We start from the raw sequence: 70,840 nt of genomic DNA, 5'->3' as shown, positions 1-70,840 counted from the left end.
ATCTTGAAAGACAACCATGAACCGAAGAGCAGTCTTCCGTTACAAGCATGAATTTGACAACAGGGATTCCTTGGAATAAATAAGTGACAAGGAGATGTACAAATAAGCCAAATTTGTTTGTTGAAGTTGAGGATAGTCAGAAAAGTTCTAAGTGCCTTCAGCCTACTTAACAAGTAATGATCTGATGAAACTAAACAGAGCCAACACTTGTTATCCTCAGGAGAGTCTTTGTTACTAAGGATATTGACCAGTTGTCCTATAAGCAGCCCCTGTTTGTCAGGAGGGAAGGACTTGTGTATGCAGGACAGAACCAGAGAGCATTCTTATCTTCAGGAATTTTCTAACACAGTGGAGGTGTACTGAATAGTATACTTGGCACACCTGAGTATGTAAACTAGAGTCCTGTCCTCTTCAGAGTCTCATGTCATTGTGACATCCATAAATACCTTGCTTCATTTTCATCAAGGGGATGCCACTTTTGAAATTACCTGGCCGAAATCACAGCTTGCAGTGAACTTACCAGTGGGAAGTGGGAAGCTGCTATTCAAAGTCTATGTGTTACTACTTTCCTTTTTGATTCCAGTTTCCACTCAGTTAACACTATGGAGAGACCACATGGCAGCTCTTCTTGGCAGGTCTGTTAAGTCACACCTGAGAGACGGGGAAACTGGCTGTTAGCGTATGTGTTTTTAAGGTGGTGTAGTACCTGCATAATTGCATTACTACTAAAAATAGGCTTTCAAGAGCTTATCCTCCCTCCCATCTTCACTCCTCCTCCAGATCTGGAAATTAATCTCTGAAAAAATGGCAAACTAGTCCATGTCATTAATTACACGTTTAGAAAGTCGGGAAATGTTTGCAAGTAACCAAAGCAAGGCTTAATAATAAGAGGCTGACGAACGTGAAATTTGACTTCTGGGTGTTTGTAATGGCGGGACTTTGCTGCTGCTTTGATCTAAGACCGGCAGATTTCTTCTGTGATCTCTGGTGGATCTTCATATCACTTTCTTGTGCAGGAATTTAAGTACATTTTCTTTTTCTGAGGACCCAGTTGCAGTAGAGTTCCTTTTAGCCGGACTTCCCGGCAGTGAAAGAGGTGGCTTAAAAAGTGCTTTTGAATCTGTGAAAGTTGGAGAGAGTTATTCAACCGCATTTTCTTCTTCTTCTAGGAATTTTCCCCCCTTGTTTTGGTTAGTGGTTTTATTTAGCTACATTTGACTGTTTGAAATTGAAAGTCGAGGGCTAACTGCTATTTTAAAACAGGAAAAAGAAATGCAGAGACACTTCACCTGTTTTCTCCTACAGTTCAAATATCTCAAAATGAAATTAGTTCCTAGTTGGAGAAGCCGGAGAAATGAAACATTTGAACAGACTATTTGTTGAAACCAGATCACAGAGCATTGTAACTTTGGGGTATTTGTCTGAGACCAGAATTGCTAGAAAAAACCCCTCTCTCCTGATACTCATTGTAATGGCATTATACTTGTATGGCAAATTTAAACATTTTTTTTTCCTGTCTGTCTTAAGAGTGGATAAAGATGTATCATTTTCCTTAAGGAACTGTATGACAGTCTTTCATGCTTTTGTTAGGAACTGTTTAGAGTTGATACCCCTTATGGCTGTGTTTTGCTTGTTCCAGAATACTGTCTTCACCTGTGTTCATTACTGTTTTTCACAGGTACTGTTCATAGGATTGTGTTCCATCCAGAAATACCAGTGTATTTCAGCGCTCCTAAGCCAGTATGTGGATTGTCTGCTGTTCTACTTTGAAGTCATTTAGTTTTATCAAAAGTTTAGAAGATTCCCGTTCTTCAGGACTTTTGACCCCATAGCCTAATTTTACTAGGTCTAATGAATATGGTTATGATCCCCCCCTCCCTTTACTCCCCCTTTCTCCTGCCATTTTGTGCATTTTCCATCTTGCTCTTAACCAACAAAGCTCATTGTAATTCTTGGCTTAATGATGGATTGCTCTTTATGTTTTAAAATATTTATTGGCATTGAATCTCTGGAATATTTTTCTTTGCAACCTTCATCTTTTTAAGTATTTTTAACCTTAATCTGTAGTGTCTGCTCTTCTTTTGATTCTGTGGTTTCTCTGAGTGTCAGGAGTTTTTAGGTTATCTTGGTTTTATTCTTCTTGAGAATCATGATCTATTTTGGCAGTTTGGCCTTTGTTAAAAGTATACAGTTGACTTGGGTACCCAGATGAAATCAAGTAGGCTAAAAAACAAAATGGAGTAATGCAAAGTTACATTACAGATCCACTGTCACATACACTTTTTGGCCCTTTTTGATGTTTTAATTTAGCCAGGCATCTCAGTGGAGGCAAGAGTTCTTACCAGGCATTGAATCCTATTTAAAATGGAGTAGATGACAGATACCTTTACATAGTACTAATATTGCCACCAGTTACTTTATACAGCACATCTCTGTGGTATTTTACATCTCCATGGTATATGTTGGTATATGTTGAAACATTTTAGATACAAAAACGATTGCACTGCAAAAATCATATAGTTGGCTTACAATTTCTCTGAAGCCCCAGTATAGCTCTACTTTGGGAGCTCAAGTCTTAACTTTTCCTGCTTATTCACAAAGATCATCTGTTGAAGAAGAAAGCTAGTGGCATACGTCAGGAAGTATGCACAGTTTATTTTGTTACCTTGGAAATACTTATTTCCTAAAAAATGGTTCCAACATTTTTATGGGAAGATTAATTTTTGTAGAATTGTCTTTTTTCTTAACTTATCCAACTGTTAAACAGTTCCAAAGTGAAGTTAATCAATACCCTGTGCTTTTAGTTCCTTAAGTCTTTTGATCTTTATGCCATGCTGTTTTACTGTTAGAGTTAAGACAGAGTAATGAACCAAAGAACAAGTGGGAAAAAAAGCGACTTGCTTGCTTCATTGAGAATAGACCATTTATCTTCTGTCAGTTACTTTTTTAAGGTACCAGGAGTCTTTGATTTTTTTTTTCCCCAGTCACTTTTTGGAGCCTATATTTTATATTTATTTTATTGAATAATTTAATTATTCCCTCAATATTTAATGGAGTCATTTATTTTGTCTACTTCATCGAATTTCATGCCAGTGCAACAATTATAAGCCTTACTGGTCTGAAGCTACAGAGGGCATTTAATTTGGTCCTGATCTGTCTCCTTTCTCTTTCATACACTTATAAAGGTACTTGGTTTGTACCACTTGGCAGCTACCCTCTCTCTGCCCTTTTTTAAAATGTATTTTCAAATACAAATTAGGATAATTCTTTTATAAAATTCTCTGTGGGAATCTGGGATCTAAATGGTATTGAACACCGGATAGTGTATTTTGTTTTTATTCACACAGTTGGATAATTACAGGTTTCTTTACTAGATGAGGCCAGGATGAAGAAAATGTCCATTGTTGTGCAATTGGCTAATTAGGTTTCCTTTAAATATAAAGCAAGTTACACAGCAGTTAAAGGTATTTTAAATTTTTTTGCCTTTTTCCTTTTAACATTAAGGAATAACACATAGGTTGCAAAATTAAATAGCCCAGTCAAATGGAATATTATAAGAGTATTTTTCTCACTTGGCCTCTGGCAATGCTAATGGAAATCCTTCCCATAGGGAAGGATTTTCCCATAGGAAAAAGTTTCGAATTTAGAACCTTGCTTTAAACTGTCTTTTTATTACTTCCAAAATCAGATCATGCTCTAAGTCTTTAGAATTAGAGATTGTATAGCTTGACCTCATGAAATTGATTTTTGTTTTTTGTAATTTGCAAATATTTGCATATAGAGGCTTTTTTAAAATTCAGAAGTTAAAGTTTTCCATTATGTTTGAAAAGTTTAGAAAAGTAGGGGGGAGAGAGAGAGACATTACTAACCTTCCAAACCCAGCCACTGCTGGTATTTGGGTATATTTATGTTGTTTTTCATGCTGTGTATACCATTTTGTGTTGTGCTTGAGGTTTTTTACAAGTTATTACATAGCTTTTATGAACATAATTTTGTAAGGACTACATAATAAATCTATTGAGTGGATTGTATCACGGCTTACCTGTTTTCCAGTTACTGGATATTACTCTCTTCCCCCTAAAATAGCTAATGCTTTGATGAAAATCTCTGTGCAAAAACCTTTTACCATTCTAGTTCAGAATCTTTCCTTAGAATAAGTTTATAAAAGTGAAGTTATTAGAAAAAGATAGTATTTTTAAGGCTTCTGGAGGGTTCTTTACTAGATGAATGCTCTGTGTGTGTGTGTCAGTGTGAAATGTTTGTATTTGGAGAAGAGGGAAGGAAATCTCTGTTTGCTGACTCATGTTTTTATTTTGCACTTTAAACTGATAAGGCCACTTAGCTTTTGACATAAACTAAAGCAGGAAGTACAAAAAGGGGAGCAGAAAATGAGTTGTCTTGCCAAGGCCATAGTATCATGGACTCATTTGAGTTCCTGATGGGGAGGTAGGTGGCTTGTTTGACTTGTATATAAAAAATTTGCTTAACTCAAGTAGGCAGAAATTAGTCATCGGTCCTCATTTTGTTTCATCTACGCACATTTATACGTAAAGGTTTGTGATCTTGCCACTGATTTTTGTGAGTGGCATCAGGACATGCATCCTCCAGCTGGCTTGTACAGTGTTTTAGAGTTTTTGTTCTCTTTTTGGAGAAGGTTTCCTGTATTGAGGCCGTCACCGTAACTGTTTCTGAATCATAGAGCTAACCGCAGCAGTGCTCTGATGCTAAACCTTCCGCTTGTCTGCAGGATAAGATGCATCACAGGCCCTTCATGGTCTTGCCCCTGCCCTTCTTAGCAGCCTTTGTGTCATCACAGCCACCTTGAACCCCTGCATTTTTGTCTTGTGTCTGGGAGAACTAATAGTTGAAACAAGTGGTTGAAAAATTGAGGCTCTAGAGCCAGACAATGTGGGTTCCAACCCTGACTCTGACACATGGCTGTGTATGTCAGCTTTGGACAGATGATTGAACTTTTCCATATTTCACTTTCCTGACCTGTAGAGTGGGGGAAATGATAGTGTTTATTCAGAGAGTTTGTTGCAAAGGTTAAACTAGTTAGGAGACAGAAGGCACTTGGAGCAGTGTCTGTCATGTGGTGATACTTCAAAATGTTAGGTCCATTGTTTCATACAATTCTGCTCATCCTGTAAGACCTGTCCAATATTACCTTTTTGGGAAAACTTCCTGAAATCTGTGGAATTCGTTGTTCTCTTTTCCTCTCCTTGTATATATTATTATTTATACTTACTTTAGAGCTTTTATCATACAGTGTTGTAGTTAGTTCATGGTGGGCAAATGCACAGTCCATGGGCCTCCTCTTCTACTCCTGTGCTCGTGGTCGACCTTGGTACAGTCACACATTCCTTCTGGACAAGGCCCTGGAGATGGCCTAATACTTCTCAGCCCGCCCCAGCCTTTAGCAGTAGCTTGCAGGAACACCAGCTTGCCCCAGTGAGAGTTAGTTGTTTGCTCACTCGCTCTTCCCTTAGCTTGTCCTTCAGGATATAGACATTTTTGCCCTTGTCCCCTGTGTACAGCAACTAAGCACTTAGCAAGCACTCACTACAGCTTTGTTGAGTGAATGTCAATTTGAACAGTGACAACGAGGGTCTGAAATGGTGGTTCTTAATCTCCCCCCACTGCTGCCGCCCTCCCCCCAGCATATTTGCCTTGTACAACTAACCCATCTCTGACAGAGATTGAAATAGCCCTGGGTGATTTTGATAGACACTCATTCCCTTCTATTTTAAAATCATTGGCTAAAATATAAAAAAGTAGTTATTAGAGTAGAAGAAAAGGCCATATAGAATACAAAGAAATTCCCTTTGTAATTTGTTACTAGAGAACTAGAAAGAAGTCATCGTCTTGTTCTTTTGCAAAGCTAACCTAAAAGTAAATGATTACTTCAGAAGGTACACTCTGACCAAGTGTGACTTTTATAGTGGCATAGATTTGTTTTCTCTTTCCTTTTCTGTTAAATGAAAGTAATGCCAGCTTTGAAAGGACTGGTAAATTTGGGTAAAACTCTTTACATTAAGAAAGGAAACAATGGACTCCTTACAGCCCATTGAATGTGTCTTTTTATTTTTTTTTATTCATATTTTATTGAGTAAAGTTGAAGTTCCACCCTTGGCCTTCTGATTTCTTCAGGGAGCTAAATTATACAAACATTTATTGAGGATTTGCTGTGTGCCAGGTGCAGTGCTGGGCTCTAAAGATAGGAAGAGAAGTAAGATGGAATTCCTCAGTCACTTTTCTGTAGTGGGAAACATAGACATGCAGACTTACCACAGAGTCACTGGGGAGATGCACAGTTTGCTGTGACAGTTATTCATAATCCTTTCCTTTTTAACTTCTGAGGATCAGTGATGATTTTCCCCTTTTATTCCTGTTGTTGGTAATTTGTGCCTTCTCCTTTATTGACCAGTTTTGCTAGGGGGTTAGCCAGTTTTATTAGTATTTTCAGAGAAGCAAATTTGATTTTGTAGGTTTTCTCTGTTATATTTCCCCCCCAACCCTGGCCCCCCAGTTTCTGCTCTCATTTCTTCCCACTTTCTTCGGCTTTAATTTACTGGGGTTTTTTTTGGTTTGTTCGTTCGTTCGTTTGTGAAACAGAGTACATTAGTTTTCATCTCTTTCTTTCTTTCCTAATATATGCATTTAAGACTATAACTTTTCCTCTAAGTGTGGCTTAAGCCACATCCTGCATCCGACAAGTTTTGATGTGTCGTATTTTTATAATCATTAAGTTAAAAGTGTTTTTAAATTTTCACTGTAGTTTCTTCTTTGACCCGTGAGTTATTTAAGTACAGTTATTTTCAAGGACAATATTTGTGTTATTGATTTCTGTACTGTACTCAAAAGACGCATTCTGTATGGTTTTGATATATGTAGAGATTTGCTTTATGGATCTTTATATGGTCAATTTGGGTAAGTCTTCTGCATGTACTTGAAAGTATTATGTATTCTGTAGTCATTGGGTACAGTGATCTATGTACATGAATTGGATCAAATTTCTTTAAAATATGTTGTTAATCTTCTATATCTCTTGATTCTTGTTGACTTGTACCAGTTACTATTTTAATCTCCCACTAAGATTGTGTGTTTATCTGTTTGCCATTTTACTTGTCAGTTTCTGTTTTATATATTTTGACACTGTTACCTGAAAATTTGGGATTATGCTGTATTCATGGTGGATCAGCTCTTAAAAATTATGAAATGTCCCTTTTTTAATCTCTGGTGATACTTCTTATTTTCAAGTCTGTTTTGTTTGATTAGATAGTTACGGCAGCTTTTTTGGTTAGAGTACGTGTAGTATCTCTTTTTCTTTCAGACTTTCTCTGGCCTTTGTATTTAATATGTGTCTCTTGTAAGTACAGTACAGTTAAGTGGTACTCTGCATCCATCCCTACCCGTCTTTTACTTGCATATTTAATGTTTATATTTAAATAATTAATGGTACTTTTGGGATTAGATCTAAATCTTACTGTATTCTATTTGTCCCAGCTATTTTCTCTCATCTCACATTCTTTGGATTAATCATATTCAAAAAAACAATTCCATATTTTTTAGCTTCTCTATTGCCTTTTTATTATTTTTTTAAAAGGTTTATTTATTTTAGAATGCACACATGTGAGTGGGGGGAGGGGCAAAGGGGAAAAAAGAGAGAGAGAAGCAGATTTCCTGCTGAGCTCAGAGCCTGACTGATGCAGGGCTTGATCTCATCACCTTGAGATCATGACCTAAGCCAAATCAAGAGTCAGAAGCTTAACCGACTGAGCCACCCAGGCACCCCTCTTTCAGTAGTTTTTTATTATGATAAAACTTTATTAATAATTCAGTGCTTTATCACAGCCTGGGTAATACAGGGACCTTAAAACACTAATTTCGTTTGCCTCTTTCTGCCTTTTTTTTTTTGTCATGCATTTTAATTCTTCTTTTTAAATAACCACAAGAGATTCCTGTTATTATTTTGTAAAATCCAGTATTCATTTAGATTTACCTTTATTTACCCTTCTAGAGCTCTTCATTCTTTTCTGCCACTCCTTCCTTCTTTCTGGGATCTTTTTCTTTTAGCCTTACAAATTCCTACTGAATCAGTTCTCTCAGATTCCATATGTTGGAAAACATTTATTTTACGATCAGTTTTGCATGATTTTTCCACTAATTCTGAGTTACCAGTTATTTGTTTACATTTTGTACACTGAGGATTGTCTTCTTGTTTCCATTGTTTCTGTTGGAATGTCAGCTGTCAGCCTTATTGTACTTATTTGAGAATAATCCGTCTTTTTAAAGATTTTTCTCATAGGTTTTCAGCAGTTTTAGTGTGAGAGGACGCAGCAAACCTTGTGGATTTCTTTGTATTTTTCCTTCTTGGGATTTGTAGAGCTTCATGGATCTGTGTCTAGATGTTTATTGTCAGTTTTGGAAAATCCTTGACCAGTATCTACAAATATTGCCTCTGCAACAGTTTTTTTCTCCTCTTCTCCCATCACCTTGATCCAGTCTAGTATTAAGATGATTTAAAAAAAAAAAAAAATTTCAGGCTGTGTTTCAATATAAAAACTGGCTGATTTCATTTTTGCCCTTAAACTAGAGCATACCCCTTCAGGGTCCCAACAGAAAGCCTAGTGTATTCACCAGGGCCTCCTTCTTTGTCGGCCCTCCACTACAGTTTGTTTGTTTTATCTTCACCCCATGAGGCCACTGGAATCTCTCCTGTCTTCCTGAGCTTCCTTCAGCTTGGCTGCCAATCTTTTTGCTACTTATAGCACAAGTTTTGGTAAGTGCCTTGAGAAGAGGAGCAGGAACGAATGTTCAGGTCACTTCATTGCTTTTCTGTTGTCAGCATTTTTGCCTCTCCAGTCCTGAGGACCTTGGTTGCTCTTTGATGTCTTTAAAATTAAAGTGGGGCTTTTTGGTTTGTTTTTATTTCATTAGCTTTTATAGTGATTTTGTGGAAGAGGTTGATGGGATACATGCTCTACTGCATCTTAGCTGGAGTTTGTGCAGTTATCCCCTCTTAAAGGTCTCTCATCACCCCTGTTTTTGTCAGGTGAGGAGTAAGTGGAAGGTTGAAAGGAGACAACCGGACTAAAGAATTTGGTGTAGTATGTGTTCATGTGATTCATTCCTTTCATATTAATGAAAACCGATAAATTTCCTATCTTACTTGTCCTCTATCCCATAGGCACAGGCTTGTTTACTGAATAAATACCCTAAAATGTTGTAATGTTTACATAATAGAACTATAACTACTTTTTTTTTTTTTAGCATAAGAGATACTTGAGGAACAAACCAAAAAGAGATGTTAAGACTATTATATATTTTTTCCTGTTGTTTTCAGTTTTTGTTGACTGAGGTGTGTTTTGAAATGCATTTTTAGAGCCTGTAAATAATCTGTTGAGAACTCGGACTTCTGTGCACTGAAGTGTCTACGGTTTTGATCTCAAAACAGTTAACATACTACTTTTTAAACTGTGCCTCAGTTTGTTCTTCTGTAAAATGGAATAATTGTATTAATTTACAGAAAAGACTACTTAAGTAAACTAAATACTACGTGTTAGCTTGGGCTGTCACAACAAAATACCTCAGACTGGGTGGCTTAAACAACAGAAATTTATTTTCACAGTTCTGAAGGCTGGAAGTCCAAGATCGGTGTTCCCGCTGGTTTGGTTTCTGGTGAGAGCTCTCTCCCAGGCTTGTAGGCTGCCTTCTCTCTGTGTCCTCACCTAGCCCTTCCTCAGTATGTGTGCATGGTGGGGGCCCTTCCTCTTATAGCACCACCAGTCTTACCAGATTATGGCCCCACTCGCATAACCTCATCTCCAAATATAGTCACATGGGTGGTTCCAGCTTCAACATGAATTTTAGGGTAGACACAATTCAGTCCATAGAATATCATCGTACAGAAAATTACTTAAAATAGTACCTGGGGCATAGAAGTTATTTAATGAATGGTAGTTTTGCTGTAGGGATTATTTTAAACATTTTTTCCCCTTTTTTCTTCTCTAGGTGCTGACTTTGGATTACTTCCGAAACACTAGGAATGGTAGTTTCTACTTTTCGGGACCTCAGAACCAAGAAGCTAAAGAGAATCCAATCCCTATGTAAATAAAGTGAAATCTCTTCTGTTGTCCTTTTGCATTTGGAAACTTCTTTATTTCACCATACACAAGGAGTCTATAACTAGTGCAGTCATTATGAATGTGACAAGCTTATTTTCCTTCACAAGTCCAGCTGTGAAGAGACTCCTTGGGTGGAAACAGGGTGATGAAGAAGAAAAATGGGCAGAGAAAGCTGTTGACGCTTTGGTAAAAAAGCTGAAAAAAAAGAAAGGTGCCATGGAGGAACTGGAAAAGGCCTTGAGCTGCCCAGGGCAGCCAAGTAACTGTGTCACTATTCCCCGCTCTCTGGATGGCAGGCTGCAAGTTTCCCACCGGAAGGGACTGCCTCATGTCATTTATTGCCGCGTGTGGCGCTGGCCCGATCTTCAGAGCCACCATGAACTAAAACCACTGGAATGCTGTGAGTTTCCTTTTGGTTCCAAGCAGAAGGAGGTGTGCATCAATCCCTACCACTATAAGCGAGTAGAAAGCCCTGGTAAGTGTGGGTTTTTTGTTTGTTTATGTTCAGTTAGCCAACAAATATACAGCATTATTTTTTAATGTAGTGTTCAGTGATTCATAAATTGCGTGTAACACCCAGCACTCATTACCACACGTGCCCTCCGTCACACCCATCACCTGGTTATCCCATCCTCCCATCCCCCTCCCCTCTGTAACCTTCAGTTTGTTTCCTGGAGTCCCGAGTCTCTCATGGTTTGTCTCCCTCTCAGATTTCTTCCCATTCAGTTTTCCCTCCCTTCCCCTGTGGTGGTCCGTGCTATTGCTTATGGTCCACATATGCATGAGCCCTTTTATATTGATGTGCTTAGCAGATTTGTGTTGTTTAAAATACAAAAATCATCTCTTTCTGTATTTTTAGTTGTGATTTTTAAGTATCAGGGGAAAATATGTCAGCCCTTGAAGGTTTTGTACATTCTAATAACTCAGTCCTCTGTAGTTAATTTTATTTCTTAGGAGCAGGGCAAAATTGTCATAGCAGTACTAACACCTCTAACTATAAATAAACAGCTTTCTTTCTAAATTTATTTTTTGTTTCTCATTGGTTCTGTGCATTTCTCTAGATAAACTTAGCTGTGATTTTATTACAATGGAAGAAAATTCAGAAAAGAAACAAACATGGGGTTGCCATCTACATACTTGAGGGAAATACATCTTTAGTGCAATTGCCAATGACTTGTACCACTTTATTTTTAAGGGGAGCATCTTTTTATCACCTCTGGTGGAATTTTGCTCCCTGCAGAGGGTATGAAGAAATTTTGTTCTGCTGTGGACTCATTGATGCTATTATTATATTATTATTATTGTGGACTCAGTAGATGCTATTACCTTATGGAATATTCATAATTTTTACCTGTATGACCTTTTGGTCATATATAGTAAAGGATGTACATTAAAATTTGTATGGTTCTGCCCTCAAATTAGAGTCCACATTCTAGACCATTGCATCAAGTGGAAAGTAATTAGGCAATCTTAAGCACTGAAATATCTCATTGTCAGATTGGAACCCATTTTGTTGATGGATTTATTAATAGATTGTGGTTACCAAGGGTTCCCAAATGAGGCTGTGCATTAGAATCACATGGCTCCCCTCCCAGAAATTTTTATTCTGGCACAGGCTGATGGTCTGTGTTTTTAACAAATACTTCAGATGGTGTCTAGTAGCTGTTGAGCTGGTGTTAGGAAACTGCTGTGCCAGATCATGTGCTTATGTGGTTCTCAAATAAAGGCATTCTGTTTTTATTTTTTTTTTATGGAATATTATAAGACCTACAAAAATTTAAAGATGAGGGAATAATATAATAAATATCTATGTATATAGTCAATTTAAGACATAAACAATTACAAATAAAACTGAAACTCTAGTTTATGCCTCTCTGGTTCTGTTTTTTTTCCCTTCAGTAACTATTCTGAATTTTTTGGGTAGAATTTGATGTCATTCCCATGCATGTTTTCATACTGCTATTTTGTATGTATACATACATACTTGTATGAATCCATGACAACATGTAATAATATGTTTAGAAGTATTGATACTGGAACATCCTTCTATACTTGTATTCATTCAACATTATTTTTTTATGATTTCTGTATTTTTTTTTTAGTGAACATATAATGTATTATTTGTTTCAGGGGTACAGGTCTGTGATTCATCACTCTTACACAATTCACAGTGCTCACCGTAGCACTTCTGTATTCTATTCTTTAAGATTACCTTGTCAAATTCTGTGAAATATCCTCTGGAAATTTTTTTGGAATTTCATTGGTTTCTTCTGGGAAGGATCGACTTAATTGTGTTTTTTCTGAATTTATTTAGGACTTTTTCTTTAAGTTTCCTCCATAAAGTTCTTATAGACCTTTTCTTAGATTTATGTCTCGATAACTGGTTGGTTTTTATTGAAAAAGTTACATTTTGTTAGAGTTGATCTTGGCTAGGAAGGCACTTGCTTTTTTCCAGCAACTTGTTGAATTCTCTTTATTCTAATGGAGACATTCTTTTCTGCCTTTCATACATGTTGTGATGTAAATTAAAAAGCAAAAACTCAACTCAGAGATAGATGATTTTTTAGCCAGAAGTCAAGATGGAAAAGTTTGGGAGAAGAAAAAAGTAGTGTATAAGTAATAGGTACAAATAAGATTATTTTGGTGTATGACTTTTTATTACCGTAGTAACTTATTAAGAGATACACAGGGAAGATTCTAACCCTACTTCATTAGTGATGTAACCTGTGAATTAAGTGCCTTGTATGTCAGACAGCTAGGATTCACTGTATTTCCTCTGCCCACCCTCCTGCCATTGCCATCCTCGCAATACTGCTTCTTACGCCTCCTGACCCATCACCCTCTTTAGACCAATATCTGCACTGTAGAGAGAGTTCTTTTAAGATGGATGTTATGAACATGTTACCTTCCTGCTTCCCATGGCTTGTACACAGAGCTCTGCATGTTCTGGTCCTGCCTACCCTACCAGCTTCCTTTCCCACTTTTCCATGTTTTGTGTGTTTGAGTCGTATGCGAACACTGAATGTTCTTTTCTTCCATTAGCAACTCATTTCTCCTCCCTCTTTGCCTAGCTCACTCTTACTTATACTTCAGCTTTAAGCTTGGTAGAATTTAGCTTTGCTGAGGAGCCTCTCTTAATACCTCCTTTCCCACCCCCCATGTAGGCTAGTCTCTGTTTCCCATACCAATCTGAATTTCTTCATAATGTTCTTCACATTTGCAATTATCTGTTAGTCTTCCTGGTAAGATGTAAATAAAGCTCCATGAGGGCAAGGACCATATATATTATTAGCATTTTTACTTCAGCAACTAGCACAATTCAATCAATTTTGCTATTAAATGAGAATACTTGTTTTTATTTCTCTGTATGGTCATTTGTCCATTTTTTTGGAGAGGGGTTTTCAGCTTCCCTGTACCTTTTGAACATCATCTTCCCTTATTCATTTATTTCATTACTAATGGGAAAATAACACCTAACATTACTACTAAAGTCTCTTGACACACAATGGAAAGTTGTTTTTTTTTTAAGTTACAAGTTAATACTGAGATGATTTTGTTACTCTTAATAGCTTATATGCAAATGGTTTGATGGAGGGGAGGGGTAGAAAACCAGATAAAATAAGACATTTGACACTCCACAAATGTCATTCATCCCCACCAGCACACGCCTCATAGCCAAGAATCTTGTGAGGCATACATAGAACAGTTTTAGAAAACTTTGAGGCTAAGGCCAGGATATGTTGAATTTAAACATATTGGGATTTTTCATGTTGTAAAGTGGCTGATGTGGGAATAAGAACAAACGGACTTTTTCCAGAGACCACTATGAAGCAGCCCTTACACGTCTCAGGGAGAAGCCCCACCATAAGTATAAGTATAAGGGAGCCTAAGCCTTTTACTCTCCCAGAGTTCAGTAGGCATTTTGGAGTACACCTGGTTATCATTTCTGTGAACTAGGGAAAAAGGGGTCTGGAATTCTAAGCTGCAGATACACAGCTCAGTAATGAATTTCTTTGGATTAGGTAACTACTTACTTGAGATGAATTATTTCAAAGAGCGATTTAGCAGTTGAAGCATAAGATAGTTGGATCTCCCAACCTTGGTATTTTTTCCAGAGACCCCTGTTTTAAGACCTCTAAAGCAAAATTCTACAAAAATTGGGTGTCTCTAGCTTTAGAGTAGTGGTTTTCAAAATGTATGCTCCCCAGACCAGCAGCATTGGCATCACTTGGGATCTTTTGAGAAATACAAAATTTTGGACCCTTCCACAGACCTATTGAACTCTGGGGATGGAGCCAGCTGTTGGTGTTTTGGCAAGCTCTTTGGGTGATTCTGATGCTACATTTTGAGAACCACTGGTTTAAGGTATCCAGGCAAGTCATCAAGTTCAATTGATTAGATGAAGTTGTCTCTCTTATCAAAAAGAGATGCTAATGGGTTTGTCTGTGAAGTCACTCATCATTTTGAACTTTGCATGTTTTGTTACAGATACAAAATTGACCTCCTTCCAGAATTTTCATTCTCTCTGACAGTCCTAAGATCAGCACTCTGATAAAATAACGGAAGGTGTCTCTAAGGTGATGGAGGAGACAGGGAGAGAGGAATGCTTTGTGATTTGGCCCAGCGCAGGTTTTATTATTGTTCTTTTGGCTATCTGATACTGTTTGTTTGACCAAAAAAAAATTTTTTTTTTAAAGATTTTGTTTATTTATTTGACAGAGAGAGAGAGCACAAGTAGGCAGAGAGAGAGGCAGAGAGAGAGGAAGGGAAGCAGGCTCCCCGCCTAGCAGAGAGCCCGATGTGGGGCTCGATCCCAGGACTCTGGGATCATGACCTGAGCTGAAGGCAGAGGCTTTAACCCACTGAGCCACCCAGGCGCCCCTGACCAAAAATATTTTAATGGGTTTAAGGAATTGTGGTTTTTCTTTAACCTGTGTCATTTATTTTGTTAAAAAAGTCTGAAAATTAAATTGTAGTGGTGGGGGGGAACCCGAATTTATAGAAGCACTTTGCAGCAGCTTGCGTCCATCATAATTAACAGTGGTAAAGAGAGTGAAAGGGGAACTACCTTCCTTTTGTTGAGAGGTGCTACCTTGACCGTTACTGAAAATGTATCCGTGGGAAAGTAAAAAGTGTTCAGGATTTCTTTTTCTAAAAATGCATGGACAGTTACAGGAAAGAAAGTTCGTGCAGCTTCTGACTGTGACCCTGTTGATGATGTAACAGGTTACTGTTTACCCGGACTTTTAGTAGCCTTTAGAATCAAGGCTGCTTATTAGTGGTTGTGTTAAATATAGGTTTTCTTTTTCTTTACCAAAGTAAATGCTGACAGTGGTAAAGTAAGTCATCTAACTGTGGTGTTAAGAAGACCATTCAGTTGCTAGCTGTTGATATTAACGTGCCTTTATGGAGACTTCCTGTCATTGGCCTTATATATTTTTTATGTTTTTCACATGGCTCTTGAAAACTATCTTCTGTACTTTAAACTTAATCAACTTGAAAGGCTGTAACAAACCTGAGCTTGAAATTCTGAGATTTCAATTTTAATCTTTAAAGTAACACCCTGGAGTTAGTTTCCTGTGCTTTTATTTTCAGCATAATGGCTCCCAGCTGTTAAAATTCAAATACACCTAAAATCCTCTTCACCTGTTGGCCGAGAGTTTTGACTCTTTGGCTGCCTCAGTCACCATGTAATTCCTGGCTTGAAAAATGTTACCTTAGAAAGTCTTAAAATTCTAGACATGGAGAACAAATATAGGGCTTTCGAGAAGCTGAGGAGGGGATAGAGAGGCGGGGTGGGTGTCACTATAAAAGGGCTAAAACATGAGAGATCCTTGGGTTGATGGACATTTTTTGTGTCTTGACTATATCAGTGTTGATACTCTGATTGTGATGTCCTATAGTTTTGCAGGATGTCACCATTCGAGGAGACTAGGTAAAGGGTCAACAGGATTTCTCTATTATTTCTTACAGCTGCATGTGAATGAATCTACAGTTACCTTAATTTAAAAAATAGGGATCTGCGCAAAAGCCCCTTGTTCAGCTCATGACTCAAATCATGCTAGTGGTTTTCCTTAAGAAAACCGTTGTATTTCAGTGAATGCAGGAGAGGTGCTCTATGCACATGGGTTATTTTCCACACAGGTTATTAAAAAGACATATACTTGGGGATTGAGATTTAATAAAATTGATATTTTAAAAAACCAGAATGAAAGTCTTTTTTTAAAAATGTTTCTTCATACTGCAAATGTGTTTTCACTTGAGCCAATGATAACAAAAACTTATTTCCAAGTAAAGTTTTTTTTTTTAGGCTGTGTTAGTATACTCATTTGGAGGATAGGAATGGAGGAGAAGTACTGACTTTTCCTCCAGGTTTATCTGAGTGGTGATTCATAGGAGTCTGATAACTGAAGTTGTAAGCCACATAAACACATCTTAATAAGTGTTCTGAAGATTTGAAATTAATTAGTTAACAATATTAACTATAAAAATTTAAATAAAGCATTTTGACTTGTGTATTAGGCTTCTCCAGAGAAACAGAACAAATTGGATTTTATATATATATATATATATATATATATATATATATATGAGATTTATTATAGGAATTGACTAACACACGTATAGGGACCAGAAAGTCACATGATCTGCTGTCGAAAAGCTGGAGAATCAAGAAGCTGGTGGCCTAAGTCCCAGTTCTAGTCCAAAGGCCTGAGAACCGGGAGCCCTGATCTCTGAGGGCAGATGGGTGTCCTGGCTCAAGCTAACAAAAAAAAGCACATTTGCCCCTCCCCTACTTCTTTGTTCTTCAGGTATTGAACAGATTGGATGATGCCCACTTTGCTTTAATGAGAGTTATCATCTTTACTCTGTCTCCTCTGGGGACACCCTCACAGACACAGCTGGAAAAAAAAGATGTCTTACCAGCTATCTGGGCATCCTGTAGCCCAGGCAAGTTTACATATAAAATTAACCATCACACCTCATAATTTCTACATCTAAATTTCTCTTCATTTAAACATTTACGACGCATATACACCTCCTCAAGAACCGTGTTTGCCTAAGAAGCACTGGTGTATGATTACAGCACAGTTTGCTAAATCCAACAGTAGAAGTCTGGACAGGGGTTGCAGCTGACTCTTAAAAGCCTGAGAGTGGCAAAAAAGCTCAGTGGACTCTAACACATCTGGACATAGTGTTCCAGTCTATGTGGTGGTGCGGATATATATGTATATTTCATTGTATACAGGATTTAAATCCATTTGTAAGGACACACACAGAAGGTAGAAAGTATTCTGAATAAAGTAGACCAGGGAAAACAAATTGAAATGAAGGTCAAGACTAAGAGGAAAATCAGCACATAATGCATTCATTCCATGAGGATTACTACGATAGATACACAGCTATATATAGTTACTGTATGTTCCTGTCATAGTCTGGGTGGTTCTCTAATTCTTCCGGAGGGAGAGAGATGTGAACAGTATTTAGATGGAGGAAGAATGCTTTGAAAGCTGTAAGAGGTACGTTTCTAAGCATTTGTACCTGTGAAGGGTGGGTGGTGGGGAGAGACTTTGAGGCCCTTTGCAGAGGTCAGCTGCAGCTGGGATACTCTGGGGCAAGAATGTCCCTGCCATTGTCCTTGCTCTTCCAGAGTCTGCCCAGGGCTCCATTCTGTTTGATCACTAATCCTCCTTCTCTACAAGCTCAACACCCACCAAGTGGACCTGGAGTTTGGATGGTGAATTTTTTTCCAACCGTCATTGGCTTTTGGCTTGTGTTTGATAATTTCATCATTGTCATCTACCATATTACTAGAAATAGATGAAGTAATAGAATTATGAGTAGGATTTCATACTCAAATCATTTAGCAGATTCCGTATTCTTAAAGTTAAAATGTGAAGTCAATTCTGATTTTTTTTTTTTTTCTGAGCAACTGTTTTTAGTGCATTATTTGGGGCATTGGTTTTGTGCTGTTTATTATTTGATGAACATATGATGAAAAGTTATAACAGTTACTATATGTTGCTTTTACAGAAGTTGTAAAAGTACATAAATTGAGGCAGATATCTGGACAATTACGTGATTTGTTTCTGGATGGGATTTTTCTGTTGGTAGATATACTCCAATCTGAAATATTAAGAATATACAGATGATACAAAGTATTTTTTTCATCATTTTGCTTCCCTGACCATTATCTTCCATTTCATTCTTTTCCTACCTCTGCAACATTAGGTGGGCAAGAGAAGGTATTTTCAGGTCTTTCTGATTCATTCAAAATTCGACACTCTTCCCTCCACCACTGCTAGTTTATTAGGGCCGAAGGAACACTTGCCAGCTAGCAGTTGTCATAAACAAAACAAACAACCATGGCTGATGAAGAAAAACAGTTTCAAAAACCATAAAAAAGTTCATCATAATAAATGAAAGAAATAGTGTATATAATGACTGCAATTGTATAAAAATAAAGAAAGGAAAAACTTGGCTTCCAAGGCTAGAGTTGGATGAAATAATGTGAGTCGTGCTTTTTGGCTTATTGTCCCCGCATGTGGAACATCCTCATACAATGATTTTTTTTTTTTTTTTTTTGGTAGGTTTGGGAATGTTTTATGTGGTTGGGGGAGGGGAGTGACCTGTGATTACCCACATGTTGAAGTGCCTTGTGCTCTTAATGGATACTTGCAAAAGTGAGAGAAACAGAAGGGAAGGTTGGCTTATGTAATGCTCTTAGGCTGAGTAAGTATCTCAGTATAACTTCTAGCCTCCTTGGTACTAGGTATCAAAAGGCTTAAAGAAGACTAGAGATTTCTTTCCCCAAAATGTATATCTCATTCCTTTGTCTTTTTCTACTTCAAAATACAAATGTTCTGAAAAACTCAGCACCATACCTAATAATCTTGAATTAGCCAAATGATCAGATCTCTGTCCTGATTTTTGGAAAAATATTTCTTTGGGGAAGAGATGAGGAAGGAAAGAGAGGATGTTTATTTTAAAGAGCAGAGCTTGGGTACTTTGGGCAGCCGTAGGGTGCCACGACCACATTAAAAACCTCAGAGGCCCTGAAAAGTAGGAGAGCTAAGAAAAAAACCAAAAACAAACCCGATTTTGTTAAATTGCCAGCATGGCTGGGGATTAAATGTGTCGTTTTTAGATATTGATCTTAGGACCGGTTTGAAAGGCTGCGGACTTCTGTTTCTCCCTGAGTTTAGTCTGGCCTGGGTTTCCACTGTGTCAACAGTGATTCTTCCCCATGTGTGGGAGGTGGGCAGATAAACACTTAGTGTGCTGCTTACCCTTTCCACTTTCCTCATTATCAGTGCCCTCGACAGGATTTCTCCATTCCTGTGCCCTTAGCACCAAAGCCCTTGATACTCTCTTGCGGGTCTGCTCTTCATAAATCTGCTGTGAGTGACAGGGGCTATATAACTGGAAGTAATTGTAAATTCCCTGAAAAAAAGATCTAGAGTCTAGAAACATGGGCCATGTTTAAATAAAAAGATTCAGGGCAACCAAGGACTGTTGGTTAGCTTTTCCTCCAGTTCTTTGTATCATCAGCTTTATGCTCTGGAATCTCCAGCAGACCTTACCAGGGAAGATCGGGTTTACATCCTACAACACTACCTCAGTTCTAGCACCGCTCCCCAAGATACACTGTTGTTCTTAGTTCTGAACGTTTTTGTGCGAAGGAAGCAATTCTTATCCAAGTAGTGGTTTGACTTCTAGAGTCACATCGCCTTCCCCCGACCACCTGCCTGCTTGCCTTTATGGGATCTTCAGTCACAGTAAGGCAAAAGGAGAGCCTGTGATTTCTGTAAGTGGTTTTGGGGCAGCTTTTTGTAAAGTAAAAGGAAACATATGTAAGACAACAGGGCGGAATTGTTTTGGGTGTTTTTTCCTTCATGTTTCCCTGTCATTTCCCTTACAGTTATGTCTAGCTAGCTCTGTAGCAGATTTAGCAATATTTTTTTCTGTGACAGTGTCTTTCCTTGAGTATGGAAAAAGTTTAGCACATGGTGGTATGCCAGACAGTTAAGTATGGTGGTCAAGGTAGGAAACAGTTTTGGGTAAATGCTTTTGAAACAATACAACCTATAGCTTTTAAATAGGAAAAGGAAACGCTAATTTTAAAATGATCTATGTAGAAAAAAAAAAATTGATGGGAGCGTGTCACAAGGACACAGGAGTCAGCCTGAAGGGGGCTGCCCGTGGCTTCATCAGAGAAAATTTGATCAACAAAATAATTATGGACAGAAAATAATTATAAACCATTTAGGGATAAAAACCAGAATCCTGATGATAAATAAATGGAGAGAAAGGGGAAGGGCTCTTCTTCACGGTACGTGCCAGTCACTGACTGGTGAGTGTGGAGTGGAGTTCTTTAGCATATTCAGGACAAATGAGACAATTTAAAGCAGTTATTTATATCTCTTTAGGTGTCAGGTTAGAACATGGTTAAGAGGGGTCTTGGATCTGAAGGTCTGAACTAAAATTTGAGCACTTGGTATCTTCAAACTTGGGCCACTTACTCTTCCTCTTTGAATCTCTGCTTTCTAACCTGTGAGACAGGGTGCGATTATATCTGCTTTCCAGGGTAGTGGCAAGGATTGAATCAAGTAATGCATATGCAAAGGCTCTATATACCTTCTTGAAACACAACATGGCTGAAGGAAGGAACATGACTTCTGTATACAGCTGCAGAGTAAAATGAAATTCATACTGTAAGTAAACTTCCACTAAAGAAATTTTTGGAAAACGAATGACAAGTTGCAATGATAATAACAGTAACAGTGAAGATTAAAATAGTTACTTTTTCTGCTTGCTGCGTGCCAGGCACTGTGCTTGTCACATCCCATGTATTCTCATTTAATACTGACCACAACTGCAAGAGGTAGAGGGACCAAGTGGGCCACGGAGATGCACTTCAAGTTGTCACACAACTTGTAACAGGCCAGCTGGGATTCAAATTGAAGTCTAACTCCAGAATTCATGCTGCTAACCACCACACTGTACTGCTTGCCAAAAGAGGTAGCTTCCCCCCACCCTTTAATTACTTTTCTCTCTTTGATGAAGGAGCAGAGCATCACCTGCTTTTCGTAGCAGAGCATGTGGTCTGAACTGTATGGCGGCTGCCTGACGTCAGGGTCCGGAGCAGTAGCTCGAGTCCACTCCTGGCTTCAGGTGTTTATGGAGGCTTTATTTGTGTTTATTTCCCGTCTGCCAGTAATCATCATTTGATAACAAGTATCTGTTTCATGGAATATACTTAATGGGATCAAATTTGAACTCGGAAGGAGAAGTAATTACATTCAGCGGCAATTATAAATTAAGCCACACTGCCTGGTGCGAGCCCTGGGGATGGTCATTTACATATCAATAGGGTCTAATAGATGATTAGGCACACTGGGCCGCCAGCCGCTGCCTGCGCAGTGGTAACTGCCCCTCACAGAGTGCCATCGTGGCCCAGGAACCTGCCTGTGCAACACACGGTGGTTAGGAGCCTGGTTAGGAGCCGAGATTCTGGAGCCAGATGCCAACGTTTGAATCCTGTCTCCACGGGTTGCGGGTTACATTCGTACAGGCAAGTTAATCTCCGTACCTCAGTATCCATTTTTATAAGGTAGAGGTAATGACAGTGAAAGGAGTTCTTCATACAGCACTTGTCATAGAGAAGCACTGTGTAAATGTTAAACATAAAAATCTGGGAGAAGAGCTGTTATTCCCATTTTACTTGTAAGGAAGTGAGGTTCTGATAATTGGCTAGTAAAGAATTGAGCAGGAATTCCAATTTCGGAAGCCGAAAACTAAAACCGGCCTCTAATTGTTGTTCTATTTCATCTACACCTTCTGAAGGATTTTTTTCCTCCTGGTATTTTTAGCTTACACTCTGAAGTTCTTCTTCCTCTCACAATTTCTGAAGCTCTAATAACATAGGACCTTCCTTCTGTGGTAGTTAAGCAAACAAACATTCGGCAGAGGAAAGGAACCTGGGCTGAGTAGGAAGAGAGGAGTCAGGGAGGGGGGCAGCATCTGAGAGTGGGGCTGCACAGAGCTGTTGGGGGCTTGGGTCGTTCTCCTTACAGAAACGGGGGAGAACTTATACTGCCCAGTTCAGACAGCTGGCACTCGTGGCAGTCTTGATCCAAAGCTAAGGCATGATACCATGCCACCTGACCAAAATGTGGACACTTGATAAATTTTCTTGTCAGCTTCGTGTAAGGCCCTGCTGGTCTCTTCTGTATCCTTCTCATTTTAGTCTGTATACCTGAGAATTAGAACTGGTACTGTATAGAGTTTTAGGGGTCGGAGGAATGATGTGTAGAAATTTGATGTAAGGTGATCAAATTGAAGTTCCAGGTTTCACAGCCACTAGAGACATAGGGTGAGAAAGCTAGTCCTGCATTGCCAGTGCCCACAGTCACCCCTCATCGCCCTGTATCCCAACTCCCAGGCGGTCTGACTTAATGTATCTGGGATGAGGCACAAGAATCTGCCTTCTTTATTTTTATAAAATTTTATTTATCTACTTGAGAGATCACAAGTAGGCAGAGAGGCAGGCAGAGAGAGACGGGGAAGCAGGCTTTCTGCGGGGCTTGATCCCAGGACTCTGAGATCATGACCTGAGCCAAAGGCAGAGGCTCAATCCACTAAGCCACCCAGGTGCCCTAGAGTCTGCCTTTTTAAACAGGTATCTTGCTAATCCAAATGCAGATAGTCTGAGGGCTTCGAGAAAGATTAGTCTATATTAATTGGCTTATAATAAATAGTTCAGGAATAGTAATATAATTTACAAAGATACATTAATTGGAAAAATAAGAATCTCTTATATGCTGTACACTGAATGATACAGAAGGATAAAAAACATCTCACATCTATCCTCTAGGGGCTTAGGGTGTGGGTGAGGTAAAGTCAAATTAGCAATAAAATGTAACAGGTGCTAGGGTGGAGGTCTCTTTAGACAACAGTTGGGCACAAAGAGGAATTCATTTTTACTGGGGGTGAGTAGAAAAAAAACAAGAAAGGCACCATAAAGCAGATGACATTTAGAACTGAGACTTGGAAATAGGGTCAAGTGACCAAAGGTACAGAAGTATGAAACTAGCAGAAAAACTGCAAGAAGCCTGGAATGGCTGGGCGGAGAGAGGGCGGGAGGACACTTACCCCCAAAGATAGGTTGGCATGGGAATCTGAGCTGGGTCATGAAGTCACAGAAGATGTACCACAGGTGCATAATCTCACAGATAAGATGTCTTTCAAGGAAATCACCTGTAGTATACCAAAAAGAACCCTGGCTTGCAATTATCTACGAAGTTGAGTTCTCAAAGTTGAGTTAGATATAGGCTACTTTTAAGTAAATTTAACATTTTTTTTCTTTTTAAGCTTGAAGATACTGTTACTGACTATAATTCATTTCTCTGTAGTCAAACTGTGTTCACATATTTGTTTTCTATTAAGGTATTTGTACTGAAGAGTAATTGATACATTCCTAGAAAATAGGTACTGTGAAGTTACTCACTTTAGGCAAAACTGTCTTAACTTTTAAAAAGATGTTCTCCGAAAAAACTAAACAGAGGACCGGAAAGAGAATTTTAACGATGACTTCCAGAATCTCCTTCCAGTTTTACAGGCTGAGCAGTGCGGTGTGGTGGTGATGAGCAGGCCTTGATTCAAAGCCTGGCCCTCCCCGCAGCAGCTGTGGTGACCTTGGATGTATTACTGACCCAGGCCAAGCCCGCTTCCTGGTCAGTTGGGAAGATTCAGTGGTCTGTCATGAACTCCGTATAGGCAGGGATAGTGGCTGTCCCGCTGACTTCCGCGCTGGCTGTGCCCTGCACAAGGCCTTGCCGTAGTCGGTATTTGATGGGCGTGTATGTACCCCTCAGTGAACATTCACACTATTTCACCTTATTGTCTTATTGTTGCCTCACCACCACTAAGCAAAGAGAGAAAATGCCAGCACTCAGGGATTTGGGGCTATATGTTTTACTAAAATTTAACCTTGATTAAAGGTTCTGAGAATCTTCAGTATGAAGTTTCCCTGACACCTTCTGAAGTGAGGAATTTCATTTAGTAAATGCATACACTGTGAACTTTTCAATGGTCTTCCTCTCTCCACTACTCTACTTGAAATGTTTCTGTTTAGAAGGTCACCGAGCCACTGAGCACACACCGTATCTAGGGACATCTGTCTAGTACAGATACTGTACAGGGCACAGCTGCTCCGGCAGCATCACCGTCCCTTGTTTTCATGGGGGAAGGGCAGCCACTGGCCCGCTTCTTGGGCCATTCTTCGATTAGCCCTGGGTCACCTTCCTGCTCTTTAGGTGACCTCCCCGAGGCATCCTGAGACCCAACTGAGATGGGGTCTGGTGCTGAATTTTATACACAGGAAGCCCCAGATAAACCTAGAGCAGCTCTATCATCAGTCAGAAGACCTGTGGAATTTAGGGCAAGAAGGTCCCTTAGAATTCAAGTCCCTTGCTTTTTTGAGTGAAGAAATTGAGACTCTGAAAAATTAAGTGATTTGCCCAAAGTCAGAAAAGTAGTTATTATCCTGGCCAGGGCTGAACTCAGATGTCCTGTTGCCTAAATGCCTTTTCCAGGTCTTCAAAACTCAAAAGCCTTTATATACCACTGAGTGGCATCTAGCTTGTTAGTCATCGTGTGCATGTGTGCAAATGTAGGCAAGGGTCTGGCCACTTTGTTATCAGAACTCTCATGCATGTTTAAAAAACAAAACAAAACTTGTTCACCAGCATCTGATGGGTCACAGTTTAGGTAGAGATTTGTCAGTCTTCGTTTCATTACTAGGCTACCACTGACTTGGGGATAGAATTTCAAGCAGGGCTTCAAAATCTTGAAAAAGCTCACAAACCTAGGGGGTGTGCATGAATGCTTTCCAGAGCTCAGCTCCTCTGTCCAATTTTAGCCGTTTTTTCTTCATGCCTTTTCCTTGTGCCTTGGCAACACAGGAAAGCAGAGTCCAATAGCAGAATCACAAATGTTTCCTGAAACTTTCTTAGTTTGGTTTCCCTGCAGACTGAGAAAGGGATTTTATTTTTTTTAACTGAAAGAGACGTCTAAAAAATTTTTTAAAGCAGAGGTCCGTCTCTGGGAGGAGGCAGCCATGTGACTTTTCTCCCCCCTTGCTTCTTCAGGAAGAAAAGGGAAGAGAGCATCCTCCTTTCAAAGACATACGGCAATTAGAGATTTTCACGTGGGTGGAAGGAGACATTGTGAAATTGCCTAGAAGTCCTCCCCCTTCCCTCCTAAATACACCTCAGGAGGTGGTGTGAAGCCAGTCAGGGTTCTTACCAGGGTTGGGACTCTTAGAATATAGGAATGACCCAACACAGTCTGATTTTTAAATGATTGAAATAAAAAAGCAGTTTGTGTGTATAAAGAAATGTGTTTCACCATTGGGCTTCTCTTTCCAAAGAGATTCTTGCAATTCAAATTAACCAGGATCAGCCCTGGAAAGAGAAGCCACAAACTTGAGTCATTGTTTGAAATTGCCAAGTAGGAGTAAGCTTTTCAGTGCACCAAAGAAAACTTGGTTCCCCAGAAGAGTCTGTGCTTCCATTATCTGTTTTCCATAAAATAGAAGTAGCCTGAAACGTGGAAAGAAATATTAGAAGAAAGACGTTTCTCATTCTCTCTGCCTTCCTGTTCCTGACCTGAGTCAGGCCTAGAGTTTGCAAATCCTGTTTCTTTCAGCTAGTTCATCCAGCTCTTGTCTAGGAAATAAGAATTGTATGTAGAAGATGCATTTAAACATGGATTATTCATCTGGATGGTCATTTTTTCCTTTTCTCCCAGTACAAAACAGCTCTCTTAATCATTCCTTAACTGAAATATTATTGAATGAAGGAAACAAGGTCTGGGGGTGGCGAGGTGAAGAGACATCTGGGAGGGAGAGGCACCTTTAGGGCCCACACGGGCCAGAGGGGCCTGGGCCGGTCATCTCAGAGCAACTGTGCTTGTAGGCGCAGCCCTGCCTCACTAAGCCCCATGTTTGTCTTCCACACTAACACTTCTCTCTAGGGCTAGCAGCTGTTCCAGATCCCAGACCCAGATCTTTCCTCTCCTGAATTTAAATAGTTACTGTTTATAGTTTGGATGCCATATAATTTGTTATCCATACCAGGACACTTTTGAGAGTAGCATGGGTCACCTACTAATAATCCCACCGGACAGCACCTACAAATTGGGACTGTCCCAGGCAAGCCAGAACATACAGATACCATACTTCTAAGTCTTCAAACAACACAAATCAGATTTGATAATCATGTATTATGTATCATCAGGGAGTTAGAAGGATTGCATAACTGAACTTGCTAAATTGGACTAGAGTTTTTTCCTTTAAATTGGCTGGCCATAACTTTATTTCTGTCCAGAAACACTTCTGAAATTTATTCTACGTATCCATACCTTAAACTGTCTAGGATATAATTTAACATTCTTAGAGACTTAGAGTCACTGAAGTAGTAGAACATCATGGTTGAGAGTGTTCCATGCCTTCCTAATTCTTGACACTTCTTGTGTGACCTTAGGTCAGTCACCCTGTAAGCGCTCTTCCTTCCAAAGTGATACAACATGCTCAGCGTGGGTCTGGGCTTAGAGCAAACAACTGCGGTGACTGTGGTGTGTTACTATAAATTTTGTGGAATATCGATGATCATCTAAAATCGACTTGATGGGTGTCTCCTTCTACATAAATGCTCTTAGAGTCTGTTCTGTATATTATTTGTCTCCCTTCTTACCGTTCCTGGTCACTTTTATGCTGTAGTTTTCTGAGATACTAATAACTGGTTAAGAACTGTGACACTGAGTCAATAGGAAATCCATGCATTCAGACTCTGGGGTACTACCACCCACCCCGGCACAGTGCCATTCCAGGTACTCAGAGCTGTAGGTAACGTGACATGTCTCCTTGGAGTATCAATTTTACTTGATTACAAGTTATTTAAAATATCACCTTTGTGTTTGATAAGTAATAAGGTGTAGGGCATAAAATGTGTATGAATTTGGTAAGGTGAAGAAAAATTTCAGTGTAATTTCACAATTCCAGTGGAGCTGCTGGGATCCCACATGAGTTCACTTTCTGTCACTGGTGTTTACTGTGGTGAAAAATGTTGAAAAACACGCAGAAACATCTTTCAGATTCTGAGGCTAATGTGAGAACACTGGTGGCAGCCATTTTATTTTTTATTTTTTTAGAAAAGTCCTCTTTCAAGTGGAAGGGCACCTAGGTGCCTGTCAGTTAAGCATCTGACTCTTGATCTCAACTCAGGTCCTGATCTCAGGGTTGTGAGTTCAAGGCCCGTGTTGGGCTCCACACTGAGCATGGAGCCTGCTTGAAAAAAAAAAAAAAAAAGGTGCATAGAATATTTACCTTGGAGTTCTGCTTACTAACTTTTAACGGCCCATACGAGACATTGCATATCTTAAATGTTATTGCTGCTTTAACATGGAGATTCCTTGCATCTCTTTACTTCTGATATCTTCAGTTGGTTTTCACCCTAGGAGCTGGTATGTCTGAAAACCAACTGGAATTCCTTTCGTGGTTGGGGATTCTGCATGGGGAGCTACGCATAAGTGCCAGAAGTAGATGTAGTAGGATAAAGCTGTTTTAGTTGGGTATTAATATACTATTGAGCTCAGAGTAATGGTTCCAAAACTTTGAAGATGATTCAAAAAAGAAATCGATAATAAAACATTTTAGGTATGTTTAAAAATTGATAGAAGACAGTTTTAAATTGCCTCTTCACATTTGCTTTTTGAACAGTTTTATTAAGGAATAACTGACATAGAATAAACTGTATGTGTTTAAAATGTACAGTGTGATTAGTTTTGACATAGGTCTATGAAAGTATCACCACAGTGAAGACAGGGAACATACACATCACCTCCAAAATTTACTCACACACCTTTGCACTCTCTCTCTCCAGCCCTTACTATCATCCCCAGGCAACTACTGCTCTGAGTTCTGTCACTGTACATTGGTTTGCATATTCTAGATTTTATATGCATGGAATTAACAGTATACACTCTTTTTCTTTTTTAAGGATTTTGTTTATTTGAGAGAGAGCAAGAGCGAGCATGAGCCAGGGGAAGGACAGAGGGAGAGGGAGAAGCAGGCTCCCCGAACCTGAGATGGGGCTCAGTCCCAGGACCCTGGGATCATAACATGAGCCAAAGACAGACGCTCAACCCACTGAGCCACCCAGGTGTCCCTATACTCTTCTTCTGTCTGACTTCTCTCAGCATATTTTGAGATTCATCCATGTTGTTGTATGAATCACTATTTCATACCTTTTTATTGCTGAGTAGTAGTTTACTGTAGTGATAAACTGTAATTTACTCATTTGGTTGTCAGTGGACATTTGTTTCCAGTTTTTGGCTATCACAGATAAGACACACACATCTGTATAGATATGTTTTCATTTTGCATGGGAGGATTTGCATTTCCTCGAAGGAAAATGGCTGGGACATGTGGTAGATACGTTTAATTTTATAAAAAACTGCCAAATTGTTACCCAAAGTGGTTGTGCCACTCTGCATTACAGCCAGCAATATATGAGAATCCCTATTGCCAACACTTGGTATGGTTGATCCTAATAATTAAAAATTTATTGTGGTAAAATATATATAACGTAGTACTTATTACTTTGATCATTCATAAATGTACAATTCCATGGCATTAAATAAATTCAGTGTTGTATAACTATTATCACTATCCATACCCAAAACTTTCTCATCACCCCAACAAAAATTCTGTACTCATTAAGCAATAACTACTTTTTTCTTCTTTCTTCCAGCCCCTGATAACTAACCTCTGTTCTACTTTTTGTAGCTCTGAATTTGTCTATTCTAAGTCCTTCATATAAATAGAATCAAAATCTTTGTTCATTTGTGTCTGACCTATTTCACTGAATACAGTGATTTTAAGGTCCATCTTCTTTGGTGTAGAGTCTGCTCACATCCTTTGCCTAATTTTTAGTTGTTTTGCTTGTTTTTTATTAATGAGTTTTGAGGTTCTTTATTCAGGATACAATCCTTTATCATCTATGTGATTTGCAAGTACTTTCTTTGAGTCTATGGCTTGAATGTGTCAGTGTAAGACAACACTTCAAAATAAATATCCTCAAACAAGCATTTGGGAGAAAAGTCAGAAATTCAGAAACTAAGTACAGAAATGGACAGAAATTGGAAGAAAATCAGTCATAGTGATAGAACTCAGAAAATAAATGTTAAGACGAAGCCACTTCATAAATAAAGACTAAATTACAGTGTGCCAATGGGAGAATAGATTCTTAATAAAATGTCAGAAGATTTACTGAGGAAGGCAAAAAAAAAACAACTAAAAATGAGTGGGAGACTTGGAAAGAGGTAAAAAGGGATCTGAGAGAAAGCAGTTGGAATGGACAACAAAGAAGATCTAACATATGTACGATTGGATCTCCTAAGTTCTTAGAGATCGTGGAACAGAAGTTAGAGAAAGCCTAAATCTACATATTGCAAGGACCCACCAACTATTTGGGAAGATTCACCTACAGGGATAAACTTTGAGACAAACCTAGTAAAGCTGTATTAGACTTGCAAGACAGAAGTCAGAGATCCTGAAGGCCTCCAGGCAAGAAGAACACACATAGTTTGTACAGGCAAGAACATGCTGAAATCAGACTTTTTAAAAGCATCATATAGAAATTGGCAACACTGAAAAAGCATTTGAGGAAGCTTAAGGAAATCAAAGGCAAGGCAAGCTCTCTTTCAGTATCAAGACTATAGAACGTTTTAAATATATAAGTGTGAATGAATACTGTTACACTGAGCTCTTCTTGAGAAATATGGTGGGGCACCTTTATTCTTTATTCATTTAAAAGGTGACTGGGGAAAATTTGGTGGTGAAGTTGTAGAGGTAAGGCAAAAATAAGAATGGTAATATGGGTGGAAAAAATGTAAACCCTCGATGTTCTGACAAGAGTAGGAAGAATGAACATTTAAAAATGGAATAGAAGAACAGAAAAAGAGGAAAGCAGAGTAAGATAATTGGTTGTTTAGATAATAGATGAGAGTAAGATGCTACCATTTAAAACTTAGCAACTGGGAAATATAGTTAAGTAAGGAACGAACAAAGAAGATGCTAAAAGTACAAATACAAAATAAGCAACAGAAATACAAAGCTATCTTCAGAACTTCCTTTAAAAATATAGAAAATAAAGAATCACATCCCATAGAGAAATGTGATAAATATGTGACAAGAACTATACAATAACATGACAGGAGTTGAGACCAAGCCCATCATTCATATCAATAAATTAAATGGGCTTAACTCAACAATTTAAAGAGATTTTCAAGTTCATAAAGCAAAACTCAGTGCTATAGTCAAGAGACCCATCCCTTCAAGAGAAAAATAAAAAAGCAAAGTGACTTAAAAAGGTTAAAAGTAAAGGAATTAGCAAAGGTCTGTGTGGCAAATAGAAACAAGAAGTATCACAGGCCTGTACCCCTGGGGCAAGTAATACATTAAATGTTAATAAAAATAATTTAAAAAATAATTAAAAAAAAAAAACAAGAAGTAGGGGTTGTGGGTCTGATATCAGACAAAATAGAATTCAGACCAAAAGTATTGACACAAAGGACACTTTATAGTGAACGTAGATGTACTAAATATCACAGCAACCTCCTGTATAAAGCAGAAACTATAGGGTATGGCAGCAAAGACAAGTAACGGCACCTGGGTGGCTCAGTTGGTTAGGCATCTGCCTTTGGCTCAGGTCATGATTTCAGGATCCTGGGATTGAATCCATATCAGGCTCCCTGCTCAGCGGCAAGTCTGCTTCTCTCTGCCCCACCCCCTGCCTGTGCTTCTCTTGCTCTCAAATAAAATCTTTCAAAAGAGGTTTGCAGATTATGCCCACAGGCAAATCCCTTCTGTAACCTGTTCTATAAGTGAAGTTTCCTAACTCATACACATCCAATTTTTTACATATTATCTATGCCTTTCTTGCTAAGACAGGGGAGTTGAATAGTTGTGACCAAGGCCATATAGCCCACCAAACCGAAAATATTTACTCTCTGATCCTTTCCAGTAAAAGGTTGCTGACCCCGATACAGGAGACCTAAGTAATACTATTAATAAGATAGCTCTTACAGTTCCCTATTAACACCTCACATTGATAACAGAAAATATATGTTCTTTCAATGTGCAAAGAACACTCACAAAAATGTGTTGCAAAGAAAATAGCAAGTTCCACAAATTGGGAATAATGCAATCAGCATTCTTCTCATAATACCATAAACCTAGAAATTTAAGGCAAATGACCCATAGGTGAATGGACATATATAAACAAAAATTACATGGTATTTGGAAAATAATGATCACACAAAAAACCTGCATATCAGAGTCTATGGGATACACTTAAACCATTGATCAGAGGAAAATTCATAGCCTTGAATACCTTTATCAGTAAAAATGAAATAATAAAAATAGATTATTTTTAAAGCTTCAGTCAAAAAAGCTAGGAAAAGAACAAAGTAAGTCAAAGAAAGGATGAGGGAAGAGAGAATAAAGATGAAGAATAGGGTGCCTGAGTGGCTCAGTGGGTTAAGCCTCTGCCTTCGGCTCAGGTCATGATCTCAGGGTCCTGGGATTGAGCCCCGCATCAGGCTCTCTGCTCAGTGGAGAGCCTGCTTCCTCCTCTCTCTCTCTGCCTGTCTCTCTTGCCTACTTGTGATCTCTCTATGTGTTAAATAAATAAAATCTTAAAAAAAAAAAAAAAGATGAGGGGTGCCTGGGTGGCTCAGTGGGTTAAAGCCTCTGCATTCGGCTCAGGTCATGATCAGTCCTGGGATCGAGCCCCGCATCGGGCTGTCTGCTCAGCAGGGAGCCTGCTTCCTCTTCTCTATCTGCCTGCCTCTCTGCCTACTTGTGATCTCTGTCTGTCAAATAAAATCTTAAAAAAAAAAAAAAGATGAAAGAGAATGAAGATGAAATAATAAGATAATTTTTTAAAAATAGAAAAGATCAAATTAACAAATCCAAATTTTGGTTTCAAAAAAGACCAAGGATCAGGTAATTAAGAAGAGATGATCAGGTGAGGAGAAAGCACAAAGATTTAAGAGGGAAAACAGTTATTGATAAAGAGGGTATAAAATTAACTGTAAGATGACTTTGCATAAATTTACCTTTATGCAAGTAAATTTGAAAACCTAGATAGAATGGATAATTTTCCAGGAAAAGTATAAATAACCAGAATGAGCCTCAATAATCATAGAAAGTTTAAATTTATTTCTGTGGAATGAATAAAGAAAATTATTAAGGAACTACTCCACAAGAAATCATCAAGCCCAGATAATTTAACAAGGAAAGTCAACCTAACATTTAGAGACTAGTTAGCAACATGAACTGTTCCTGAGCACAGAAATATTTATGAAGCAAGTACAACATTGATATCAAAACCTGATAAAGATCACACACACAAAGAAAATTGGATCAGTATCATGTATGAATACTGGTCTAAAATTCCTAAATATCAGTTATTAGACTCTAACTACATCACCACCCAAGCAGGTTTTATGCTGGGAATGCAAGAATAATTAATCATATTAATTAGATCTAAGAAGAAAAATCATAAGTATCTTCAGAAATGCTGAAAAATTCTCTGACAAAAATTTTTAACACCTGGGGGCACCTGGGTGGCTCAGTCAGTTAAGCATCTGACTCTTGGTTTTGGCTTAGGTCACGAGATCAAGCCTGGAGTCAGGCTCCCAGCTCAGTGAGAGTCTGCTGGGGATTCTCCCTCTCCCCACTCACATTTGCTGTCTCTAAATAAATTAATCTTTAAAAAAAAAATTGACACCTGTTCCTAATAACAACACTGAACTATAGGAATGGATGGATATTTCCTTAATGTAATATATATACCAAAGGCCTAAAGTCATCATCTTAAGGGGAAATACTAGAGGCATTCCCACCAAGGTCAAGAATAAGTCAAGGAAGTTCACTGTCTCCAGTACTTTTATTGGCACTATAGCCAGTGCACCTAGATAAGAGAAAACAATTGGAAAGGAAAGGAAAACTATATCCATTGTCAGTGACATGATCATTTATCTGGAGAATTCTGTAAGAAATCAATGATAAACTAACAGACAACTAAAGAATTCAGCCAGGTAGCAGTATATAAAAGCAAGGAAATATCAATAATCTTCATGTATAAAAATAATTAACCATTTAGAAGATATAATGGAGGAGGAAACTACATTTGATGTAGCAACAGAAAAGATAAAATGCTTAGGGGTAAATGTAAATGTGGTAAGAAATTGATGAAACCTAATGCAGTGTTCTAGATTGAATTGTTCACCCCCCCTCCATGTCTAAGCCCTAATCATATCCCTCAGAATACGAATATTTGGAAATAGAGCCTTTAAAAAGTTAAAGTGACCCATATGAAACTAATGATGTAGTATAAGTTGACTAATTGAATTTAAATTTAAAAAAAAAAAGTTAAAGTGAGGCCGTCGGGATGGGCCCTAATCCAATCTGACTGGTGTCCTTTTAGGACACCCTGAGAGGCTCCAGGGAAATAAGCTATGTGAGGACTTACAGGAAGAAAATAGCCATCTGCAAGTCAAGAAGAGAGGCTTCAGGAGAAACCATCCTGCCAACACCTTGAGCTTGGACTTCCAGTCACCAGAATGTTGAATAAATAAATGTCCGGTGTATAAGCCACCCAGTCTGTGGTGGTCTGTTTTGGCAGCCCCAGCAGAAGAACATGGATAGGAACTGCAGAACATTCCTAAAAGGTGTAAAAGTAGACCTGAAGTAACCTTCCTAGGTTTTGAATAGGACATCTGAACACCATCAAGATATTCTTACGTTAATTTATAAATATATTGTGACCCTAGTTCAATGACCAAAATCTCTTTTTTTTCTGGAGGTAGACAAGGTGATAACTAAGGTTGATATTGGAGGAGTAAGCATGCAAGCAGGACATTGAAGGAGAAGAACTGTGAGGGGGCGGAGTAGCCCTATCATCTATTAAAACATATTATAAAGCCTCTATAATTAACACAGTGGTTGTGGGGCACCGACTAGAATAGAATGGAATGGAATGTCTAAACATAGACCCTAACATTTATGGAACTTTATGAAAAAGGTGGTATATCACTGAGGCAGAGATGGGCTTTTTCATAAATGGTGTTGGAGCAACTGGCCAACCATTTGGGAAAATATAAAATTAGACCTATTTCTCATGGTATAAATAAAACTGAGCTACAAATGGATCAGAGATCTAAGTAAAATAGGAAACTTTATATGCACTAGAAGAATGCATGGAGGAATTCCTCCTTACAATCTGGGTGTAGGAGAAGCCTTTCTGTGACTCAAGATCCATATGCAATAAGAGAAAATATTGATAAATTCGATTATCAAAAAAAGCTTTTTCACATAAAGTCAAAGGACAAATGACAGGTTGTAATAAAATATTTGTAGCATATAAAATAGCACAGGCTAAGATCTCTAATATATATATTTTTTAATGAAAAATGAAAATAGCAAAAAATGGGCAAAAGGCACAAGCAGACCATTTGCAAAAGAATATATTAAAATGCCCTCTGAAATACATGAAAAGGTGATCAACTTTTGCAGTGAGAGAAATGTAAATTAAAATTACACTAAAATACCATTTCTCACCCACCGGATCATCCAAAAAACAAATCAAAATCTTGGGGCACCTGGCTGGCTCAGTCAGTTCAGCGTCCAACTCTTGGTTCAGCTCAGGTCAGGATCTCAGGGTCATGGCCCGCATTGGGCTCTGTGCTCAGCACAAGTCTGCTGGAGACTCTCTCTCTCTCTCTCTCTCTCTCTCTGCCCTTGCCCATTGCCCTCTCCCCTACCCCCTGCTCTTTCTAAAATAAATAAAATCTTAAAAAAAAAAAAAAAAAGAAATTCCTTCAAAAAAAAAGAAAAATCTTGACAAAATATTCTGTCCTACAGGCTGTGGGGGTAAAGTCACTCTCATACATGGCAGGTAGCAATGTGAAATGGCAGAACCCCCGTGAAGGGGCACTTGAGGATAATGAAGTTATAGCTTCATTTTCACCCAGTATGGCCACTTGCAGGGATTTACCCGGAAGGTACTCCTTTAACAAACAGCAGTATATGCACATAGGGTTATTGATTACAACATTACATGTAGGGGTGAAATATTGTCAACTGCCCAGACATGGGAGATTGGTCAAAGAAACTATGGTGCTGAATTACCTGTAAAAGCAAATGAGGAAGATCTCTCTAAACTACTAGGTTAATTGTTGGGTATAGGTGAACAAAGCAAAGTGCAAAAGAGTATATAGAGTAGGCTGTTTTCCTGTTTAGTAGTAAAGACAAAATAAGGAACCACAAAAGTTAATCACATCAGTTTGACTTTTTCACAAAGAAATGAACAGGAAGGATAAACCAGGGGATAGAAAGAAATTGATCATCCTCTGAGGAAGTTAGGTGGGGGAACTGAGTAAACAAATCATGATATATAAAATAAGACACTACACACAGCATTGGATGAATCCTAAAGACATAGTGTTGAACCGAAGAACCCAGATACAAGAGTATATATTACTCCATTTGTATGAACACTTGTGCATTTTACTATAGATGTGTGATACCTCAGTACATTTTTTTAAAGTTTATTAAAAGTTACCTGTACTGGGGCGCCTGGCTGGCTCAGCCTGTAGGGTGTGGGACTCTTGATCTCAGGGTCCTGAGTTCAAGCCCCATGTTGGGCATGGAGCCTACTTAAAAAAATAAAAGATACTTGTTCCTATGTCAGCAGTGCCAAAATTCATCTTATCTTACTAATCAGAGATGAGAAAAAAGTTATTTTTCTCCTCAAGTTCATCTGTAGGGTGGTGCTTTGCTGTAGTTGGTGGCGCACTCCCCGGGTCATCTGCAGAAGCTGGTGATGTCATCTGTGCTGCACCCTGGGCCAGACCAGCGCAGCACATGGCAGAGTTACTGCAGGAACACACGTGCCAAACATGAACTCGAGGTGTACATTGCCTTCTGCTGCCACCATCACATGTGAGGAAGGAGAAGCAGCAAATTCCCAGTTCTAAGATTATAGGCAATAGGAGTCGCTGAAGTAGGGGCTCTAGTAAGTAGAATGTTTTATGTCGGGGGGGTGCCCTTTGAAGGGTCAAGAAGGAGGATGGATTCAAGGAGCTGTCTGGTGCAGCATTTGGGGGGAAGGGTTTAGAGCCCAGTGTTTACCCCCTTTTAAAGGCACTAATCAGACTTGAGACTATCGCTAAATGACCATGAAAGGCAAGTTGGAGACTGGTAACTCATGCTGTAGCAGCCAAAAGAAAAAGAATCGTTGATTGGATAGGTAATTCAAAGGTATTGTGCTATTTTGGAGCCTTTGTTTATTTGGAATATAGATGTCTGTTGACATTGGGAGAGCCTTTAAGACAGGGATTTTTTTCTTCAGCAAAATAATTTATATTTCAGGTGACTCTTGAAAGGTGGAAGGAGGAATTATGCTTTTGATGACTTAATTTGGGTAGATTCCATCACTGTGCAGTAAAGCAAACACATTTATGATACTAAAAAGATTTGTTTTTAAGGGATCTGTTAGTGGGGAATGTATTTCTACAGATTAGCAATTTAAGATATAGCTCATGAGACCGTTTAAGACCTTCAAAGACCTATTTTTACGTAAAAGAAAAAATCTTCAGCTCATGAATAAGTGATAATCTAAGTGTTCACAGGACACGTTTTCCTGCAGAAATGGTATAAGTTATAGATATATAGAGTCCCTGAAAAGCCCTCAGAAATCTACTTAATTCCTAATGCCACTAAATATTGTTTCTTTGGGAGAATATATTCTGAGTTCTGCCTGCCAACAACAGTATCAGATTTTAAATCCTCTCTCCTCTGAGCAGATTTCCAAATGGGTGGTTTTTCTAGCCAAGGCCATGAGAGTTGTAATAGGGGTTCAAGGACCTCCTAGTATGTTCCCAGGAAGGAGCTATCTGAAGACTGTGGTGGGAAGTTGAGGCTCTAACCCATTTAGGGCTTGCTATCTTCCATTAACATCTTATTTATAGTGGCTTTGCCGCTAGAGGTTTCTGGAGGTTACAGACCATGCTAATTATTAACTCCTTAGCTTCCTGACATACGGAGCTTTTAGGAATAGCTTGAGCTGTTTTCTTTCCTCCTCTAATGGTGTGTGCGTTTTTGGGCTTTGATACTTTGGATACTTTGAGTATCCATTTAGCAAAGTGTGGATTGTATAACCTGTTTCTTCCTTTGCCTGTTAGGTAGTGCTGAGGAGTACTGAGAAGTGGGTTAAATGCATTAATATCCTCAGAGAAAAAATGTTTTTGTGAAGTATGACTACTTGGACACAACGTAAAGTCTGTCCCACAGAACATATCTTGTCTAACTAGCGACCTTTGTTGGCATTTGGATTTTATGCTGCTCACTGTATTTATCCTCTCAGTGTTATTTACCGTGCCTCCTTTTGTTTTAAAATGAGTTGATATGTCAGTTTAAAATATTTACAGTGTATAATTCATACTATTCAATAAGTATTAACTCTTTCAGTGGAACAGCTTATCAACCAGAGGTGTGACCGTGGAACTCTCAATGATAGTATATGTTCTTAATTGTGCTTTGGTTTTTAGTGAACAAAAACATTAAGAATGGGGGAACCCGAACATTTTTAACATAAAAGGTGTTTTGCAGACTTTCATTGGGCAGTTTGTCCGTGCTGCACGTCTCGGGCATAAGTCACAGCCATTCTAAAGAGACTGTTAGCGCATTTATTCCTGAGTGAAAAATGGCTTTGCTTAAGTTGGCAGGTGGGCAGGGCTTATTACAGATTTTCATCATGTTTGTCTCTCGCTTTTCTTTCCCTTTCCCTTTTTCCAGTTCTTCCTCCAGTGCTGGTTCCAAGACACAGCGAATATAATCCTCAGCACAGCCTGTTAGCTCAGTTCCGTAACTTAGGACAAAATGAGCCTCACATGCCACTCAACGCCACTTTTCCGGATTCTTTCCAGCAACCCAACAGCCATCCGTTCCCTCACTCCCCCAGTAGCAGCTACCCCAACTCTCCTGGAAGCAGCAGTGGCACCTACCCGCACTCGCCCACCAGTTCAGACCCAGGAAGCCCTTTCCAGATGCCAGGTGGGTTGGAATGTTCCGCGATGTTCAGGTCAGGTGCAAGAGTAGGGGGGAAGCCGGGTGCACCTGCACTCCGAGAGCTCTTCCCCTCTGCTCCATGGTGCTCTGCTCTCAGATGCAGGGTGCTGCTGTGGCTGGAGGGAGACCTCGTGGTCAAGGAAGCAAATGTCCTCTTTGATTTGTCAGGCACGGAAGCTTGAATAAGTTTTATTTTGGATTTTGAAGGGTTTGGAACAGCTGCATCCTTCTGGGCGGGGCATAATTGCATAATTGTCTTTGCTCCTGAAAAAAGAGAGAGAAAAATAATGTGTTGCACACATTTGTTGTACATGGCGGGGGACACCCTGTTGTAAGTGCAACCTCAGAAAAGCTATTTCCTGAGGGATCACACCTCCCTACTTAATTAAATTCATTTAAGTGGTGATGTAATCCCAAGAAACATATACTTTAGCAACAAAGGAAATGCAGCAGAAGTAGTGGAGACCATCTGCTTGTTTAACTTAGCAAAGACAAAAACAATTATCCTTTGTTAGATTGAACTGATGGTGTAATGTTTATCAAAATAAATGATTAATTAGGACATATTTTTCAAATTATAGATTATTAAGCAAGCATCTCACAAAAAATGATTAGTGCCAAATTTCTTGCCAGTAGACTTGAAGAAGTCTTTGCTCTATACAAAGACTTACTGAACATTGATTAGCACGTCAAGGCGGGAAAATGGGTGGGCAGGCCTGTTTATTAGGCCACTTGAAATGTTTTTCAGTAAATGCGAATTTGACAATAGTGCTGGTATGTCCTCAAAAATTGAAAGTGGTCCATGCTTGATGGTGCTTTTAGTTCTATATTTATTACTTCTTTTGGTCCTGAACCTTTTATTTTGCATGGTTTTTGTTTCTCAATCCAAAACTGTTCAAGATGAGGCAAGGCAGCAGGGATATAGAAGAGTTTAAAAATCAAACTAAGCATCATTGGGTGATTTCCTGTTCACCCCACTGTCTCCCAGACCCACTGGGTTTGATAAATAGGTAAGTGGTGAGGAGATAGTCTCAGAAGCTCTTGGCAAAGTCGGGGTGGGCCCAGATGTGAGAAACTGGAAGATTATTGCTCAAGTTTACACTGCGTCCCCGGCTGTGAGGGCTTAAGACTACAGGCCAAGTGAAGGAAATGTGGACAAGAGAGATCAGCCAGGGGTAGGAATGGGCACTCGGGGGGCTAGTAGAGTATCACCCATTACTGTCTGGTGGTCTGTCCCAGTGGTGCTGACACCATTGGTGAAATTTTCACCAGCTCATTGACAGAAATTTAGTGGATGTGGTCTGAGAGGACGCTCTGTCTTCATTCCTGCCTGGCAGGAAAGCAGAGTCAGTGTTATAGGTGCAGGGAAGAAGCTGAATTAAAAGAAGCTGGAGAAAGGGTGACAGAAGCATCCAGATAAGGTCCCCATAGTCCTGACCTTGTGCTGTGAGTCCTTGCTTGTTGGCAGCTGGACGGTGGGAGTTACTGGGTTGAGACTCGGCTGGAAGGTCCATCTTGGAAGTCTCTGACAAGCTGTAAAGGAGCGGCAGTGTGGGCTACCTGTCTTCCACAGTTGCCCTGAGTGATGTCGGTGCCTCCTCCAGGTTATTCATGGTGCCTGAAGTGAAAGCTTTGTTCCCTGCTCTGTCAGGTGTGCTAGATGGGCTCCCGATAGCTAGTAAGGAGCTTGCTTCTTGATCACAAAGCATTATGTGTGGGCAACCCATAACCCCTTATTTTATTTAAGAAAACACAAGACCGCTGTTAGTGTTCTTTGTTTCAAAAGTCATGTTCTTTGCCTCTTACTGCCAGCTGGCCTTAAGCTTTCTAGAAGAACATACATAAATTCTGAAATAGAAGATAGCTGTGATAAACAGATTATTATTCTGCTACTCGGGGTTTAAAACTAGTAACTGTTAAAGCAGGCAGGAAGAAGGTACTCCTAATGGAGTGCTGAAGTCAGGAGAAATGAACAGTTGAAGTCAGTGACTTGGCTGTAATGACGAAGTTGGTAAATCCCTGAGAGCCTGTGGGTTTAATGAAATGTGGGTTTAATGAAAGAGACCCTGAAGCTCTTCTTAAGAAATCCCATGTAGTTTTTCCATCCACCAGTGAAACTATGAAATGCAGACGTCCTCTCAAAGTGGATTGTACGGAAGTGTATTTAAGTACTCTTCTGGTTTCCAGAGAGCGTGAGCTTGGGTAGGCAGACAGCTCCTGGAACGGGCAGGTAGTGCTTTTCCTCCCTCTGGACCTCTGCTACAGTTGTACCAGATCACGAGGTGTTAGTCACTTTCAGAAAGTTCAGTGTCTGTAGCAGCCATTTTCCGATGGGGAAGTTGAAATGGGCAATTCAATCTCAAGAATTTCACAGGATCTATGTTTTAAGTGTGTGTGTTTATTTAAGGAGAAAGAAATCATTTTCTTTACGCTTTGTAGCTGATACGCCCCCGCCCGCTTACCTGCCTCCCGAAGACCCCATGACCCAGGATGGCTCTCAGCCAATGGACACAAATATGATGGCACCTTCCCTGCCCTCAGAAATCAACAGAGGAGGTAAAATGCATTGCTGTTTATTCCCTTTTTCGTGTCTGAAGTTTGTCTGTCCATTGTTAATTTCTCTCACAAATGTTTATTAGTCTGTAGAAAGATAGCTGTTGGAGAAAGAGCCCAGTAACAGAAGCTAGATAGAATTTTTTGGATTACAGATAAGTCTTTCACATGAGGAACAAACATACCGAGTTAACTAATGAAGGCCTAAGTATAATTGTGCAGGTGTCTGTTGAGAGCACAAGACTTAATAATTTTGAGTTGGTGATAAAGGAGTATTTTTAAGTGAGGGACAGAGGGGTAGTAGTAAAAAAGCAATGAGCGTAACATTAGCGAAGTGGAGTCGTCACTGGCGATTTCCAAAATTAGAAGTTCATAGAACAAGGCTTCCCAAAGGTTCTTTTGTTGTAAGGATAGATATTCATAAATGTCATTATTTTCCAGCTCTCATCCATATACAGCTGCAGCTGGAACAAACTAATAACATTTGTTTCTTTCTTGCTATATTTTTTTTTGTTTCTAACCTTGTTACGAAAAGGGGCCAATGCACATGTTTTTCCTGTTCTCACCTGAAGAGCATAAGCAGAACCTGTAAGCAGGATGAAGCATTTCTTTCCCTTCCTGGGAGAGGGGGGGTGCGTTTCCAGCCCTGTCCTGCCGCCGGCGGTGACTGAGGGGAGAATGCCATCGCGCTGCACTGGCGAGTGGAGTGGGCCTAGCCTAGCAGAGAACTCGCGTCAGTGAGTGTTGGGAGAATCCCTGAGCACCCTAGGAAGGCATGACCATGTTGTCGAAGAAAACTGTTCCCAAACAACTTCTCATGGAAGAAAGTGCTTCCCTGATGCCCCATGGCGTGGACCATTTCAATATGTATACATTTTATGCAAATTGAATTCACAGTGCAATCCGATTACTGGGTGTATGTCTCATTTCATTCTTACTGCTTTTTTATGAAGATGGGAGATATCTCAGACATTGTCAGAGTTGCTGACATTTTTTAAGGTCTTAAAATCTGATGGTAAACTCAAAGAACATTTCTTAGATGCGCAGTGTAATTAAATGGAATGTACACCTTTTTTTAATCTGTAAAATGTTTTTACCTCTCTTTTATTATTGGCTCTGTATTTTATGGTTCCTCATAATCTCTCAAACAATCTCCCAAACATAATTATCAACCAAAAAATAAAAATGCTGGTTTAGGAAAACAAAACAAAACAAAACAAAACTCCTCTGTCTCACACATCTTTGGCGTTTGTGTTCCGGGAACACAGCCGCATGAGAGAATGAGCGTGGGGACCCTGCAGCTACTGCAGTTAAGCTGAAAATGTCTGATTTCAGGAAGCAGGCCTTTAAATTGCTATAAAATTTTTCCTTTAAATAGTTTTTGTGAAATTTCCCCACTAGAATAAGTTTACAGTTAATGTCTTCATGAGGCAGGAACGTTGGCCTTTCTGCTAGTGTTTTACCTTTGGTGGTTTTCCTGAAGCAGGAGTTCGCACACAACAACCAGTTCAGCCTGCTGCCTCTTTTTGTAAATAGATTTTTATGGGAGCCCCGCTCCGTCCATTACATATTATCTGTGGCAGCTTTAGCACTGCTGGGACACAGCTGAATAGTTACGGTAGAGACCAGATGGCCCACAAAATCTTTCTGGTCGTCTACAGAAAAAAGTGCGTCATCCTCTGACCTAAATGGATGGCATCTTGAACAATCCCGATAGCTTATAAAAGCCTTCTTTAGTGATGTTGCAGCCTTCTTTTAAGCTTTAGCACTAGGTGAATCCTGAAGATCTTGCTCTTTGAAATACAGCACACTGACCGGTGGTAGTTGCTTAGCAGAGAAGACAGCCTATGCCTGTATTCAGCTCCCTTGCTTAAGTGTATAGAGCAGCTAATGTATGCGTGGAGTTTTTTAATGACCGTGTTCTTTGTTTTTCTAAAATTAAGGGCATTGTGATGTCTGTGGAGGTTGATGTTAAGAACACAGAAGTACTTCTTCCCGAGTAGTTAAAGCTTACGCTTCTAATGTGGGTGTTCTTTCTCTTTTTACGACTGTACACTCAGGACCTCGTAAACCTCAGATCATTACGTATTGGCATACTGGGCATGCATGGTTTGTGTTCCTGGAATCTCTGAAGCAGTGGCATAAGAGGTTTTACTACAGAAGGAACTTATCTTTAGAACCTTTTAGTTGCAAATGTTTAGAAGCATGTTCTGTTTGGAGATTTGTTAGTCTTAAGAGATTTGACTTAACAAGCTGCATCCTGTCAGTAAAGTTGGGTAATTTCCATTGTTGGCCCATTCTGGGAATGGAGAGACAAAACACACCTGCTCTGCATGACTTAAAGCAAATATAAGGAAGTTAGCATGAAATCTGGATGAGAGAGATATGATTCATTCTGTAAAAATGGCCAGCTGGCAAGATTTCTTCCTGCGTTTGAGGACTGGAGCCGAGCTGTGGCTGTGATAGTTATTGGCAGCTAAATGTGAAGAAAGGGAACTTCTTATCAATAATTAGAAACTGATTTTCATTTGCTAGGCCTACGAAGGCTTTGTTGAAAGTCACCCTTTTTCTGCCAGCACCTTTGGCACATTTCCTGTCCTCTATTGTGCTCTTCCCATTTGTTTTTCACTTGCCACTTGGATTTCTTTAGATGGGGAGCCAGTGTCCGCGGTGGGGGTGACTTCCATTCTGGCATATGGTGGAGCAAGTAGAATATTGTGAGTGGTCAGCAAATGCCGTTGGTGTGCTTGCTTAGCTGGCGCTCAGTGATCTGATAGTAGTTGGGAGATTATTTTCCAATTAAAGGGGAATGTCACACTTAGCAAGGAGGACCTATGTTAGATGTCACAGAGAAACTGTACACATTATAATGGTGCTTGCTTTTCCGCATCTTCATTCCATGATTCTGAGCCAGTTTCACAACAGTTTCAGGTTTTGAGAGCCTGAGGCACTAACCGAGGTTGACTCTGAGCTCTTCTTTCTTACAGATGTTCAGGCGGTTGCTTATGAGGAACCCAAACACTGGTGCTCTATTGTCTACTATGAGCTCAACAATCGTGTGGGTGAAGCGTTCCACGCCTCCTCCACAAGTGTGTTGGTGGATGGTTTCACCGATCCTTCCAACAATAAGAACCGTTTCTGCCTCGGGCTGCTGTCCAACGTTAACCGGAATTCCACTATCGAAAACACCAGGCGGCACATTGGAAAAGGTGAGTGTGCGCTTGAACCTCGTTCAGATGTTTGTCTGTTGTGTCCCGGTTCCCCCAGAACTGACTTAGTCGTTCCTGGGGCAGACTCGGAGAGCAAACACCAGGTAGTAAACACTGGCTCCAGTTCATAAATATTTTTTCAGTTTCTATTACCAAGACGTTACTCAGTTTCCAATCCGCAGTTTTTGTGTCTGCCACCTCATGGGAGTCGATATTAATTAGCTAAAATAGTGATTTGGGGAGCACAATTCTATCTTACTTTTGCTGCAGAATAAAAAGCAGCTGTTAGAAAGTGACTTACAACCTCAAACTAAACGCAGGTTAAAACAAGTAAACCTAATGTGTTTTGAATGAGTACCGTAACTCACGGGAAAAAGAAAGAAAGAACCAATCCAGAATAACTTACGAACATGGTGTTTGGCCATGTATCTTCAGTCCGGGCCAGGTAGGGTAGAGTGCTTGCAAACGAATCCTGAACCTCTCTTAGTAGACTTGATTATCTAGTAGCAGTATGGGTGAAACAGTCCCAGAACTTTGAGACAGAAAGTGAAGCAAATGACTGAGTGCAGTGTTGCTGAGAGAAAGTCTGGCTTTTCACTGTGGAATGAGAAACATACTGGCGTGGAGAAGGGCAACAGATAAACCCTGTGGTGGTATCAGGGTGAAATGATGATTTAATAATATGTGTGCATATCTGTGTCTGCATGGTTATGTTCTCGTGGATGTGTGTGTGTGCGTGTGCATGTGTAGGTGCGCTCAAATATGCTTATAATCTCTGATCCGTCTGCTGGAAGGGCCAACAGGCAAAGACACCCAGGAGAAGGGAGCACATCTGGGGCTCAGGCCGTCATCTCTAACACCATTTCCCACTGAGTGAGGATCCGGGGCTTCTCGGGGAAAGGGCTGACTCCGGGTAGACAACGATGAGCCCGGAACATTTTGTTATACCAGACAGTGAAGAAACACTTATGAAAATGATGGGGGCCTGTCACAGGAGCCAACTTCGAGGGGCTTCCCCTGGCCAATTCTGGGACTGTTGAAGCACCAAAATAATTAAGTACAGCTATGGATTTTAAACCACTGAAAGACAACAGTAATTTGTAAGTCCCTACCAATAATAAATCGCTACAGGAATGAATGAATGGGGAAGGCTGATTGGGAAATGCAAAGTGAGTGCTAGAGCTAGAAAGTCATCATTTTGCAGCCATCAGTCAGGAGTCCTCAGTGGATGCTAAACAGAACTTTTGGCAAGAATCAGGATATTTGCATGGTCTTGCAGTGTCTCCTCACAGCCTGCCTGTTAGTTACAAGGGAGAATAAAAATCACTAGTTACACAGTAGAGACACTGGAGAGCGTCTTGCCTGGGAGATCAAAATTATCATCACCAGTGAGAAAAGATGGATTTCATATGCCACCAGATGTGATGCCCTGAGTAGGAGGCAGCATCACCTATGCAGAATTCCAGTCAAGAATGCAAATCTTAATCTCATCAATGGGGAATATTCACACAAACTGAAAATTCTACTCAAAGGGGAGAGGAGGAACTGTATTCTTCCAAAATAATCAACGTCAGAAGGCAAAGGTGTGGAAATGTTCCACATTAAAAGAGATTAAAGAACTATGACAGCTGTGTAATAAGCTGACCCTGAACACGATCTGTCCCAGAAAGGGGGAAAAATACCACAGAGGACCTTACTGGGGTCAGCAGGCAGAGTTAGAACACGAGTGATAGATTAGATACAACTGACTATTTTTCCAATGTTCCATGCACTGGCTTTGCTAACTGTACTGTGGCTATAGAAGAGAATACCCCTAGTCTTAGGAAAAACACACACACGTGTATACATAAAGATATCTATCCATCCAAAACTAACCCTGTGTCAGAGTATAGGCAGACATGTGCATATATACATCTATATATCTGTGGACGTGTATAAATGAATGTATCTGAGGGTATGTATGAAAGCATAGAAGGGAAGGAGGTGCAAATGATCAAACACCTGGAATAAATTGTAACAATAGTGGCTAGATGAGTGCTCTTTGTTCGTTATTCTTGGCTTTTCTATTTCTGTATATTTGAATCTATTTCCATAGTAAACATTTTTTTTTTAAATGACCTACTATAAAATTTAGAACAGTGGACCAATTCAAGTGGTTATTTAATTAATGTTTAAAAGGCATTTGAGATAAAAGTTCAATTCTTGATCCAAAAAAAAAAAACCCACCTCCTAAAACAGGAATTAGTTGGTAGTTCCTTAATACAATTAAGGGGGGAAAAAAACAAACCCTAAACTCCACATGTGATGAAGAAATGCTAGAACCTAGGTTCATGACATATAGATATCTATGATCTATAAGCCCTGGAAATTGTGCATAAACACAATTTTGCATGCATTTGGGATAGGAATGTATTTTTCAATAAGTTCTAAAGTTGACCATTACCCCAAAGTACTAAAAAGTCATTGTACTCTGAAACATTTCTATTAAAAATTAGGAAGAGGGGCATTTGGGTGGCTCAGTTGTTTAAAATGTCTGACTCTTGATCTTGATCTAGGGTCATGAGTTCAAGCTCCGTATTGGGCTCCATGCCAAGCATGGAGCCTACTTAAAGAAAAAAAAGAAAGATTTTAGGAAGAAAATAAGGATTCTGGGAATGCTGTTACTTAAAATTGTTCCAGATACCTTGACTAGTGTATTCAAATGTAGAATTACCAATAATGGAAATAAGCCAAAATTATCATTATTGCAGATGATATGATTAACTAATTGACAGTATTCTCGGGGTAGATTCTTGAAGTGAAATTAGGTCAAAAGTAGGTCTTGATATATTATGCCAAATTATTTTCCAGGAAGCTTTTATTAATTTCCACTTGTACCATAAGTCTGTTTTGTGAGTGCCTCTCCTCCTTAACCCACGTTGGTATTACTGACATAAATAATACTGACCATGGTAATATTTATGGCCACTGTGTGTATTCAAAAGTTATGGTTGTTTATCTAGAAACTTCTAAATAATTTATTTTTAGAAACTATATGCCAGTTTTCTTCAATCTGGGAATAACCAGTTAGAAAATACAGTGGAGGAGGAAATGAAATTTCCAATAGCAACAGAAAATAAATAATCTGAATAAGCAATACATGAGAATTATGTAAAGAAAACCAAATTTTATTGAGAGAAAGAAAATTTAGATATATAAATAAGCAGTTGGTGTTCCTTAAAGAGAGGGCTTAATATTATGAGAATATTTTAGGGACATCTATTCTTCCTAATTTCAGTTTGTGGTTTAAAACAATCCATCACAATGTGTTATTTTTTTGAAAGTTGGAAAATGTGTTCTGATATCGCCTGGCAGGATAAACAAGTGAAAATAGCCAAATTTTTTAATGGAAGAGTAAAGAAAAAATTCTTGATGTTAGGTTAATTAAATATTATGAAACTACAGTTAAATCAGGTTTAGACAAAATGGGTAGAATAAACTAAACTCGGACAATATTGTATTTCAAAATTAATGTATGTTAAGTGAAGCATAACAAATCGGTAGTCTTCTAGTGGTCCTGCGGTAACAAAGTTAGCTTTTAGGTGAGGCTGTAGAGAGAAACCCTGACCTCATTTCATATATGCAAATAGATTAATGAATTGAGTTTTCTTTAATGGTAAGCTATTAAGAAGCTAGAAGAAAATACATTTGATCAGAGAGGTAGAAATTTTCTAAGCATAAAAAGCAATAGAAAAGATCACGAGAGATTTGACTACTCAAAGCTTTCAAACTTCTGTGGATTAAAGAAAAATACAAAGGACTATTGGGGAAACAAATAGGAAATAAATTATTTATATCTTACATGTAGCTCATAAAAAAACAATAAAAATACTAGAACCCCAGTGGGATAAATAAGTAAAAAAATAGGAACAGTAAGTTCATAAGAGAAACACAGATGGCTAATAAACAAATGAGAGCATATCCAGTCTCACATGTAAATTAAAACAATACTGTTTTTAGGCTGTGATTTATTTTAATTTATTTGTTTTTGTCTTAAGCTCACTTCATCCTGGCATAGGCAAAACGAGAAGGGCCCTCCTACACTGCTGGTGGGGTGTAAATTGATACAAGCATTCTGGAAAGTCGTTTGGCAAAGCGAATCAAGAGCCTTTGATCCGGCGATTTAACTTCCAGGAATCTCTCCTAAGGATATTATCAGAAATTATCCAGGGACATTTATCCTGGCATTGTTGTAACAGAAAATAAGTATCAGTGCTGTAGTCCCGTGTTGGGAGAATCGCTAAAGTAAATTGTTGTGTCTGTATAATCATGTAGATTATGTTTAAATGTTTGCAGAGAAAGTTTAGTAATACTCAAAACCTGGAATCCAGTGTGTCCATATATTAACAGTTACTGCCTCTGTGTCATGAAACAAGTGATACTTTCTGCTTCTTTATATTTGGTTTTACTTTCTAAGTGTTCAAAAACAAATACTGCTCATTTTTATAATCAGCAAAAAAAGTAAACACACACACTCTTAAATTGTTTTCTCTACATCACACAGGAAAATGGGCTTCTGTTCCAGCAGTTATTTAATTGTTACAGAAGTCTTAGCCATTGTGTGTACATGTAAGCACAACACGCAGTTTTTTGGATTGGATTGGAGACAATAGTTTAAGGATTGGCTGAGACCTGCCAGAGTTCCCTGCAAGGTAGAGTGTTTAAAGCCACATGGGATATGACTCTGTTCGCTGCGTGGCCTATAATAAAGTAATGTCCCTTAATAGCATAGGGCTTTGTCAGAAAGTGCCCCCCCCCACCACACACACTTTCCTTTTTTTAAAGGCTGGGTAGGATCAATTTCCTACACTCTAAGATGTCACAGGAAGAAGTTTGGAGCAGATGGTAGTTCGGGGAGATCAGATTGCACACAGTATGAATTATTTTTATAATTATTTTCCCCCAGACCTTACATCTGACAGCTCTCAGCAGTACTGCCTCCACCTCTGGTTTTCTAGTTCTTTCACTCGTCTTGGCCCTCCTTTCTCTCCTGTCTTTGTTATGTTATTTCCTAGAAACCTCTTAGACATACGTGTTAACAAAAGAACATTGTGTGAACTAATAGGGTTAAATGAGATTTTATCAGTTGTCCAAGATTTGGAGCGTATCTCTCTAATTAGCCAAAGTTTAAATCCATGCAAATTCATATACTGAAGATACACAGAAGCTTTACGGCTGTGAAAAGTGGTGACGAAGACATTGCACACGTTGTCTTCCTGCAGGAGTGCATCTTTACTACGTGGGAGGGGAAGTGTATGCCGAATGCCTCAGCGATAGCAGCATCTTTGTGCAGAGTCGGAACTGCAACTACCATCATGGATTTCACCCCACTACTGTCTGCAAGATCCCTAGTGGGTGTAGTTTGAAAATCTTCAATAACCAAGAATTCGCTCAGTTATTGGCACAGTCTGTGAACCACGGCTTCGAGACAGTCTATGAGCTCACTAAAATGTGCACTATCCGCATGAGCTTTGTAAAGGTAAGTGAGCTCCGTTGCTCTGGTTAGGGTTTGACTCGATGCACTTCGTCTCGGTGTATAAATCTAGTCTTCTTGCTATGTGTCCATAGAAGCCCACTTATGACCTAGGCGTTTTTGAACTTGAGTAAGGATGTCAGTTATTAGGAGGATATAATTAGAATTACAGGAGTGTTTGTATTAAATGTCAAGAGTGTAGGAGCCTCAGATAACTTTTTCCTATTCAAATAGGCACGATTTTAACCATTGTAGTACCATAAGAAAATGTTATGCTATGCATTTAACACGTATAATTTAATCGCATGGTTTTCTTAAGAGATCAGTTTAGTTAAATATACGTCCCTTCCTTTTCATTCTGTTTTAGTACTTAGATGGTGGTAAACAATTGTTGCTTTTGTCTCAGCAATAAACAAGTGATCTTTTTGTAAATATTCATCACACTGGGGTTTACTTTTGACTAGTCAGGGTTTTTTAAAAATGTTTTCAGTAAAACCTCATCATTTTCTTATAATTCAAAAATTAATAAGACTCTTGCCCACAGATCAGTAGATGCCTTGGTTCTAAGATTATTGTTAGGGTTGAGGATGGAGAAGGTTAATGACATTGCTCACAATAATTGATCTCTTTTCTGCCTTCTCTTCTGCCTCTGAGAAATAAAATTTTTAAGATGTCATTGAAATGTAAAAAAAGTAAATATCTGATTAAATTTCATGAGTTGTAACTTACTGTAGTGATTGGCTTGTCTCTGAGTTCTCAAAGATAAATTTTCATCCTCTGTTACCTTGAGAAACAGAACTAATTATATATTTGGGTGAGGCAATCACCTTTTATGTACTCTCTTCAGAAGCTCACCTAACTTCTTGTTAAACCTGTTCTGTAATGTGTGTGTTAGAGAGGGTAATTTTGGAACCTTACTTTGTTAATCATCCTTTAGATCAAAGATACCTTTCTCTATCTTTTTTTCTTACTTCTTTGAATCATATTAGCAGATTTTGACAGCGTTCTTTTAATATTTTCTCGAAACATTATTCAGCAGTTCTTTGTAGCTGAGTCTGGTGCCTTTTTAGTATTAAGGAGGTTTTTTTTTTACCCTTTAGAGAGGTTGACCAATATGCTATGTACCCGTGAGACTACAAAGATCTTTCTCATCCACAACTAACATTCACTGTTTAATTTTTGACTTTGCATTTTGGCTAAAGTGAATTTTAAAATGAGGACAGTAATTTGCCACCAGTGCTTTTTGTTTGTTGTTTTATGGTATGGAGGAAAGAGTACCTGTTAAGAGTCAAAAGATCTGGACTCTAGTTTTATCTGCCATTTTAACTGTGTAGTTAAAGCACAGGGATCCTTTGCTGGTCCTCGTGATCATCATCTTTAAAATGGGTGGATGGAGTTAGGAACTGTGGTAACCATTACCGGGGTTCCTTGGAGAGTCTACTATTATTGAAGGACCACTCACGTAGAATTTATGACTCTGCTGCTCCAGCTGGCTTTCTCCTCAAGCTCATTTCATATTGATTACCCCTTTTTAATGGTTTTACTTTTATACATTTCAAATTACTTACTTTTACAGAAGTAAGAACAAAGTTTATGCTAATAAAAAGTGTTTATGATATAAGGATATGCATTAAAATGTATTAGATTTCATTCATTCAGCAAATATTGTTAGCACTATTCCAGAGAATTAATGCAAAGATGAAAAAGCACCTAGCGTCTCTAGGTTCACAATGCTAATGGCCTATTATATGTTTAATTATAAAATAATGTGGTGTATACTGGAATGGAGGGTAATACAATAGAATAATATATTATTTATATATATATGATATATTAATATAATATATAATAATAATATAATGAACATAGCTGGGAAGCTGGATTTGGAGTTGAGGATAAACAAATTCTGTTTTAAAACTCCTGCTGACATGATAAAGGGCAGCTGCTTATACATTTGCACCAAAAAATTTCATAGTATTTCTACAGTCTTGTTCTTTATTATCATAAGGATTGCATACCTTGCCCTTGTCACACTTAGCATCTTAGAGAAATGATACAGAACATTTTATTAATATTAATAGTCAATCTTGTGTTATTTTGAAGACTGTTATTTTGGACTTTAAAGCACACATTTTATAAATTATTTGCACAGTAAACTCCCCATATTTCTGAAAATTCCAAGTCATTTCAGCTGAACAAGTATCTCTAGGGCTCTGCTTTGTGCCATTCACCTTGCTAGGTGTTTGCAATCAAAGATAAATAAGATCTGGGGCGCCTGGGTGGCTCCGTCGTTAAACGTCTGCCTTTAGCTCAGACCATGATCCCAGGGTCCTGGGTTTGAGCCCCACATCTGGCTCCCTGCTCAGTGGGAAGCCTGCTTCTCCCACTCCCCCTGCTTCTGTTCCCTCTCTGTCAAATAAATAAATAAATAAATAATCTTTAAAAAAATATATATAAATAAGATCTGGTCCCTGCCTTCAAAGAACTTACTATCTAATGGAAGAAACATGCACACAAACCTTTAAATTAAGATTAGCAATGTACTGATAGAAGGGGAAATGCATGGATGTATATATGTATGCAGTTCATGTATCACAACTTTTTCCTGAAAGTTCTGATATTTATATGTATTTCTTGAATGTCCTGGAGTAAGTAGGTGTCAGAGATAAATGGTACCCAACCTTCTCTGACATCCCTCAGGAAATAAGGGGTTTATCAGAGCTTTTCCATTGCCCACCACATCAGTGAGTTTTTTTGACCTTCACAATTGCAAGATTACCTTTCTCTTTTTCAACTTTAGTGTTCCAATTCAGTAATACTGAAGATGTCAGGCAAGCTACCTTCTTGTACAAATGTGTAACGGAATCTGTTGATTTGAAGCAATGATTAGGTGTCAGTAATAGCTTTTTGGATATGTGTGTGCCTCTGCCAGCTTGCTTCGAGATTGAAAGACCAAGAGCTCTTGTGTTGCTAGGAGGACCGTCAGTGACTGAGTGGGCAAGAAGCAGAATGTCAGTTTGTCTAACATAACTTTTCCTTATTTTCTTGGTGATAATGAGTATTTAATATCTGTTACAATACTATCAGTAACACAGTGGGCAATGAAAATGAAAGGTAAAAAGTGCCTTTGTTAAAACAGCCTTATAAGGTATTTTGAGACTTCCATTCCCCAAGAGTACTACTTCTTAACCTGGAATGTGTGGAGGGACTTTAGAGAGCCTTGAACAGGGGTCCATCCCCTGAAATTGCCTTCCAAATTGTGTGTGTGTGTGTGTGTGTGTGCGCGCACACACAAGCATCTGTCTTACAGAAAGCATCCGTGTCTTTAATCAGCGTGTCTGTTTATGGGAACTCTTCTTACTTAAAAGTTTAACCACAGTGTTAAGCAGGTTAATGACCTCCAATGTGTCTTCTAGGGTTGGGGAGCAGAGTACCACCGCCAGGATGTTACTAGCACCCCCTGCTGGATTGAGATCCACCTGCACGGCCCCCTCCAGTGGCTGGATAAAGTTCTTACTCAGATGGGTTCACCTCACAATCCTATTTCATCTGTGTCTTAAACGGCCTCAGGCTTCTGCCTCTTGAAAACTATTGAGCCTTGCATGTACTTGAAGGATGGATGAGTGAGTCAGACAAGATCAAGAACTGACAAAGGAGCCTTGATAATACTTGACCTCTGTGACCAACTGTTGGATTCAGAAATAAAAAAAACCTTGGTAACATACTGTTGATATCAAGAACCCGTTTAGTTTACATTGTAACATTCTATGGTAAAGTCAACTAAAATGCATACTTTTTAGCAGGACTTCATGTAGAGTTAAAGGAGAGATGGCCAAGCCAGGGACAAATTATCTATCGGAGAAACGATCCTAAGAGATTCTTTTGTGTTTGGCACTTTAAGGTCATCATTTGGCAAAAGTTTAGCATTAATAGTCTCTCTGAAGTGTGTTTTTATCAGGTTTAGAACCCATGTTGAGTCTTCTCTTCATGGGTTTTCATAATATTTTAAAACTATTTGTTTAGCAATGGTTTTTGTTTTTTAAGTAAAGTTTAGTCTTGATGATATACATGGTAATCTTTCTAAAATTGTATGCTGACCATACTGCTGTCAGAATAATGTTAGGCATATGCTCTTTGCTAAATATATATGTACAGAATATTTGGAAGTTAAGAGTTGATTAGACTAGTGGATTTAGGAGTATTTGAGGGGGGTGGGGGAGAGGGAAATGACAACTGCAAATGTAGAATATACTGTAAAGAGTCAGTTTGTTGCTTTCAAGAAACAAACTGATGTCTGAATTTTGCTGTGTTTCAATTTTTTAGAGATTTTATCCTACTTTTTTTTTCGTGTCTTCTATCCCTTCCTCTCCAAAAAGCAGTTATGCAGCTGGTTCATTCATATAACTGTGAGAGCAAATGAGTAATTCCTGCTACTCTGAGACCGACTGCCTGTATGTTTCGATACCAATTGTATGGAGTGCTTGAATGTAATAAGCAGTTTTTATGGAGTTTACAGAAATGGGCTTTAATTTTCAAGTGAATTGTTTGCCAAACCTAGTAACTGTTTAATATTTGGAGGATTTAAAGAACATCCCTGTTTAAATCCATTTCAAACTTTTTAAATTTTTTTGTACTATGTTTGGTTTTATTTTTCTTCTGCTAATCTTTTATATTCACTTATGCTCTCGTACATTGAGTACTTTTATTCCAAAACTAGAGGGTTTTCCCTACTGGAAATTTTAAATAAACCTGTCATTATTGCTTACTTTGATTAAAACTTTGTTGCTTCCATCCTGAGTTCACTCACTAGATTTTAGGACTAGTAAGATTTACTATTCTTCTGAGAGATTTTTCTCAAATATTCCTTGCCAAACGTAACAAACTAAATTACTAACACAGAGACAGGGAAACTGAATCGTGACGAGAGCAGAGTCCCTTTAAATCAGAAAAGAAAGGACATGTGGTACTTTGGAAATTAAGAAAAAAGAACTAGCAAAATTTGGAATTTTAGACCTAATTGTATGAGCTTCTTTGTGTGAGGAATTCCAGCACCAGCAATTATTGATGGACAACACTCTGTCAACCAAAAGAATGCAAGTGTAATATTGGGAAGGAATGAGAACTGAAACCACCACAAGACAGGGGTTCACTTGCCCATATGCTTGCCGTGGGAATGATGCAGCCCCTCTCCCATCCCCTGCCCTGGCCCCAACAGTCTGCCCAGGAAGGACAAAGACTTGAGGACACTTAGAGTCTTCCCGGCCAACAGGCCAAAATGATGCGACCCTTTCTCCTTTGTATTTTTAGTTTATTTTAAACATTTTATTTATTTATTTGACAGAGAAAGACAGCAAGAAAGAGAGAGCACAAGCAGAGGTGGGAGCAGACTCCCCGCTGAGCAGGGAGCTGGACATGGGGCTCTATCCTATCTTACCCACAGTTGTTTATCAGCCCCACCGATTGCCCAAACAATGACCACACAGAAATTTCTACTGCATCTTGCTGGCTCCAAAAAACATCATTTGCAAGTGGAGAAAGCCCTGGAGAGAATACCTATATGATAACACATGTTTACATGTGTCTGCTGGGTTACTTAACTTTCACGAACCTCTATTTCCTTACCTGTAAAAAGAAGATAATGCTGTTGTTGTTTCCTTATCACAAAGTCCAGGTGAAGCTCTGTTGGAAGAAAGAAGTGTGAAAATACCTTGGGAACATAATTGCCACATAAGAACAGGCGTCACTCTTTACTTAAACCCTCCTCTGGACTCTGTTTCCCCATTTCCCTGCTAAATCATTCCTTGCACAGGTGACCTGGATTGATGATGGTGATTTGCACAATATCATAAGAGAAGATGAATAAAAGCTGTTGAACTTCAACAATGAAGTATCACTGAAAATTATCTAACAATAAAGAGGACAGATCAGGATTTCTCACCCTTCTCCTAGCGGACAGCTGTTTTCCCGCTTTCCCCAACTTCCCGCAGCCCCCTGCTGGTACAGTCATGCAAATCTCATTAACTGAGTGTAGCACACTGGAGGCAGTGTGGAGACTGACCAGGTCAAACTCCAAAATAATCCAGGAGATTGAAACCTATTGGAATTGGAGGCCCTAGGAGTTTGCAGCATGGTGCATAAATCAGCCCTTCACGCTCAAGTGCAGTTATTTGTATTTTTGGTAAAATCTTGGTGAAGATCATTGTCATGAGCCGTAGGAGCCTGACGAGTTGCCTGGAAGTTTCTAAATAAAGGAATGAAAACATCAGAGCAACTGTTTGGATTACTCTAACCTAGTTCAAACAAGAAGAAAGCAATGGGAACTGTTTCATACTAGACCTGTTTCTGCCTCTAAGAAACCACTAATGGTGGTGATGGTGGTAGCCGAGCCGGGGGGGGCGGGGTGTCATTAGAAGTGGAGGCCCTATAGCTACTGCCTAACTCCATCACTTAATGGTTTTTGAGCTCCAACAAGTTTCCTAACTTTCCTGCACCCACTTCATCGTCTGTAAAGTAGAGGCTGCAAAGCCCATCTCATGGAGTTACCATGGAAATTAAGCCAGTGCATGCAAAGCATTTAGAACTTCTCTAGAACGATTAATTAACTCTGGCTGGCAAGCTAATCAAAAGGGAGTTCAACAAACATTGGATGAAGACTCCTTACCTTTATAATATTTAATAAGCCCAGCGGGAAATCCTGACAGACCTCAAGGAGCTGAGGTTAGAGAAACCCAAAGGAAGAAGACTTGCCATCTGCGAGTCCCTTCCCTGCCAGGCACCGTGCAGGGGGTTCCACATACTGTATCCTCAGAAGAACATAAGAAATGATACTCTGGCCTCAACCCAACATCATTTTTCTTATAGATAAGGAGACAAGCTCAGAAGCTAAGTAACTTGTCCAAAGTCAGCTAGCAAGTTAGCATTCAGGTCTGACTTTAAAATGTAGTGTTAATTCCTTAACAATAACAACAAAAAAGTCAAGTATTTCCATACTGTATTGCTTAAACCACAAAGACTCAAGCTCCATGAAGCCGAAGAGGGGATCAGCCAAAGATGGTCAAGTTCCATCCCTTTCTCTTGTTAATTTGCAGACACGTAAACGTACCATAAAATAAGGCAGAAGGAAGAGCACAGAGGAGCACAAAAGAAAAGATATAGTTCAAACTTGGGTGAGTAGAGATCAATAAAGGTTTTATGGAGGAAGTGGTATTGAAGGTTGAGCTTCGAAGGAGGGGAAGCATTTTGGTAACTGGAGAAGCTTCTGGGCAAGAGAACCGTCTAAGTAAAAGTGTGTGACAGATTCTTATTACTTGGGACACGAGCATCTGCCCACCTGTTTCTAAAGACATGCCTCCAACCCACAGGGTTTCTGTGGGATTTACCATACAGTCCCTCTGGCCGCTGTTTAATGGTCTAGGTATGGACGTCTCCTTTGGGAATTCTGGGACTGGAAGTAAGAAAGGGTTTTCCTGTGCCTGGCTGAAGCCATGGTAAAGCTTGGGATTGGCCCTATATTGGCTGTAGGTATGGGCTGGAGAGAGAAGGTAATGGCATCCAGGTTGTGGGGTGTAGGACTTACCAAGCGCTCCCACATTCCTGCTCTTGGTTTTCCTGGGTCCCCAGAATCTTTATGGATAATCCCCTCTTTGGCTTCATGTAGTCTGAGTTTTTGTCCGCCTGCAAGAGTATGTGGTTTAAGCAATACAGGATGAACATACTTGACTTTCTGCGGTGCCTGGGTAGGTCATTCGGTTAAGTGTCTGCCTTCGGCTCAGGTCATGATCCCAGGGTCCTGGGATCGAGCCCCACATCAGGCTCCCTGCTCCGCGAGGAGCCTGCTTCTCCCTCTACCTGCCACTCTGACTGCTTGTGCTCTCTCTCTCCCTCTAGTGCCCTCTCTCTCAAACAAATAAATGAAATCTTTTTTTTTTTAAGATCATTTTTTTTTTAAGATTTTTATTTATTTATTTGACAGATCACAAGTAGGCAGAGAGGCAGGCAGAGAGAGAGGAGGAAGCAGGCTCCCTGCTGAGCAGAGAGAACCCGATGTGGGGGTCGATCCCAGGACCCTGGAATCATGACCTGAGCCGAAGGCAGAGGCTTTAACCCACTGAGCCACCCAGGTGCCCCTAAAGATCATATTTGTAAATAATTTCCTTTTAGCCAAACAATACTTGTTCACTAAAGATTTTAGAAGTATAAAAGAAACAGAAGAAACAAAGTCACCTGCACTAACAGTTGGTAATCAGTTTATCCCTGAGCCAGGCGGAGATGACAGGCTGGCTCAGAGATACTCAGCATGCTGTAGGGAATTCAGGTCTAAAGGCTAGTCTGATTAGCACAGAGATGATGATCGGCCCCATTTGTTAAGCAGTTAACTGGCACCAACCCTGTGCCAACAATTGTGCTGAGGGATAAAAGAGAACACATCCTCAGCCCTGCCTAAGGAGCCTGCACTCTGAAGAGGAAGGGAGACAAGCGGACAGACCGTAACCCTGCGCTGTGTCAGCAAAGGATGCAGAAGGGAACATAAACTGGACCAGAAGAGTCAGGGAAGACTCCTCAGAGGCGATGGTGCCAAATGCCTCACAAAGTATCGTACCAGATTTAGATCTAACTCAGGTTTCACCCAGCATGGGGGATGAGCTGCCGGCTTCAGTGTTCATTGATTTCTTTGTTACAAATACATTGCTTATTTTTCTGGGAGAATCAGGATGGTAGGCAGTTTACTGAAAATCCCATTTTTTTTATTGAGTCTGTTGACTGTATAATTTTATAATTCTGATCATTCTTTTTTTTTTAAGATTTTATTTATTTGACAGGCAGAGAGGCAGGCAGAGAGAGAGAGAGAGGAGGAAGCAGGCTTGCTGCTGAGCAGAGAGCCCGATGTGGGGCTCGATCCCAGGACCCTGAGATCATGACCTAAGCTGAAGGCAGAGGCTTTAACCCACTGAGCCACCCAGGTGCACCTATAATTCTGATAATTCTTGAGTGGTTTTTAAGCAGTGGTCCCCAAGGGTGGTGCTGTAGGGAATTCTCAGATCTGCAGTTTCTGAGCCCTGGAACAGAAAACCTCTTCACAGCAGTTCTGGAAGCTCAGCACTAGCAACTGAAAAGCCATCATACATTCTTGCTAAGATACAATATGCTATTTAAAAGGCAGGGCTCTGTTGTATTTAAAAGCTTGGAAATGACTTCTTTCAGGAAGACTTTGTGAAAAGCTGATAATTTCTAAATCCCCCCCACCTTTATCTGAAAAACAAGTAAATCAAAGTAACACAGCCTTCTTTGTCCCTAAACATAGAGTAAGTTCAAAAAGGAAAAAAGCGAGAAAAGAAAGGAAGGGGCGTCTGGGTGGCTCTGTTGATTAGGCGTCTGACTCTGGATTTCATCTCAGATCATGATCACAGGGTCCTGTGATGGAGCCCCAAGTCGGGCTCTGTAGTCAGTGGGGTGTCCGCTGGAGGTTCCTCCTCTTCTCCTTCTGCCTCTCCCCACCAACTCTCTCTCTTAAAAAAAAAAAAAAAAAAAAAACAACAAATTGAGCTGCCACTATTCTTTAGGACTAGGTACCTTGTGAGAACATGAGAGAAATGTTTTTTTCTTCCCTTGGGCTTGGGTCAGATGGAGACTAAGAAACAGATTCACCGCCACTATATTTCCACCCTGTGGATTTACAGTTCTCATGGAGATGTGACAGTTAAAGAGTCTGGACTCCTAAGTTATTATAGACTTATTTTTTTTAACTCTGACTTCATCACTTTCCAGCTGTGTCATCTCAGGCAAGTGAATGAATGCACGAACTTCAATCTCATTATCCGTAAGTGGAAAAATAATAGTCACACTCCTGTAGGTTGTGTGATGATGCAATGTGCACTAAGGACTTGGCACAGAGCCAGGCACACAGTAAGCACTTAATAGTGGCTTGGGTGCAGTGGCGATGGTGGCCTAGAGGGCTTCATAAATATAGGCCTAATGAACACTTGAGTGTTCTCAGTATCTTTCAGATATGGTAGATGCTTTGAAACCCAGCAAGAATTTCTTAAATCCCCACAACAATAATGAGCATTAGGATAAAGGAGGGGAAAAAAAAAAAAAAAAAAAAGCAGTGCCCAGCATACAGCACAGCTGATGTTAATAAAACATAAATCTTGTCCATTTTTCCCTGCTACTTCCAATGAGAATCCTGCCTATGGATTCTTGACTTTAGAATCTTGATGTGATGATATTGCCAGTTTTATTCTATTTACTAAAGAATTGTGTTTTCAGAGTGCTTACAAATACTGATTTACATTATTCCAGATGCCACCCCTGATTTATAAACCAGCAGCTCATTAGGCCACCCCTTACCCTTACCCTTGTGTTTTCCAATATTAGAATAATTTCTTTATTCTTGGTTCCATCCCGGTGGTTTCTACCTTGAATGTTTGCCAAACATGATCTCAGAAACCGTAACTCCTCCCACCCACCCATCCTAGAGTGTCACTAACCCCAAAAGATTCAAACTACTCTTCAGTTCTTACCCAGAGTCTGCTCCGCCTGCTGAAAGGCCACCCCACTGGAAATTCATATCCAGCAGATGCCTTTCCCACAGCCTTAGCCATTCTTTTTCCTGTGTGGTTCCAACATTCCAGATTCTTGTTTATCCCTCTGTAGGCAAGGACTTATTTTGGTAGTGTAATTCTGACTCCTCTGGTCAGGACATGGAGGCCTCTATTCTTCTTCTGCAAGTGCACGATTCCTAACTGGGCGAATTGGCCGCCACTGAGCCTTGGGCGTCTGCCTAAGTACACAGCAGATTCTACCGGTAACCAGTCATCACATATTCATAACTCACTGGCATCTAGTAAAATCCATTAACTCACGTCCCTACCAATTTTCCTACTCCTCCCCCTCACTCACCTAAATATATTTAGAAATTGGAATTAGCATAGGGCCTCTTGGGAGGAAGGAGACAGATAAACCAATTTAACCTTTATAGGATATGTAATTCTACTTAAGCATAAGGCATTAGCTGTAACACCACTAGGAAAGGTCTCTAAAGTTAATCCCTCTGTGACAGTAAAATGCTTTAAAATTTGAATCACTGAGACGCCAGTCTCAATGGGTTGTGACACTGATCTACCCTTAGAATGGGTGGAGGTTTCTATATATATTCCAGACTGGAGCTTCTGTCTTCCAGGAGACTGGGCGCGTGGGCGCAAGTAAGGGAGAGAGAGAGTCCGAGTCAGAGACCTGCATCCAAACCCTCTGGTGACCTCTGTGAAGTCCTCCAGCTCACTGGGCCTGGATTTCTCTCTGTAAAATGGGAGGCATACCCATCAGGAATGTTGTGAAGAAGAGGGATGGTGACGTGAAGTCTGCTTGTCCTGCTACCTGAGGTTGTGCCCAGGAAACAAGAGATGCCATTGTTATGTTCGGTTAGGCTTCCAGGGTGACTCATTTATTAACTTACATATGTTTATTTGAAAGTTCACTGTAACTGCCTTCAAATTTCAAAAACGTTGAAGTTGTATGGTATGGGGACCCTGGGGCGGCTAAGTTGGTTAAGCATCTGCCTTCAGCTCAGGTCACGATCTCAGGGTGGTGAGATCGAGCCCCATATCAGACTCCTTCTGCCGTCAGTGGGGAGTCTGCTTCTCTCTCTCTCTCTCCCCAAAATAAATAAATCTTTAAAAAAAAAAAGTTGTATGGTATGAAAGTTATAGCTTAATAAAGCTCTGAAAAAGATTTTTTATTTATTTTTTTAAAGATTTTATTTATTTATTTGACACACAGAGATCACAAGTAGGCAGAGAGGCAGGCAGAGAGAGAGGGAGAAGCAGGCTCCCTGCTGAGCAGGGAGCCCAATGCAGGGCTTGGTCCTAGGACCCTAAGACCATGACCTGAGCTGAAGGCAGAGGCTTAACCCTCTGAGCAACCCAGGTGCCCCAAGGAAAAATTTTTTAAATTTAGAAAATAGAATCTATCAAAATCCCTTAGAAAATATAAAAGTGATTTTTCAGCTGAAAAATCTCAATGCCTATTCTGTAGGGGACCGATAAATATTGATTAATAGACTTCATCTATAGTTTTTCATGAGAACACAAGCCCAAGTTTTCCCTTGATTCAAACATTAATTACTACCTTTGTATCATGAGATTGTTAGGATAATCATACTCTATGCATTGGGAAATAATTTGAAATTCATGAAGAAGTACATCTTCGTGCTTTGATAAATGAGTATAATTAGTTCCAAAATTTTTGTTCATAAGCCAAAGCTGGTATCATTAATCATTAAATATTCCCATTAAGACTGATGTAAAAACGTCGGTGTTTCTCTTAATGGAATAATTAATAGAGATCCCGTTTAATGGTGTTGGAGGACCCCAAGGCTCTGTCCTGACTGTCTTTCTCTCCTTCATACCCCCACTCTCCCAAGGTGACCTCCTCTACTCTCCAATCCCATGGTTTGGGTGGCCTTCTATATACCGTTGACTCACAGATGTGTCTCCCGCCAGAGCATTCCCTGGGAATTCAGACATCTAACTGCCTGCTTGATCTGCACATGGTGTCATCTCAGACTTCACACGGCCAAAACTGAGCTCCTGATCCCATGCCTCTCCCCTACGGGCTCTTCCCCTTCTTGGTAAAGACCACCATCATTCCTCCAGTTGCTAAAGCCAAAAATCTTTTCTTATCCCAATCCAGTCCATCAGTAGACCCTCAAAACACATCTCTATCCGTTTCTTTCCACTTCTACTCCTTCCATCGTAGCCTAAGGCACTATTATTTCTTGCCTGGACTCCAACCATCACTTACTGGCTCATCTTCTTATCACCAGTCTTGCTCTTGCTACCATTGATTCTCCACATGGCACCCAGGGAAATCCTTTAAAATGCGAATCATTTTATGTTACTTCCTAGCACAAAACCTTTCATCGAGTTCCCATAGGTGCTTAGAGTCAAATCCACACTCCTTCTGATGGCTCGTGAGGCTCTGCCTCGGTGGTTCTTGTGGCTGGGGAAGATTAGAGTTTGATGGGAGCATTGGAACTCACCCTGTTTGAGAGCTGGTGCTGCAACTGGCCTTTAGTGGGCAGGGTGAGGAATGCTAGATGTCCTACAGTGGCAGGGTGGGCCTTCATTCTGCCTATTGATCATTATCGGAGCCTGGGTCTGGACTCAATACCGTCTATTAAATGCAAAGTAGAAAAGGATGTGCTGTGTTTTGTTCCAAATTTTCTCCCGAACTGTCCCCCATTTCAGAAAATCACCTCCCTGCTGAAGAAGCCACTGGCTGTGTTGGAGTCACTATTGCAACCTCCCTTCACATGCACATCGGTTCCGAACACCCAAGTGGGCTGTTATGTGCTCACAATGTATCTTCTAGCAGAGTCGTGCCTAAGTGTTTACATGTTGAAATACAAAATACTTTATTATAAATTGCTTTTTAAAACTTACTCCTTTAACAAGAAGTAGTGGCTGATTGATGATACCAGTTTGGGCTCATGAGCAAAAATTTTGGACTAATTCTATTCATCCATTGAGAGATGAGTTGATATGTGAAGCATAAATTATTTCCCAATGCATAGACTATGGTTATCATAACAATCTTATAACAAAATAAACAATAATCAACACTGGTCATGTTGGACACATCTTACTCCTTTCACAGGAAAAATTGCAGATGAGGTCTGTCAATTTCTTGGCCACCTACAAAAAGGGGCAGGAATTTATGGTTTGATACCATTCTTATCTTTCCTAGAGGAATTAGATAGCTTTTGTCTTCTTGATATGTGGTTCAATTTTAAGACAGTGAAGGTGAAATTAACACATATAGGAATTTTATTTTGAGCAATAGGAGCAGCACTGCAATTCTTTTTAAAGAGGCAGTGGGTCTCAGGTTCGAGATTTAGTGTCTTGTGTGCTCTGCTTCTGAAGTACCTGGCTTCATCCCACCCCAGTCCAAATTCTCGAACATATGAGGTTCATTCCCACCTGGGCACCTCTGCACCAGCCACCAATTCCCTTCCTCTAAGGCTCTTTCCCTGCTGTTCGGACAATGGCTCCTCCTTGAGTATTACTTCCTTCGGTCCTTGCTGACCTCTCTGGCAGTAGTGGCCACGAGGGCACCCTCCATCACATCACCATTGGTCATCACCTGCTCAGGGATCTTCTCTGCCTTACACAAAAGAACACAGAACATTGCCTGGGAATATGGTAGGGGCCCAGGACATGTTGATGGGATTAAAGAATGAATAATGAGAGGCGAGGTAAAGCATCTTGGTGGTAACATACAAATAGCATTCATAGTTCTGTAACATACAAACTGCAAATGCTTGCAATACAAAATAAAATGTGAAGACATTTGAAACAGTATGGTGGCATCAATGGCACCCAGGCTCACCATTTTTTAGATGACAAATTAGAGCTAACTGAACATACATTTATGATCGATTTGCAAGCTCTTTTTTCCAATTAGGTGTGGTATTTCTTAGTTAAAATATATTTGCAGCCACATATACAGGGTATAAAGTATTATATAAATGACGTCTCGTTCAAACTAGGGTTAAAAACAAAATCACGATGGACGAATATGAGGTCAAATGTCTCCCAGCAAACCTTGAGCACCAATTAAGCAAAGAGAAATATTTGTCAAAAACTAGCATATAAGCATAGTGCTTAGGTGAATAAAACTTTTATTATTAAGAGAGCATACAAAGAGAGATGTGTGTAAAGAGTGTTAACGAAAAAAAAAAAAGAAAAAAAAAGTGTTAATGAGCCTGCCTTCAGGCGCCCCCATCTTCAATCCATCCTCTACACGCTCTTTCTAAAATACCAGTGTTATCACTCTACTCCGTTGAATATCCTTCAGTTTAGTCCTTATCACCATATATGACGTGTAAAATAATGAGACCAGGAAGGGCCACCCTCCTGCCGAGCACAGTCTGGCTGTTCCCACCTCTTGGTATGTCCCCACATAGGCCCTAACCTCCAGTGACTCTGGAAAATTTGTTCTCCCCACCCTTGACGACCACTTACCTTCACACAGCCTCTGTCTGAAAGGTCCTTCTTCTGCCCAGAAAATTCCAACTCATTCTTAAGAAGCATTTGGGGCCTCCCTGCAGCTGTCTCAGACAGCGCTGGACCCCCCTCCCTTATGCTATCCTAACACCATCAACATAGTCCCACTGTAAGCAACGAACACTCCTAGTGTAATTGTCTCCTCGTAGTCCTCCACTCAACTAGCTGCTGTTTGAACACAGGACTGTATCTCATCTATCTTAGAGTCTGGGGTGTTACCCGAGGTTCAGAATACAATAGGCACTCAGTGACTGCTTGTCTGAGTGAAAAAAAATGAATTTACTAGACACTTACGATCTTTTACTGGAGTAAACTGATATCCTGGAAACTGATTTTCTAAACATGATTTTTGTCCTTTCACCCTTGAACACAATTTGCTTTTTCCATGGGGAAGTCTCACCCTGAGTCTAAATGTGAGATCTGAGCAGCCTTTCCTTGGAATTCTCATGTTCTACTTCTTCAGAAGAGTGTTGAGTGAAAATACAGAAGATGCGTGAAGGCAGGTGAATATTTGCGAAGGTTTAATTCAACAAGCTTTCATGGAAGGCATTTGTGACTGGAAGGCTATATTGGGGGGCGGGGGTTCCCAAGAGTGGAGGATGTGGTCCAGCCTGGTGCAGTGCTGAACTGAAGTGGCTCAACAAACAGTCACAGAAGGAGAGAGCTTGAAGAACCAGGGAGAGCTGGTAGCCCACAAGCCCTCAGATATCCACGTGGCCGGGGGTGGGGGTGGGGGTGGGAGGAGGGTGGGGGGTATGATGAGTCCCTGAAACTGCAGGTAAAATGTTTTGTGCTCGTATTAAGATGTATTTTCCCTGCAAGTGAATGGGCCCACAGCTTCCATTAAATTTTCAAAACCATCTGTGACTGATAAAAGGTTAAGATCTCGCCCAATATCGACTTCCCTCCCTCGAGGAAGCAAGCTGCGTCCTGGCGGGCTGCGGCAGCTGTCCCACAGCCACGCCGCACCTCAGCGTGCTGTCTGGAAGCCGGTCTCCAGGGATCTTTCCGCCACTTGCCGCCGGTGTTGCCTTCCCGTCAGGGAAGCCTGACGCTTCCGGCAGTTTTCTTAGAAAGGCTTCTTAAACCGATTGAATATAATATCAAAGGGTACCACTTTAAAACTGGCGCCCGTTTAAAAAGGCGCCCGCTTGCTGCACTTGCACTTGATCTCTGTTTGACACCAGATTACGTCACTGTACGAGGACTGAGCGCTATTTGGACCTTCATTTGTTCCCCCCAACCCCCCCGCCCCCTCACACACCCGCTTGGGAGATACTTCTAAATTCCGTTTAAATGTGTACAGCAGGTCCAAACGCAAAATCTATAATAAAATGACCGAGCTGTGCTGGAGCTCTTAAAATTGCCGTTTAGTAGGCTCTCCGTTTCTGACGCGATGACGACTTGTTTTATGGGCCAAGTGATTTAACTTCTTTTAAGGGACTATGCATTTTGTTCCTTCATTTTCTCTATAGGGAATGACAGAAGTTCTCCTGAGCGTTCTTGTTCCAGCTCCATTTTTCTGCTTTTAGAAAGAGAAGCCTCACAGCCCTTTGGTCTGGAATGGTAAAAAAAGGTTCTTTTTCTCTCGTGGAACGCACCCCTCTTCAGAATCACAGCCTCGATGCAGTGGCCGTGGAGAGTGGCAAGATCGGTCGGCGACGGTGTAGCCGTTTTCCCAGCTTTGAAACACCACCGAAGGGCGGCAGGTTCTTCCGGCTTCCGCCACAGTTGCCTGCGGGGGTTCTACTTGCAGCTTGGAGCTGTGGCTGAAAAAGTCTCGCTCCGGAGGTGCTCTCGTGGGGACAGAGAGGGGGGAAAAGCGCCCAAGCCCAATCGCAGAACAACTCCATGAGGTATGTCACTATCATGAGATGGTCAGCGGGGGGGCGGGGGGGGGGGGCGAGGGGGTCAGTGTGTGGCGACCTGCCCTCCCTCTCTGGGAGCGCCTAGAAAAGACTAGGTGGTATGGAGGAAGACAGGCCAGGAGGGAAAGGATAAGAACATTCTGTGAATGTGGAGGAGCCAAGCATTAGAATTATGTGCATGGGAGGGACAACTGGTATGCCCATTGCAGATGCGGAGCAGAAGGGAGGGGTGGCTGGGAAGAGGCAGGAGAGCCATGGCCCAGGGCCAAGCAGCAAAGGGCAGGAGAGAAGGAAGAGTTCGGACTGGAGAGCACAAAGAGGAGAAGACTGATAAGAAAGGCCAGCTCTCCACAGTCTGGCCTCCCCCCATGCCCCCCACATCTCTCCTGGCGCCCACCCTGCTCTCCCACCTGCAAAGATAACAGTGCCCACTTGCCGCCCTGCTTACCTCCTCCAAGCCTGTCTTGGAGGCTTTTTTCCTCAGGCTTCTAATCATTCATTCATGTATGCAAGCATTTATTCAGCAAATGTTTATTGAGAGCGACTTCTGGTAAGAGTCAAGATTTCATCTAGCCTTGGAACACAGCTGCCGGGAAATGGCGACAAGGAAGTCAAGCCTGGCACTGTTCCAACAAAAGGCTTACTCACCTGCAGCATGTAGGGAGCCTCTAGTAGAACTGGGGTCACTGGCAGAGCAGTCTCCTCTCTCCCGGTTCTTTCCCAGGGTGGCCAAGTGGCCGTTTGATCAGAACTGACGGTGCATGTGAGTGGCCGAAAGGCAGATGGCCTGGGAAGCTGGCAGTTGGAGAAATGCCCTGTGATATTGATTAGGGGTGGGATGTTTGTTATCACGTGGTACTTCATTTGGCCTCTGGCATTCTTCCCCAAACCCCAGGCCAGCTGTGTGCCTAGTTCTGAATGTTGTCCCCCAAAAACCAATCATGGGGGACTTCACTGGGGATGGGGATAGAGAGGGAAGATGGGATTGGATGATAATGCTGGATTTCCCCTGTAAATACGGTGATTACTACAGTGTTCTCGAACTTTCTTCTTTTCCTTCTCTCACAGAGCCTTCTGTTTGGGTTTGAGATTTTTGTTTACAAACACAAAATGTAAACACATTTTCCATTCAGGTAGCATGCCTGTGATTCATTAAGGAACAGTACAAAGGGACTCTTGCAAAGCGACAGTGCCAGACTCTGCTCTCCCCTTTTTTTTTTTTTTTAAGTCAGAGATAGACAGTTTATTGCTCACAACAAAAGCAATGGCCATAGTGTCATCACTTATTTGAGCTATTTCCCAAGGTCACAATTCCCACAAGGGCAATAGGACAGGGGTCTGATGATGCCTTCATATTCTGTGGAGTGCTTTACAGGAGAGGGACCACAATATTAGGAAAAGTCTAGTCTTTTTTTTTTTTATTTTATTTTTATAAACATATATTTTTTTTTCCCCAGGGGTAAAGGTCTGTGAATCGCCAGGTTTACACACTTCACAGCACTCACCATAGCACATACCCTCCCCAATGTCCATAACCCCACCCCCCAACCCCCTCCCCCCATCAACGCTCAGTTTGTTTTGTGAGATTAAGAGTCACTTATGGTTTGTCTCCCTCCCAATCCCATCTTGCTTCATTTACTCTTCTCCTACCCCCTTAACCCCCCCATGTTGCATCTCCTCTCCCTCATATCAGGGAGATCATATGATAGTTGTCTTTCTCCGATTGACTTATTTTGCTAAGCATGATACCCTCTAGTTCCATCCACGTCGTCGCAAATGGCAAGATTTCATTTCTTTTGATGGCTGCATAGTATTCCATTGTATATATATACCACTTCATCTTTATCCATTCATCTGTTGATGGACATCTAGGTTCTTTCCATAGTTTGGCTATTGTAGACATTGCTGCTATAAACATTCGGGTGCACGTGCCCCCTCGGATCACTACGTTTGTATCTTTAGGGTAAATACCCAGCAGTGCAATTGCTGGGTCATAGGGTAGCTCTATTTTCAACATTTTGAGGAACCTCCATGCTGTTTTCCAGAGTGGTTGCACCAGCTTGCATTCCCACCAACAGTGTAGGAGGATTCCCCTTTCTCCGCATCCTCGCCAGCATCTGTCATTTCCTGACTTGTTAATTTTAGCCATTCTGACTGGTGTGAGGTGGTATCTCATTGTGGTTTTGATTTGTATTTCCCTGATGCCGAGTGATATGGAGCACTTTTTCATGTGTCTGTTGGCCATCTGGGTGTCTTCTTTGCAGAAATGTCTGTTCATGTCTTCTGCCCATTTCTTGATTGGATTATTTGTTCTTTGGGTGTTGAGTTTGCTAAGTTCTTTATAGATTCTGGACACTAGCCCTTTATCTGATATGTCCTTTGCAAATATCTTCTCCCATTCTGTCAGTTGTCTTTTGGTTTTGTGAACTGTTTCCTTTGCTGTGCAAAAGCTTTTGATCTTGATAAAATCCCAATAGTTCATTTTTGCCCTTGCTTCCCTTGCCTTTGGCGATGTTCCTAGGAAGATGTTGCTGCAGCTGAGGTCAAAGAGATTGCTGCCTGTGTTCTCCTCAAGGATTTTGATGGATTCCTTCCTCACATTGAGGTCCTTCATGCATTTTGAGTCTATTTTCGTGTGTGGTGTAAGGAAATGATCCAATTTCATTTTTCTGCATGTGGCTATCCAATTTTCCCAACACCATTTATTGAAGAGGCGGTCTTTTTTCCATTGGACATTCTTTCCTGCTTTGTCGAAGATTAGTTGACCATAGAGTTGAGGGTCTATTTCTGGGCTCTCTATTCGGTTCCATTGATCTATGTGTCTGTTTTTGTGCCAGTACCATGCTGTCTTGATGATGACAGCTTTGTAATAGAGCTTGAAGTCCGGAATTGTGATGCCACCAACTTTGGCTTTCTTTTTCAATATTCCTTTGGCTATTCGCGGTCTTTTCTGGTTCCATATAAATTTTAGGATTATTTGTTCCATTTCTTTGAAAAAAATGGATGGTACTTTGATAGGAATTGCATTAAATGTGTAGATTGCTTTAGGTAGCATAGACATTTTCACAATATTTATTCTTCCAATCCAGGAGCATGGAACATTTTTCCATTTCTTAGTGTCTTCCTCAATTTCTTTCATGAGTACTTTATAGTTTTCTGTGTATAGATTCTTAGTCTCTTTGGTTAGGTTTATTCCTAGGTATCTTATAGTTTTGGGTGCAATTGTAAAGGGGATTGACTCCTTAATTTCTCTTTCTTCTGTCTTGTTGTTGGTGTAGAGAAATGCGACTGATTTCTGTGCATTGATTTTTATCCTGACACTTTACTGAATTCCTGTACAAGTTCTAGCAGTTTTGGAGTGGAGTCTTTTGGGTTTTCCACATATAGTATCATATCATCTGCAAAGAGTGATAGTTTGACTTCTTCTTTGCCGATTTGGATGCCTTTAATTTCTTTTTGTTGTCTGATTGCTGAGGCTAGGACTTCTAGTACTATGTTGAATAGCAGTGGTGATAACGGACATCCCTGCCGTGTTCCTGACCTTAGAGGAAAAGCTTTCAGTTTTTCTCCATTGAGAATGATATTTGCGATGGGTTTTTCATAGATGGCTTTGATAATACTGAGGTATGTGCCCTCTATCCCTACACTTTGGAGAGTTTTGACCAGGAAGGGATGCTGTACTTTGTCAAATGCTTTTTCAGCATCTATTGAGAGTATTATATGGTTCTTGTTCTTTCTTTTATTAATGTGTTGTATCACATGGATTGATTTGCGGATGTTGAACCAACCTTGCAGCCCTGGAATAAATCCCACTTGGTCGTGGTGAATAATCCTTTTAATGTACGGTTGAATCCTATTGGCTAGTATTTTGGTGAGAATTTTTGCATCTGTGTTCATCAAGGATATTGGTCTGTAGTTCTCTTTTTTGATGGGATCCTTGTCTGGTTTTGGGATCAAGGTGATGCTGGCCTCATAAAATGAGTTTGGAAGTTTTTCCTTCCATTTCTATTTTTTGGAACAGTTTGAGGAGAATAGGAATTAGTTCTTCTTTAAACGTTTGGTAGAATTTCCCCGGGAAGCCGTCTGGCCCTGGGCTTTTGTTTGTTTGGAGATTTTTGATGACTGTTTCAATCTCCTTACTGGTTATGGGTCTGTTCAGGCTTTCTATTTCTTCCTGGTTCAGTTGTGGTAGTTTATATGTCTCTAGGAATGCATCCATTTCTTCCAGATTGTCAAATTTGTTGGCATAGAGTTGCTCATAATATGTTCTTATGATTGTCTGTATTTCTTTGGTGTTAGTTGTGATCT

At 40.0% G+C, this 70,840-nt stretch overlaps 1 protein-coding gene across 1 annotated transcript; it reads left to right on the top strand.

Moving 5' to 3' along the window:
- The first annotated feature begins 10,106 nt into the window (after window positions 1-10,106).
- Window positions 10,107-54,367, top strand: SMAD1 (SMAD family member 1). The gene is made up of 6 exons (XM_032855598.1): window positions 10,107-10,602; window positions 38,056-38,313; window positions 40,768-40,884; window positions 43,869-44,090; window positions 49,352-49,608; window positions 53,019-54,367. The coding sequence occupies exons 1-6, from the start codon at window positions 10,203-10,205 to the stop codon at window positions 53,160-53,162; spliced, it is 1,398 nt and encodes a 465-aa protein (XP_032711489.1). The 5' UTR covers window positions 10,107-10,202; the 3' UTR covers window positions 53,163-54,367.
- The last annotated feature ends 16,473 nt before the right edge of the window (window positions 54,368-70,840 follow it).

This window comes from Lontra canadensis, unplaced genomic scaffold (assembly GCF_010015895.1).
Source record: "Lontra canadensis isolate GAN:19392208 unplaced genomic scaffold, GSC_riverotter_1.0 scaffold10, whole genome shotgun sequence".
NCBI classification, from domain to species: Eukaryota; Metazoa; Chordata; class Mammalia; order Carnivora; family Mustelidae; genus Lontra; species Lontra canadensis.
Note: the sequence above shows the minus strand (reverse complement) of the source record. Positions and strands in the feature narration are given on the sequence as shown.

What these genes read in the sequence shown, in the direction of transcription:
- SMAD1 (XM_032855598.1), top strand. Translation starts at nt 10,203, where the DNA reads ATGAATGTGACAAGCTTATTTTCCTTCACAAGTCCAGCTGTGAAGAGA. An exon ending in TAAGCGAGTAGAAAGCCCTG is followed by an intron (nt 10,603 to 38,055) that starts GTAAGTGTGGGT and finishes CCCTTTTTCCAG; the next exon opens with TTCTTCCTCCAGTGCTGGTT. An exon ending in CAGGCGGCACATTGGAAAAG is followed by an intron (nt 44,091 to 49,351) that starts GTGAGTGTGCGC and finishes GTCTTCCTGCAG; the next exon opens with GAGTGCATCTTTACTACGTG.